This window comes from Glycine soja, chromosome 20 (assembly GCF_004193775.1).
Source record: "Glycine soja cultivar W05 chromosome 20, ASM419377v2, whole genome shotgun sequence".
In the NCBI taxonomy this organism is placed as follows: Eukaryota; Viridiplantae; Streptophyta; class Magnoliopsida; order Fabales; family Fabaceae; genus Glycine; species Glycine soja.
In genome coordinates, this window is record NC_041021.1 from 42,832,180 (window position 1) to 42,889,876 (window position 57,697).

The 57,697-nt window shown below is 29.7% G+C and overlaps 4 protein-coding genes across 4 annotated transcripts; 3 read left to right on the forward strand and 1 right to left on the reverse strand.

Annotated features, from left to right (window-relative positions):
- Positions 1–933: 933 nt before the first annotated feature.
- On the reverse strand, positions 934–2,930 carry LOC114402510. Its single transcript, XM_028365115.1, has 3 exons — positions 2,753–2,930; positions 2,069–2,395; positions 934–1,371 (listed from the first exon to the last, which is right to left on the reverse strand). Exons 1-3 carry the CDS (start codon positions 2,826–2,828, stop codon positions 1,190–1,192), a joined length of 585 nt encoding a protein of 194 aa, XP_028220916.1. The 5' UTR covers positions 2,829–2,930; the 3' UTR covers positions 934–1,189.
- Positions 2,931–20,325: 17,395 nt separating this feature from the next.
- LOC114402340 (DNA-directed RNA polymerase III subunit rpc3-like) lies at positions 20,326–30,215 on the forward strand. Its single transcript, XM_028364866.1, has 14 exons — positions 20,326–20,729; positions 20,797–20,950; positions 21,170–21,288; positions 21,372–21,453; positions 21,997–22,145; positions 22,702–22,858; positions 22,966–23,030; positions 23,886–23,997; positions 25,878–26,018; positions 26,132–26,169; positions 26,414–26,506; positions 28,621–28,704; positions 28,798–28,950; positions 29,861–30,215. The coding sequence occupies exons 1-14, from the start codon at positions 20,661–20,663 to the stop codon at positions 29,999–30,001; spliced, it is 1,557 nt and encodes a 518-aa protein (XP_028220667.1). The 5' UTR covers positions 20,326–20,660; the 3' UTR covers positions 30,002–30,215.
- A 3,694-nt stretch (positions 30,216–33,909) lies between these two features.
- LOC114403035 (cytokinin hydroxylase-like) lies at positions 33,910–36,577 on the forward strand. The gene is made up of 4 exons (XM_028365750.1): positions 33,910–34,245; positions 34,592–34,821; positions 34,948–35,559; positions 35,952–36,577. Exons 1-4 carry the CDS (start codon positions 33,960–33,962, stop codon positions 36,375–36,377), a joined length of 1,554 nt encoding a protein of 517 aa, XP_028221551.1. The 5' UTR covers positions 33,910–33,959; the 3' UTR covers positions 36,378–36,577.
- A 9,394-nt stretch (positions 36,578–45,971) lies between these two features.
- Positions 45,972–49,308, forward strand: LOC114403027 (cytokinin hydroxylase-like). The gene is made up of 4 exons (XM_028365736.1): positions 45,972–46,313; positions 46,616–46,845; positions 46,972–47,586; positions 48,652–49,308. The coding sequence occupies exons 1-4, from the start codon at positions 46,025–46,027 to the stop codon at positions 49,075–49,077; spliced, it is 1,560 nt and encodes a 519-aa protein (XP_028221537.1). The 5' UTR covers positions 45,972–46,024; the 3' UTR covers positions 49,078–49,308.
- Positions 49,309–57,697: the final 8,389 nt, after the last annotated feature.

The following is a 57,697-nucleotide window of genomic DNA, read 5'->3' on the forward strand; positions in this document are numbered from 1 at the left end:
ATCCAACATGAGGTTCTGATTTCAAATGAAAATATTAAAACGAGATTTTATTGTTTCCTTTTTTGGTTCGTTTTTTTAAAAAGTCAATCAAACGTATTTTCATCATCATTTTCTATTTTCATTGAAAATGAAAACAAAAAACAACTAAACCAAACATCTCCTAACTTTTTTGTGGAAACCCGAAAGCTTGACAAGCACAGAAACAAAATTTTCTCTACATTAAGAAAAGAAAAGAAAAAACTTTTGTGAGTTTCGTGTCTGATCGTTTCTCTACTTCTATTCTTTGTATAAATAATGCTATATTCTCTTATAATTAATTATGTCTAGATTAGTTTTATGACTCCATCAAAAAACAAGATCAGCTTTATGATGAGAAATTAGTTTTTCGCGGTGAAGATGAAGTAACACATGGTTGGAGGCAAGTGCTTTGTCAACCAAAAGTGAAAGTTAGGGGTAACGATAATCTAGCATTGACGTGGAACTAAGCATATATTGTGTTTTCAAGACATTCCTGAAATTGTGCAACACAAGGAGACGAGATTGATCCAGTAATTGAAAAACAACAAAGGAAGAAGATAGGAAAAAAAGTTACGGATTTGAATGTTTCATTGACATTTTTAATAAAAACTATAAAAAAAAAATCGCAAAACTGCCACTAATTATTATTACGCTCCTTAAAAAAATATAAATTGCAACCAAGAATTGTTTAATTGATCGTACAATATATATAAGTTTGAAAATTGCACAAGCAAGATCCCCCAACTTCCAACTACCCTTGTAGTTAACTAAGTATCATACAAGTTCACATCCCTTTTCTTATGACCCTTTCCCTCTTTTTCTTTGCTTGCGGTTAAGCTTACGTTATTTATTTATTTAATTTACACTGAGAAAATCGTTAGTGGCTATTGTTCTAACTTTGATCAGTAAAAGAGATGTATAATTGGCTATAATTTATATCAATATAATTTTTTAACTATAATTTATAATATAGTGGAAGTTACACCTTATTAACGTGGAGACCACTTCCTGCCACATATTGTACCACAAACCATATTTAGGTGCAACTTCATTATTACAAACAAAATATAGTATATATGCCACTCTCATCTGTATACTAGTATATGCTAAGTTGTTTAATACACGCTTTTCTCAATTTCTTTTGCGTGTTCTAAAAAAACTAGACTTGACTTTAGTTTGGTGATGGGGCAACGGCAGGTTCAATTGTGAGCTCCACAGGGTTAATCGGAGGAGTAGCTGTGAACTGCACACCGTGCACAGGTCCCGGTGCCACGATACCAGAGCTTTTCAGTTCAGCCATTCCTCGACGAGCATTTAGACCTTGTGCTTCACACAACTTGGGAAGAAACACACCTACTTACCCACAAAGAACAACAAGTTGTTCAAGCTCATGCATTAATTTTAGCATCATAAAAAATAATTTAAGCTATCAACCGCTAAAAAATTATTGTTGGTACAATTTTTAAAATAATTATTATAAAATTAATAAACTTATCATATGATAACTGAATCAAAATATGAAATTATTTTATATTATAAATCCATAAATTGTTTTCTTTCCACTTAATTAGTCCTTAAAATTATGTATATTGTGCACTCCAATTCTTATTTTACATCATAAAACGTCATTTATTCATGTTTGTCATTAATTATGAGAACTGATGTGAAACATTTTATAAAGTCAAAGAATTAGAATAACCGATGATCATGAATTAGAATAACATATACTTTCCTGTGCTCTCAAATATATATATATATATATATATATATATATATATATATATATATAAAGAATCAATTCATATTAATTAAAAAAATTGGTTAATCACACTTAATTAAATCAATCTTAATTTAAATTTTTTTTTCATTTTATCTTTCATTAAAATTTGATACTAAGAATAAAAAAGAGTTTTTAAAACTAACAATTTTATTAAAGGAAGGATATTTTAAAAATAATAACATAATTAAACTTTTCTTATATTTGAGATTAAGAAAATAGTGTGATTTTTTCTTATATTTAAGATGGGGGAGTGTATCAATATGCGTGTACCTTCACCAGCTGCCAGATTGAAGTATAAGTCAACAACGTTTGGGCAACACTGGTAGCAGATGGGGGAGCAGAGCTTTTGCGTGAAGCTAGATTGAAGAAGAGAGTCTGATGAGATTCCAAGGGACTTTCTGTCCAAACCACAAGCCTTGATGCATTGTTCAGTTTCAATGTGGTCCTTCAGTTTATCAGCTTCAATCTCTGATGTCCTGCATGTGTATGCTTCCTCACCAGTCCTCTTCACCTGCTTCTCAAGCACACATCGTTTGCCAGCAGATGTCACGGCGAATGAGCATGTGTCATGGCTCAGACTCTCACATTCTATCCCTCCTGCATTTTTCCATTACAATATTAATTCCAAACACAAGAAGACTACATTGCCGTTTTTACAGGTTGCATCTTAATGTAATTTCTAAGCACTAGAAAGATCACTTGACATGCCAAGACACATGACAATTAAGGCATTCGTAAAGAAAGGGAATGGGTTGGAGAAATTATTTTATGGTCCAAGATGATCCTAGGACTATACTTTCAATCAATTTTCACGTCACACGTTTAATTTATATAAAGAGTTAATATAACTTAATGATGTGTCACGTAAAAATTATGGAGTATGATAGTGTGAGACCATGTGATAATTTTTTGGGGGAAGAATTTTTATGAAATTGACAGGTTTTGTATACTTACCAAGAGTGCCTTGCAGGGCGAGAGAAAATGCAAGGGCAAATATCATCAAAGTTCTCAAGCTGAAGTTAGAGGCCATAGCTTAAAGCAGAAGAAGATGCAGGCGTGGCCAAAACTAGCTGGGGAATTGATGATAACTATGTGCTTGAATCTTGATGGTGCTTGGAGGAATGTTAATGACTTATGAGGCTTGATGGCTAGTGCATTTATAGTGGGATTTTCTACGGGAATTATGGAAATTTGTTCAATCAGTATGATTAATTATGGGATTTGACATAAAGAAAGGAGTACGTGGACTTCTCAACGTGAATTGCAAGTCAGGGGAAAAGAAGACTAGTTTAAATGTTATGAAACTTACCAGACCCATAATGCACGTTTCTTGGGATTCAAATATGCTTTGCATTATTTGGATTTCATTTTTGTTTTTTAGTTAAAAGAAATTCATGTGAATTTAATTACAATACCGAATTTTAATAGTGCAACACCGAGTAAGTGAATTAATTGATATGTAATTATTTTAGTTTAATAGCAATTTTAAGTTTGAGTTCTTAATAAGTAGATATATTAAATATTCAGAAAGATATAATGTCCTCTATAAAAAGAAAGTGAAAATTAATCCAAATTTATATAATTTTTTTAAAATGACAATATTTTTGTTTTTAGTTGCTATTTTTTTAATAAAAAGTATTATTGTTCAAATATAAATTTTAAGAAAAATGATAACAATTAGATTTCATGTCTTATTTAACAAGTTTTAAGTTTCATATGAACGGATTTTTCATAATGTAAAGTTCAAAATCCATTAAACTTTGTGTCTTACAAAACAAAAAAACGCATGTTCTTAATTTCGTGCGAGACACATGCATATTCCAATGATGATTCTAAGTTTGAATAGCAGTCAACTAATACCGCCATTAGTGGCGAACCTTTCACGGTCTACTTCTTTCACCATCCATATGTCACATGACCTTTCACCGCTAACTTAGAACTTTGTTGTCGCTTCTTCCCAGTTCCAATGAACAATGTCATCATACTGAAAATTACAATTTTGAAGTTATTTAGATTTTAGACATAAAACAAAATTTTGCTATACTATTTATTTTCGGCTGGTAATTTTGTTTGGTAATGGTTGGAGAGAGGGAGGAGAAATATAGAAGATGACTGCCAAAATGTGTCAAGTTAGATTGGCCTAATTAATTTGATGTATGACTTGGGTTGGACTTGCTTTGGTCCAACTCAGTCCAATCCAAAATTTTACTTGTTAGGTTAGACTAGTATTTTTATTTTTGTTACAAGGTTGGACTAGTATGTGGTAGGTAAGGTTGCTCGTTGGCTCATCTTTTTTTATTTATTATAATTGATAAATTATAAATATAATCTTATATGTATTGATAATGTTTATTTTGAGATTAATATTTTATGCATGATGAGTTTGGTTTAACAAAAATAGCACTTATTTATCATTAGAATTGATACACTATATTGTTTTTATTTAGGGAATATTTATGATTTATCTAGTTAGACTAATTTGGATCTACTTAAAGTAAAGTAACTGTTTACATGATTTATGTTTAAAATTAATTAATACTCAATATATTATGAGGATGAGTTTGATTTATTATTTAGGTCATCCCAACCTAGTCTTATGCCTATTTTTTTTTAAAAAAAAATTATTTTTTAATATGTATTATTAATACACCTTTTTTATTTACTAGATTATGTTTTTGTATATGATGTTATATTTGTCTTAATATTATTTATCTTAAAATATCTATTTTTAATTATACCTTAAATATTGTTGTCATTGGTTGAAGTCAAACTTCTTGAACAAATGTCTTGAGTTTAAGTCTTATGAATACAAAAATATTTTTAAGAAATGAGACTTCACTAAATTTAGTTAGTCAAATCCTCTAGCAGAGTTTAATGATCAGTAAAATTGGTGATATCATACACCAAAGTTACAATAACAAAAAAATATTATGGATGAAAAATTTATTAACTTTAACAACAATTACATTACCATTCATTCTAAAGATAAATTATAATTTGTTGAGAATGATTTTTTTAATTAATAATGCATAAAAATTAAACTAATTTTATTGTAGTTCACATCACATATTGTTTACATAACATAATCCTAGACTAGTCTAATAAAAATTCAATCTATCTTGTTTGTTAGAATAGAAATTGGAGGAGTGAAGGAAGATAAAATTATGTTGGGTGTTGTTTGGTAGGAGGTAACTAGAGGGAAAATAATTTTAAAAATAATAGACTTTATTGTATTATTTTTCAACTACTTTTTTTTTATATTGCTCCTTATCTATTTTTTTCCCAATAAAACATCTCTAGCTACTTTCACTTTATTTTTCACATAGTTTCATTCATCCTTTTTATTTTTTCCATTCATCCTATTTTTCTCTTATCTACAAAATATAGCATAAACAGATTCGGCCTAACCTATATGAAAATGTTGAATATTTCAATTATTTTTGTTAATTTAACTTTCTTTAACAGAAATTAAAATTTTAATATAAATATTATAAACTAAATTATACTAATAATATAATGTATTATATTAACATTTAATATAGTAATACTTATTAATTTCTACATGAACATAATTATTTTATATATTGATCCATAATATTTTTTTTGAACGGCTAAAATAATATTAATGAAGGATACCAGGGCACCCCAACCCTTGTACAAAACAATACAGCATAGGTCAGAAACAACCATCGCTGGCTATAACTGTATAAAAGGTCCCCAGTATACAAAAATCCATATGTTTCATAAATTTTCCCAACATCCATAGTGTTTATAGCAATAGTTTAACTTTAGCTAGGTAAACGACTATATAGATGAAAGTTAATTAATCGCTGTATTCAAAGGAGCAAATTATCTAAGTTCGTAGCCAATTTTTATTGATATTGTAATTTAGAATTTATAAACTTCTTTTTTAACCCAAACAAGTTATATACAATTTTATAAAGTAATCTATAAACTTTTGAAAGACAAAAAAGAGAATTTCAAATTAAAAAAAAAAAATGATTTTCCTACCGGTGTTTGCGGAAGAAATTGTACGCCGTACGTGGCATAGTCTACGGCAGCGGAATTAGTTATGAGTTGACCACGACACATCTATCCCACCATTAGGGAGATAATCTTGGCCCCTTTCACCCACCAAACCTTGATGGTGGGAGCCTGTCTATTCACTTTTTTTCCTATAAGATTACAAACATATGTCATATTACTTAATTCTATTCTAATCACTTCGATATTTGTTTAATATCCCAAATTGTAAACGCAACTTCAAGTCTTGGACTAACCGGAGCATACAATATGCTTGTGATGTCCTTGTGGGACTTGTAAGAGATCTCCAAGAATTTGTATTCAGATGAAAGAGTATTTTGCAACCAAATGACAAACTTTATATATCTTAACCCCAACTTTCATTAAGATCGATCATTTGTGTATATATGAGTGAAAAAAATATGTTTTTGAGATAATATTTACTTAAATTTTTTCTAGCAATAGATCATATCTCTAATTTTATTCATATAATTAATAATAAATATTTTTTAAATTTAATATTTATTAAGATTGAAATATTTAAATAATTATGTAAAATAAAATTCTTTCAATTATGTTTTTATGTACCTCAGTTGCATAATGTGCGAATACAAAACTTCCATCAGGCTGCTGCCAAATTCTTTAGTATCTGAAATCTCAAATTGCTCAGTAGTTCTCAAGAATTTTTATGTTGATAAACTAGCTAAACCCCTAAATGCTAGCTAAGATAGATGTTGGTTTTATGAACATTGCGCAAAGACGATCGCTCCCACTGTTCTCATAGCAATCAACATCACCAAGAATGCTAAATTAAGAATCAAAGGTGGCTCATCCTTTCTTACAACACAATCAATGTTCATCAACCCAAATAAAGGAGAATTATATCCTTCCAGACATTATGCTTTCACTCCCACATGTTCCGAATTTTCTCAATAATTGCATAAAAGTATAAAACATGCACGCTTACAATAAAAAGAATAGAGGCTACTAACAATATCTATAATGGGAGTTGTTTAATAAAAAAATAATATTATTTTAATATATTATATGTGATTTCGAGTTGTTTAAAATTGGAAAAAAAAAATTGATTATATAAATAATTATTGCTCATGAGTTATTTAATTTTGTATTAAATATAAGAGAAAGAAATAAAATATTTTTAAATTAAGCAACTTATTAATAGAAATACGCATCCCAAAGATAAGTAGGTTATGTTTGACAAAATATTTTAATTAATTTTTAGTTTTTGTTATAAGGTAAAAAATTTATTTAATTGTTCAGTAAATAATTTTTTTAGTTGTTTCTTAATAGTCTTTTGAGACATCACTTGAATTAGTATCTTTTTAAACGATAACTTTTATTTATTTTTTTTATCCTCAATATATTTATCTAATTTTTTAGTTATCATTTCTAAATAAATCATAATTTTATTATTTTTATATTATTTTATACTTTTCAACTACCTCAAAAATTAATTTTATCGGATACTTATAATTTAATAAACTAATTTTTTTAGTTATTAACTAATTTTTTAGCTCCCAACTACTAACTAACTTCTTAACTTTCAACTAATTTTTTTAGTTAATTTTATAAAACATAACTTTAATTAAATTACTTAAGATACAAATCACATAAACTGAGTTACTTATACAAACACATTGGAGATCTCATAACAAAACTTACACGTAGGCTAAAGTTTTGCAATTAGATCTATTTACATGATAAAACTACCATATTTCCTAATTTTTGTTGGCACATTAAGAAATATAATTAAAAGTTCTATCTTAATTAATTTTATACGAGCATAACAAAAATTGTTAAATATATGATATAATTTGTCTTGTTCAATGAATTGGTTATACTTGATGTCATGCAAGTGTTCTTAGACATATAGAAAACAAAGTATTAGTGAGAATAATAATAAAATGTTCGTCACTATTAACAATAAAATTTTAGTGATAAATTTTTAAAAATCACATGTAAATTACTTTGTTATTATCGTTAATTTTTTTACAGTTTCTATTTTTTTTATAAAATACTTTTCGAAAACTAATTGTAGAAAATAGAAATGAGGAAAGAAAATGTGAAAGAATAAGAAAAAACACGATTAATAGAAAAACTGAAAAATTGAACATCAAAACAACTTATGAATGTTTTGGTTTTTAGAAACTAAAAAAGAGAAAATAGTTTTAAAAACCACTCTTTTAGAACAAGTTTTTTCTTCTTCCTTTAAATGTAAAAAATATATATACAAAACGAAAATATGTATGGCAAAAATAGGGCAAACGATCAAAAGGGACATTTTTTTTTCAAAATTATCAAATGGGGATAAAATTTAAATTAATATCCGAAAGGGGTAATATGTAGGATAACTTACTGCTTCTGAATTAAAAATTGTAAACTGCATTATGATTCTTTTTTCTATTGAAGTTCTAAAATTTTTTATAGGACTTCAATTTTTTATTTTTTTAACACGACTTTGAAGTTGTAACAGATTTTTTTTTTCATTGAAGTTGTAAATTATTTTATAATTTTTTTTGTATGACTTTAAAGTCCTAAGGTATTTTTTTAAATCGTATATAGTTTTTTTATTTTAACTATTTAATGAATTAATGTATGTTTTCTTTTTTAGTTTTATTTAATATATTTTTTATATTTTTTTTCTAATGTTGAGGATTATTATTTGTTTTGTAAATTAAAAAAATAATGTAAAAGACTTAAATTTAAATAAAAATATTAAACAAAAGGAGGAAGAGGTAATATAATATGTAGTACATTCTAATATTTTTATTTAAATTTAAGTCTTTTATATTATTACTTTTAATTTATAAAACAAATAATAATTCTTAACACTTTTCGCACCAGCGAAGTATTCATTGGAGATACTGTGTGGAAGAGGTACCAACACCTTATAATAATGAAAAAAATTCAATTCAATTAAGATTTGATTCATTCTAGACTTATACATCATGGACATCCTCCTTTTCTATGTTGTAGACTTGTATGTTACTATTGAAAGTGATAATATTATACATATTATTACTATTCCACCAAAAAGTTTTCTATTAGTTCAAAACAATCGATATGTGTAAAATAACAAGTAATTGCTAAGATTCACCCAAGACCATACATCTTGAATTTAAAAGAAAAAGTTCAAAAACATGTCTATTAGTAAAAAATATATTAAATAAAAAATAAAAAAATATTAAAAAAAAGAAAACATAGATTAATTCATTAAATAATTAAAATAAAAATTATTTATGATTTTTTAAAAAATACCACAACTTTAAAGTCGTAAAAAAAAATTAAAGTTGTGAAATATTTATAACTTCAATAAAAAAAGAAAAAAAAATCTATTTTGATTTTAAAATTGTGTTAAAAAATTAAAATCATATTTTTACGAATTTAATGAAAAAAAAATCGTAACATAATTTAAAACTTTCATTTCAGAAATCATATATTATCTTAAGATTTATTCCTATCAGAGTACTAATTTAAATTTCATCCCATTTAATAATTAAAAAAAATTACTCCCTCAGTCCCTCACCCTTTCGGTCTCTTACCGGCAAAAATAAGCATTAAGCACCGTCGAAAGTTAAATTTTCCTAGAGTTGGATTTGACCTGGCACGATACAAGAAAACAAATTAGAGAAATGACATCTGAAATTGCACAAATTAAAGGACAGGGATAAAGATGAGGTGGATTTTCACGTTACTGCTTCGCTTTGCTTTCTGACTTTCTGTGTGCGCTGTGGCTATGCAAGATCTGTGCAGACTATGCATGCAATTGCAAATTTTAACCACCTCTCCATGATTGAGATAATCAGGTGTATTGAGGAGAAGAAGATATATGCTTGTTATAAATTAAGCTTTTGATCTGCCTTTCTTATGAGTAATATGCCATTAGCATTTTTGTCAACAAAAATCCTTGATTCAGATTCTATGAAGGGTGTGAAAGAGGAATATGTCATTACTAGTTTACCTTATATTTTTACATTTCTCTCTTGTTTTTCTTCTTATATTTTTACTTGTTGTCCAATTTATAGAATATGTAATTAAGTGGTGGCACCACACGTGCATGGTCACCTATGTTTGAAAGGTACAATTACAGACTACAGAGTGGAGACACTTACATAATGAAGTATGAACAGAGCCGTGCGAACAAAAATTTGATTAACCGACATGTTTGATTGATGGGTTTGCCTTTGTCAGCTGGGGCACTCGTGTTGTAGGTTGATGTGACACAGATCTCATGCAAGTCTTATCTCACTCAGTCGTATGTGCCATCAAATTTGCTTATTTAACCTTAATTAATTCAGAGTCATCAAACTCCATAAAATTTACTAAGTAACAAGATTTATACATTACTAATGATGAAGATAAAATGAATTATCCTATATATTCAATTTAATTATCGTAATTTGTCCCATTTGAAAAGTAAAATAAAATAAAAGGTGAGAAGTTATATATATATATATATATATATATATATATATATATATATATATATATATATTATATTTTATGTATGTGTATAAAACATAAATCATATAATACAAAATTTAAAAAAAAGTAACATAAAATATTGTACGAGTTATTTGATTTAGAGTAACTTTAGTGTCAAATTTTGAGTTAGGATTTTTAGTTCAAGGTCAGATCTTCACTAAATCTTTCAATAAAAGAGTTAGACAGAGATCTTGAACATAAATGATAAGTTCTTACAGGGGAATCCTGAAGATTTACACATTGTTAAAAAAAATAAAAATTTACTCTCTCACCCTAACAACAAAACGCGAGAGGAGAACAAATAAAAAAATTAGACAAAATTGGATGAAGAAGAACAAAGCAAAATACAAATCAAAAAATAGATATACCGATAGAGATGGGGTTAGGGCGGAGTTCTAGAAGGGGGGTTGCAGTGGAGGAAAAGGGAGTGGTTCGTGGATGAGGGGAAGGGGTCGCGGTGGAGGGGAGAGAGGCCACGACAAAGGAAGTAGAAGGAAAAAAAAGAAGAATGTCGTGACATAGGCGAAGGAATCCATGATGAAAGAGGAAGAAGAAGAAAGAAAGAAGTTGCGTGTGAGGAGAGAGGGAGGAGAAAAAAAAGGCAAAGAGTGAAAGATAAAAAACAACAAAGAAAAAAAATTAATTTTATAAATATTTAGATATCTATCGCTTAAAAAATGGAAAAGATCTTGATATTATGAGATTTAACAAAAAATCATCTAAAATTTTAATTTAAGATCTACTATTAAAGATGTTCTTTTACTCGTTATTCATGCGTTATAATATGTTTGTGTGTATCTATTGAATTAGTTTTACACACTTTTCAAAACAATGCTAATGAGAAGAAAGAAATTCTTAGTTTAGATTAAATATATGTTTGAACACTTGAAAATAGAAATACAAAGAGACTTATTAGCAAGAGAATTGAAGAAAGTTTCATTCTTTAGAAATATGTTTTTTATAACTACATATTCTAAAATAAATTCTTAATTCGTGAAAAAGTCAACAGTGAAATGATAATTATAAATTTTCAGCAATACTATTTCTAAGATATTATCTTAGGAAATTTTATTTTTGAGAAAAAAAATTATTTCCCGAAACAAACAGCTCCTAAATGTATGATAAAGGGAATATTAAAACAAGAGAATAATGCGATTATATTTTGTTTCCCCAAGTTCCAAGGGATATTATTCACTATTCAGAGAGGGAGGAGATTACGAATTGCTCTTTATTGTCCATCCCATTTCTTAAGTAAAAATTCTTCCTCGTCTTCCCCCGGGAATTAGGAACATGTCATATGGGACCATGAAATAAGTAAACAGTCAACGTACTTTTTTATTTCGTTTGTGATGCATAAACTTAGAAAATAAAATGTTAATGAAAATCTAATTCAATTAGTTGACTATCATCCATAAATTGTTATAAATCTTTTTATATTTATTTTCTATGTCTATGAATAAAAAAAATGCCAATGAATCAAATAATTTCAATCTGTAAAAGCATATTTTTTTTTAACAAGGTTAGACGGTGTAGATTATCATCAGAATTTTTTCCAAGTGGACTTGGTTTATGATATGTTCAAATTAACACCTATACATGTAATGGTAGTGATTATATTTATTTCTTATTATAATTGGCGATGATAATTTATGTGCAACAGATTGCAGTTGCTTAAAAATTCTCCTTGTCACTAAGAAATTGTATGAGATGAGCAGATTTTAAAAACATATATACATTAATCTTCAATTTCTTAAAAGTTATTCACTTTAATAATTTTTAATACAAAATGATAGTGAGAAATAAAATAAAAAGGATTAAAATAAAAGAATTTAATTTAAACACACTATTAATCTAAATAATTTTTATATAATCGTTTAATAATGAATTGTTATATATGCTAAATTATTGATTTTTATAATAATTATTTTAAAAATCATAACTAATATGATTTCTTATTAATTAACATGATAAAATTATTTACATTATCCATCTCTAACAGAGATCTCTCTTTTTGGAGGAAATCTTAGTATCTTTTTCAACTTAAGCACCCAATCTCTTTAACTCAAGAATATGTTGTTTAACTTTTTACATATCTTAAGTGAGTCTCATCATTATACATTCTACCTAACTAAAAAAATTATACATCAATTTTTTTTATCAATAAATATTAATTATTAGTTAACAAAAAGTATTAAATTTCTTTTCTTTCATTAATTTCTTTTTTTTAACCATTCAATGAATTTTGTATCTCCTTGTATATTATTTTCTAGCTTTGATCTCATAATCTCTTTATTTTTTTATAACTTTTCTACTGTATAAATAATATTTATCATTAAGTTATTTGTTGGGCCCACTAGCTGTGTTAAGCATTGGTGCTTCTATAAGCATCAATGGAGTTCAGGTTCGAAGTAATTTCAAGGCTTAGATTTGTTAGAAATACTCTAAGTTTAGAGAACTTAATAAATAAGGCTTTTTTTGAGAAATATCGGTTGGAGCATAAAGACGGAGTTTTTAATTCATAATTGAAGAAGAATTCTACTAAGTATTGGAAAGCTAGAAAAACTAATTTCGAGTCAAAACGCAAGGGAGAAATACATGTCATTAGACAATTATTATCGAGGAGAAGATGGTTGAGACAAATGGCACAATCTTAAATGATCGATCTTGGACTTTTTTTTAACCATATTATAAATATCATTTACTCACCGACCTTACTGATAATTAATCTTTATAAAAGAATATATTTAATTATTTTTAATAAATGTTTTTTCTTTTAATTAATTTTTTTATTTATAAAATTTAAATATAAAATTTTTCTTAAAGAAATTAATTTCTACCACTCGAATCAGTAACTTATTAATATTCAATTCTAGAATAAGATACACAAGTATAGATCCTATTTTTTTGACCCCATTCAGTAAAAATCTATATAAATAGGGAACCAGTATAATAATTTTTCCTTAATTGAAGCACTACACTTGATCTAATTAACACCTATATTATGTTGGTTGCAATGTGACTATTGATTCAAAGAATGATGATGTGCATCTCTTCATCTATTTTTAATGTATTTCTTTTACTTTCTTGCCATTTCGCCTTTACTTTTCGATTTTAATTGTTTTCTTTTAGCTTCATCGCAATTTACTTGTTTTCAATATACATTTTTAAGTCTTTATATTTGCACATTTCTTCTTCTCATTATTTTTTTTAAAAAAAAAAATAGAAACTTCATCTTTTTGAATCAGTTCTTTAAATTTTGATTTACTTTCCCAGTAATTTACATTTTACACACTTTATTTGCTTTCATGCATATACATTTTTTTTGGGCACATATTTGCTTTCATATACATTTAGTGCCATTTACTATTGCTTTCAATTTACAATTTCAATCATTTACTTTTTTTTCACTTTACTTTTCAATTGCTTTTAAATTTATTAAGTTTAAAACACAACACTGCTATAGTTTAAATAAAAAGAACTCACACCCAGTGTTCTAAATCCAACAAATAAAAATATTTGTTGGTTAACTAGAGTCACTATAGAGTGTAGAAAGTTATCTCTTCCAAAATAAAACATCTTGATTCTTAAAATCTTCCAAACAAATTTCCACCATCATGATAATACATACAAACTACATTCTAAAATAAATGATTTTTCTACATAACAAAGACAGAAGGTTTTAGTAACTAAAAAGGGGGATCAATTTAGTTGGGTGAACAATAATGCATGAATTGTTATAAATTTTCTGAGTTTTTTTATTTTATTTTCATGAATAAAAAAATAACTAAAATATATATCACTTATATAATATTGAAGGCTAATTTAAGAACTTACTCAATATTGAAGAGACATAAATGTTAGAAATTAAATGATAAACATAAGATGAAAGTATGTCTTAAATCTGTAGGCATTAATCAAGTTATGTGTGTTGCTTTCCAAACAAAATCACTTTTCACGCAATTTACCATGCATATAACCAAAATTTATCCTTTTTAAACAGCATAATTTTGACAAGAATGCTAGCAATCGAAAAATCAAAAGCTACCTCTCAAGATAACAAAATAAATTTTCAGTTGATAGCAAAGGAGGAGAAGATTAACTAATTACCTCAAGAAGTTTCCCTCAGGAAGATGATGCATGTTGTGGATGGAGAAAATTTTAAAGGCGATGGAGAATTCCTAAGGGATCGCATGATCCAAGTCAGTGAACCGGTAAAATATGGCTCAAAAGCAGAAATGCAAGCAAATGCATGCAGGAAGATCAAGAATTAGATCAATGCGATCCCTTTGGAACTCTCCACCAACAATAAGGTTGTTGTTGTTCATACAAAGAGCTTGCTATTGGACGAGTTGTATATATGGTGCTCCAAAAACATAACTGTGGGCTCCTTTATGATGCTAAATAAAAAGTAAAATAAAGGTGGGTCTTTTCATGCCTTCCATCGTGTTGCTAGCTTGTTTCAATTCTCACATGCACTTGGACTCACCTCAAATGAAGGTGCCAAACAAAATGCTTACTTGCTTTGTGAAATTACTCAAGTGCCTTTAATAATTATTTACCTATACCATAAACATTTTTTTTTTACCAAATGTTATACCAGAAACATATTCTCCTTTATATACTGCCTTTTCTAACCTATTTATAGTTACATAAAAGTTACATAAATACACTTGAATATATAGAAGTAGGTTTAATTTCACGCATGGTTAATGTAAAAATTATTATAGTCTTAATTAATTATAGAAATTCTTTTAAGTATAATTCTTAAAGTAATTATTATAAAATTTTAAAAAATTAGTATATATGATAATTCATAATTAGATGACATTGTAAAAATTCATAATATATTTTAATTTAATTCTAAAGGTAAAGATTATTATTTATCTAAGTACATTTTATTTTTAGTTAATTTTAATACACTTTCATTATAAACATTTTTATACTGTTAACTGCTTAAAAATCACTTTAATATAATTTTTAAATTATTTATTAAAAAAATTCAATAATTTTGAATTATATGTTTTTTTCCGCTGAATATTTTGAATTATATGTTAATCTATGACTTAATAATAATGTAATTTTTTAACACCGTCTATTCTAATTAAATTCTACCGTTTTCACCTATTACACTAAACAGGATTTCAAGAAAATGTTTTCTTTTCTAGCAAAAGTTACTGACTTCAAAACTTCTATTTGAAGGGTTGATTTCCCCCTTGATTTGGTTTAATTCTTAAGAACCGTTATTATAAAAGAGATCACTCACAATATCTAACAGGTCATTAAAAGTAAAGGTTTATTAGCTGATGCTCAGAAGCATCAGTTTTCTTATGGTTTAGGCATGGAAACAAAATGACCTCAAAAAGAAAGAAAGAAAAGAAAGAAAGAAAAGAAAGAAGAAAACTTTGTGTGGACTGTATCACCTGATATTATGTTATAGCTTGAAGTATTCTGAGCATTTTGGTTCATCAATGGGTAGGTTGTTTGAATTCAGCTAGAATGCTAAATTTATCTAAAAAATTGAATACTTGAATTGACTCCACTAAAATGAACTGAACACTTACTTTCAAAGATAAAATAATTAATTTTAGTCATTGAAAAGAAAATTAACCGCGTGTGCATGTATAATAAATTATGCATGCATTAGAACATGTGATGAAAGAAAAGTACTGTGCATTTTAGAATATGTAAAATAAAAAGAGAGAAGTAAGGTAGCTACCCTTTCCCTCTTTCCCTTATTAATAATGATAAATAAATGTCCCTGCCTTCTCATGTCCTCCATTTCCACTAATCTAATAATTTATTGTTTCAACTCTTATGGTTGATCATCACAATATGTTTGGGGAATACAAACCTCTTTTTCAGGTCCATGACCTGATCTGATAATTAGTCTGACTTTTTAAAACGAAAATTATTGCAAAACAATTAAGTATATGCTGTTTGCCCGTATATATATACACGTTTATGCACAAACATTGAGTCCATTTAATCAGCAGTGAATTGTGTTAATAATTACGGGACCGACAACATAATGCAAGATTATCTGGCTTTTAAGGATGGTGAAGGTTGCAATCAAACAGCTAATGCTGCTGGGGAGAAGCTAGGCATAGTCTTTATTGATAATGACACATATTGCTCCTAAGATCAGAATTTTCCTTCATTATATGGTTTTGCTTTATGTCCTTTATGTTTCAACCAAGACCAAATAGAATATTTAATTAATACCATACACGCATTGGAAGCTCAGTGATATTGTCTTTGCTTCTCTTAATTGGCCAGCTTTATTCGCCTTTGAGGTTTGGAAGTTGCCCTATTTCGTTGACGATAGAAACACTGATCAATTATAATAAAAGCAAATGTAAAAAATTAAGAATGCACCCAAGAAAATATTATAATATGATTGATAGATAATCTTATATCTTAAACATTGAATGATTCAATCTTCAAATTCATGTGTATGAAAAAATATCAATTAAAAGATATTAATCTTTTAAATAAATCTATTTATAGGAATTAGTTTTTGACTTTTGATTGAGGATATCTTCAATTTTAAAAAAAATATGGATACCTATGTTCTTTAGAATGTGAGGCTGCTTGGTTGTGTCAATAATTTCAATAACAGATGTACTTAACTCCCATGAAACTTGAGAATTTCTTTTTATCAAAGCCTAATCACTTAACTTGAAACCCCAAACTCCACCTTGACAAAGTGGATAGCAGAGTTAACAAATGACATTGAAACAACTCTAGACTTATTAGTTATTAGCGTTGCCTCAAAAGAAAGAACTGCATCATATAGCAGCTTGCTTTTGAAAATACATAAAACATTTTGAGAAACATTTGGCCAAAATCAGGAATCCCTAGGGATCATGAGCCTAAAGAAAAAGCTTCATACTACTAATACAGAAGATTTAGTTGATGATGGACAGTGAAACACGCAGGACATTAAATATTCAAAACTTCCATCATAAATGATCCTGAAGGAAGCATGGCTGTCCCTATTCTAATAAATTAAAGGATTTTTAGACTCCTTGGATTTGATCCCTTTTGTAAATAGACATCTTTCATTCAAACTGATCCTCAAATTTCCGGAATTGTTTTGATAAGTCCTTCTGTAACTTGGGAAGCTAAAGGAATGATGGTGAATTACAAGGTGAAATGATCCTGACTGTTGAATAAGATTAACTCTTATTCATTTAATATTTTCATTTGTAAATATTGTTTTCATCATTTCTGAATTAGAAGTGGTGAACTGAAAAAGTGATTTTTTTTAAAAAAAGAAAAAAATGATTTATATTAAAAAATTTATATAAACAACTAAGATTTAACCTAAATCAATTGTCAAGAGAAGAGAAAGATCTATTAGAACGACACCTATATAATTAAAAAAATTGAATAAGACAAATTAAAAGTTTGAGTGTGTCTATTTACAAAAAATAATAATAAAGTTTAGGGTGTCGATGTCCTCTTTTCCTTAAATTAAAATAACCAATCCTCAGGTCTATTTTCTTTCAAGACAGGTCCAGCGCCAACTTTTTCCCATGACCCACTTAACCTACCCTTGGCGCAATTCCGGAGATTTCCCTTACAACCTATCCTTTAAAGTCTTTCTCTAGAAAAGTTGGCTGTCTGCTACTCATTAGACACTACCAATTTGGCTACCATGAACATCTTTGAATCCCATATATTATTTTTGTGTCTTTGGTTCAATCAAACTTAAGTTTACTTTCTACCTTCAAAAGAATAAAAACTTAGGCACATTCTAGTTATTAAGAACCCATAAACAAGCATAGCTTTTGGCAAACTTGGGTTATACTAGAAATGTGCATGAATCTGTTATATCTCACTCAATACACATAAGCAAATAAAAATAAACCCAAACAAACCTTCATTAGTCTTTAATTTCTGGTTATAGGAAATAGGAGTTTTGAAAGAATGGAGGAAAATTTGTAGCAGCAGCTTTCAACCAAATCATACATATCAAAGCAAAAGCACGGCACAGAAAAAGGCTTTACAATTCACAAGCCAAAATATATAGTATTTTATAGCTGGATATTGAAACTGTTTCACAAGTCACAAATTCTTTATGACAATTGTATTATTACCACTAACATCTCAACAAGCTCCAAGCCAGCAGTTACCAACACAACACTTCGAGAACATAATAAAAATACAGGAATCTAGCAATCAAATGAAACTCGAAATACTTTATTATCTCAAATACTCCGTTACAAGTTTCCCAAACAAATTCAGAATCCCACATAACTTTAGTTTTCTAAACAAATTAAAAGTTTTCTCAAACCTCTCTTACACTTCAATACCCGAGAACTTTAGTTTTGCAAGTGAATTTTTCCCGGTGTTTAGAATCTTTAAAAACAAGAGATAATTTTATTTAAATTAAAAATTAAACTATATGTCTGGAACCAGTATAAATAATAAAGACTTCATTTGATTTAAATCGATTCTTTAGTTTGGATTTTATTACAAAAGTTGTTTTGATCTCATTTATGCTAACATAAAAAGTGTCCAGCTAGCCACCATTTTTGTATGCTTGAGAGATACTTTTAGTCAGTTGCATAAATAACGTGTGAAAGAAGAAAGAACAGATAAAATTAAAAATGCTAATTGAGTTGATTTTAACTTAATTTACATTTTAGATCCTAATACACTTTCAAATTAAAAGATATTTTAAAAATAAATGAAAAAAATAAGCTTATTATAATCTCTATGGTAAGTTAGATTCCTAAAAAGTTAACTGGAAGTAGAAGAATTAATTGATAATTGAAAATTAAAAAAATTAACTTATTAAATAACAAATGTTTGATAAAATTAGTGATTGATATAGTTAAAAAATATAAAATAATAAAAAAATAAAAAAACAATGATTTATTTAAAAATAATAACTAAAAAATTGAATAAATACATTTAAGATAAAAATAAAAAAAATATAAAATTAGTGTTTTAAAAAACACTACTTTTAAGTAAGATTTAAAAAAATCATTAGAAGTTTTATCTTTAAATTATTAATTCACCATATTGATAAATATAATATATATTTTATTTTCATAATTTCGTATTTAATTTGAAAATTTTTGTTTTTTAATGTTACAAAATATTACAAGAAGGGTTGCCCTTTTCTTGGTTTGAAGATAGTGATCCGGTGTCCAGAGTGTGATAGTAAAACATGTTTGGCACGGAGCAAAAGCCATTTTAACCGTTAGATAAGATTCTCTTTTAACCCAAGTCTAATTTTTTTTTGGTTTAATTAAAAAAATACTCTTCCTATTTATCCTAATTCGCTAAATTGGTTTTAATTCACCAATTGAATCCCTAAATTTTTTTAGATTTAATTACTCATTTGCTTCTTTTAGTTTTATCATTTATATCTTTTAATCCTTATAGTTTTAAAGTAAAAAGTTTACATTTTAATTTTAATTTGAAATTGATCTTTTTAGTCAGTTTGTATTTTAATTATCTTTTAATTTTTATAGTTTAAAAGTGATTTTTAATCTCTATAATTTATATTTTAATTATTTTTTAGTTTTTACTAAAAAAATATATAAAAATAATTAGTTACAAATTAATTATAAATTATTAACTTTTTTATTACAAATTATTTTACAATAAATTAGTTGTGGATTACATGTCAGTATTCTTGTAGTTAATTGTAATTAACAATATTTTTCATATTTTGATGATAAGCAATAAAAGAAAATTGAAATATAAAGTATATATAGATTAAAAAAATCACTTTCAAATTATAACGACTAAAAGAGAATTAAAATATAAATTATAAGGATAAAAAAATCACTTTTAAATTATAGGAACTAAAATAGAATTAAAATCTAAACATACTAAAAAATCACTTTTAAACTTGTTTAGAGACAAAAAATTAGGAACAATAAACTATAGAAATTAAAAGAATATTTTAATCTTTTTTTAATATGATTATTTGAGTCCCAATGCTAAAATTAAACGTAAATAGTGGCGACTATCACCGCCGTCACCTCTCTATTCTGCCGGACCAAGGCCTTCGCATCTCCACCCACCCCTTTCGTAAGTCCACATGATCTTTCGCTGTACTGCAAATAGGGTGTCAAGGGCAAATCGGGAAAGACGATTATCTAATGGAGGAAGAAAATGATAAAATATATCAGCCATCGATTCATATTTTTGAAAATCTAACGGTTGAAAAATTTCTTCTGACGGTGCGAAAGGAGTTTGGCTTGTGCACCGTAGACACCGTCATACAATCCCTAAGCCCCTTCTTCTTCCCGCGCCTTTCTTCTTCCCATCACTCTCGCTTCTTCGCCGTTTTTTTTTCTGTTAGAAGAAAATGGTTACAGAGCACGGCATCAAATTCGGCGTCCACCTGATCACCAAGCACTTCGGCAAGATCGTTGCTGTATGTAACTCTTAATCTTCTCGGATTTTATTGGCATTCAATTCATTAACGTTGAATTTTTGTGCAGAAAGTATGCGAAAAGCTATTTAGCCATGGACCCCTCACTTTGGATCAGTTGGTTCGCTACACTGACTTTACTAAGGACCAAGTCAGAAACTCCCTACTTGTCCTAGTTCAACACAATTGTGCCCAAGCATTTGTTTCTGCTCCTCAAGATGATGGTAACATACATAGCCCTATTATTTTCTCTATTATTGTTATCTACATGCAACAAACATGTTGCAGTAAAATAAAATTAATAAAAAAACGAATTCCTAACTTCAGTGGTTTTGATGCCGTGTCTTGATTTCATAAATTCATGTAATGTAATGCAATGAAATACTGCTCCATTACTTGGTAAAGTGACACGATGATGATGTTCTGAATAAATATAAATGCAGATGATGATGCAGACAGACTGAGAGTTAGAACTCAGTACTTGGTGTTGTTTGATAACATAATCCATCGGCTGAGGTTTCCCAAATTCTTGGACATTGTGTCACGGAAGCTTGATGAAGAAGTCAGCTTGATCCTTATTATGTTTCTTTGAAGCTTTTTGACTGTGGCTTGAAATGCTGAAACTATTTTCCACTTGTTTTGCAGTGTGTGAAGCTGCTTGTCGGATTGCTTCGTGATGGTAGGCTTACCCTCAAACAAATGGTTGACAGAGAAAGCCAAGGAAAAGGCAAGTGTTTTGTGATGCATGTAATAGGTTGAGCACGGTTTTGCTTATATTAATTGATTTAATTCTTAAAAAAGGTATGTTTTACACAAATTAAGAGTTGTGTAACCTACTGACTAAATCATATGTGGTTTAATCATAATCCTTTTGGTGAATCAGATGAGTGAACTGTAGATGACTTTTGAAACTATGAAAACAAAGAGTATCTTTGGAGTGGGTCAAGGTACATGTACTAGGAGTGTGGTTCTCTTCAGGTTGAGTTATAGGAATGGTACATCATTCACAACTTAACATAAGGAAAGGGTTTAGTTGGTTTGCAATTGGAGGTAATGATACTGACAAAGAATTTTAAGAGTCTATCTAAATTACGTTACAGGGAGATATATTACTGGACCTATTGAACAGTATATTTAATTTAATCAAACATATACTTGGCTCTCAATAATATGTGGAAAGTACTATATTTAAAAGATGGTTGAGCTAAACTATATGTCTCAAAATCATGAATCCTTTCAAATTATTCTATCTCAAATCATGTACTTTCAGAAAATGCTGTGCCTACAAAAGTTGTACGAGAGACACTCTGTAAACTTTTGACGGCTCGATTTGTTGAACGTTGCCCTGCCCCTGAGCCAGTTGTTTCTACCTCATTTAAGGAAACTACTACTAAGAAGCGGGGTGCTAAGTCTGCCAAGGTAAATTAATTGTTCATTCAGGTCAAATTTCTTTAGGTAGTTGGGTTATCTTTGAATAATGATTTGGGGTAAGAGGCATTTGGTGTCTATTTAGTGTAAAGCACATGGGGTTTCACTAACAGCTATGTTGAGGACTTGAAGATTTGTTTCTTTGATTATCTCTTTTTCTTGTTTTGTTCTTTTGTTTAGAAGGATTTCTTGTCCTTCTTCTCTTTGTAATTTTTTCACTTCAACTTATTATATTTCTTCATCATTACTATTACTATTATTATTATTATTATTATTATTTAAATTGAGCTTACCTTAGTCTTTTACTTATTTTTCTTTTGACTTAAGAGCAAGACATTGTCCCTGCTAATTATCCAATTTTGTCATCAATTTACTAGTTCCTTATTGAATTTTGTATACGCCGATGACCCTTCATTTATGGCTTCCTGTTTAGAATGCTTACATTCAAATAAGTGCTTGAAAGTGGATAATTGATGAGCATTCAATGTCTTGTGACCTGGATATGAGTTTTCTCAGCACTTTCTTATTGATAATATATGCCTTGTAGATATTTGAAGCACCAGAGACATTAGAACAACGCGTTGTAGATGCAGCAGTGCCTGGGGATGTAATCAGATTTTCACTCACTGCAAATATGGGATCTAATGTTGACAGAGAAACAAATTCAGACGATGTTCCAATGATTAGTGTTGAAGAAGATGTTGGTAAAGACTATTCTCACCTCATTAATCAGATCAACTTAGTAGTTCTCAGTTAACAATTTTTTCATGCAAGTATAATTTTTTGAACTTGGATACACAATTTGGTGCAGCAAAAGAGGAGCAAATTCTTTGGCGTGCAAATTTTGAGGAGTTTATACGTCATCTTAGGCATAAGGTGCATTTTATAATAAATTTCTTATCTGAACATTGAGCTATTGCTACCCAGTCTACTTTTTTTCCTTGTTTTTGTTAGAAATTCTTTTTTATTTAACTTACTGAGAAAGGGAATTGAACTTCAGAGTCGTAAAAACATACTACGTAGCCTGTGATAGTTTGATGTTTTGAATAAAAATTACAATTATTTTTTGTGCAGAGAAGATATATATACTAGGGTTATATAAATGATGAAAGCTATATTAGAAATCCCCTTGTCTTTCAAAGGGCAATAGTTCTGTCTAAAAGTTGTCAAACAAATACTAGTAATGATAGATGTCAATCTGAATAAACCAAGCATGAAATCACACACATTACTTGTTGATTGAAACTGTACGTTAACATTGGGCTAGGTCAATTTAAGTTGACAAATTTTTTTTGAGCTATGTTCAATGGCCATCTTTGACATAAGCTAGCATCTATCTGATTCACATGTTACCTTAATACCTTCTATACTCTACTAACCCACAAATTTAAAATGTTTTATGGAATCAGCTAAAGTAAGAAACTCACGGTTTTGGGTGGCGGCTATATTTGCATCGCCGGATGACTGGATCATTATATAGTGCTTCCTGTAAAGCAGTTTGGCATTTACTTATTTTTCTTTGTCGATGCTACCATATTTCCTGTTGCTTGTGTGATAAATGTGGCAACAGGGATTTTGTACTATTGTTTCCATGCTCATCAGTTTTCTTTTTAATCGTATTAGTACAAGATTGTAAAATTTTCTTGGGCTAGTGTTTAATTGATTGAGATGATTTTTTTGGTCTTTTGTCTGGATATTATTATCAGAAGCTTACACTTAAATATTCTATAGGTATTGATTGAGAATGTAAGAACTCAGCATGATGATGGAACTGCTACTGTCTTAAGTGCAGTATTGGAGGCAACAGGAAGTGTAGAGAAAAAAGTGAAAATGGATAATTCAGGTGAACCAGATTCCTTGCTTTATGAATTTGGAAACTCTTATGGGACATTTTATACAAGGGAAATTTTTAGTTTCTTGGGAATTTTAAGTTGGGAAAGTTTATCTCCCATGTTTGGTTTGTTTTTTAAAAAATAACATTCCCCATGGAAATTTTTTTGCTATGTTTTTCACGAAAATATTCCTATGGGCGAAGGTGAGAATCTAACTTTCCCTAGTTAAAAAATAAGGTTTATTGCGGTAAAAATATCATGTTACTCTTATTAAATCATTTAATGTGGTAAATAAATAAATTTTGTAGTAAAAATACTATGTTACTCTTTTACTCCCAGGAAACTTATATGATAATATATATGACCAACCAAACAAATTTAGTCATTCCTACGAATCATGATTCCCAGGAATGATGATTTTTGAGCATGAAAAAATTGTTCTTGTACCAAATGCTCCCTTAGAGATTTTAGAATATGGAATATTATTTATAATTAAGATGATATACACATGGGTTAATATATACACCGACAACCTTAACAAAAATGGAAAGAAACTAGAGTTCCATGTCAGATTTGTGGGATTTCCTATTAAAGTAACAAGTAAAATGGACTATTTCTAGGGATACAATATGATAATTTTTTTCAAAAAATAACTAAAGGTATTTTTCCACATTCCCCCTCAATATGGTGAATAGGCACCGACAAATTGTTGGTCTGAGTGGTACTGGACCTTGTCCCCTAAAACATGGTTCCATTTCAAGCCTTCTGGATGGAAAAAATGTGGTTAGGAGGGGAGAACCCACTAGGTTCCCTAACAGAGATTAGTCCTTGGCAAAACCAATGGATATTTCATACAAATAACATGGTAATAAAAAAAAAAATGGTGAATAGGTATTCTCCATTCCTAACTCGTACAATATTCTAAAATGTTGGAATGTTTATATCATATCTGCAAGCTGACTTGTTTAGGCACATAGTGTATAAATTAATTTACTTTCCAATTTTTCTTTGATTAAGTGTGTGTCAAAGTCGATGTGCTTTGTTTGATCATCTTTTATTGTGGCTGGAAAAGATATGTTTTTTTGGATGGATAGAATAAGAAGGGGAAAGAAGGAGAGAAATTTCTCTACCACTACGCTTGTTTGGATGAGTGAAAATAAATAAATAAATTGTAGAAAAAAAAAGCTTTTTATACTAATTAAAAAATAAACTCAACTTAACAATTTGAACTTTTTACTATGTTCTTTTTGCCTAACATTGTTTTTGTTTTTGTTTTAGAAAGTCATTTAATTTTTAGAAAAGGTAAAAGAATATTAAATGCAACATTTTCCCCTACTTTATGTGGCAAAAAAAACTGGTGGGCTCTTCCCTCCCAACCATGTTTTTTTCATCTACAAGGCTTGAATTGAGACCTTGGTTTAGGGGACGTAGTCCAGTACCATTTGGACTAACAACTTGTTGGTGCCTATTCACCATATTGAGAGGGGATGTGGAAAAACAGCTTTAGTTATTCTCATGCTGAAATACCATTAGGAATTTGGCTTTTAATCGAACTCAATCTATGTAGCCAACCTCACCTAGTGTGATAAGGTTATTGTTGTTTGGTGTGACTTGTCTATCAACTAATTCATGTTGATCATCTTCCTAGGATTTTGGTGGAAGTAATGTGGCTATATATATATATATAGATGTGTGTGTTTTGGTTCTGTCTCTCTGGTTGTTCTCTGTTTTGTTCTTTTGTTAAGAAGGATTCTTTATCCTCTTCTTCTCTTGTAATTTTTTCTGTTGTAATGAATTTCTTCTTTCTTTCATCATAAAAAAAAGACCTCCACAGCACCACTAGTATCTCATAGTTCTCTCTTGACTTATACTATATTGTCCTATGTTTCAGTTCCCTTGTCACTGGATACAATTATCACAGAGGTGATGAAGACTGATACAGGGCGAACAATGACCATAGATCGTATTAGAGCTTCCCTTGTCCAGTTGGGTTGTTCACCGAGCATGATTTTAGAGGAATCATATAGTATTGGTAAAATTGATACCTATTTTCCTCATGGTAGACTATTTCTTGTTCTTTTGATATAAAACATCTATCATTTTATTTTGTTACTTGTTAATGTTGAAGAACTCTTCCCTTTTCAGATTTGAAGAAAATTATTGAACCGGCTCGAAATGAAGAGGTTTTTATATCTTTATGTTCTTTGCAATTATATATATATATATATATATATATATATATATATATAGAGAGAGAGAGAGAGAGAGAGAGAGAGAGAGAGAGAGGGATCAACTTACTCTAACCATTAGATTTCAAGAAAATGAATGATGAGGATGAAGATGAGAAGTAACTTTAAAAGAGTTACTCTTAGAGTAAGTTGATCTCTCCTCATGTAGATCTGTCTGACTTTTTGTTCTATGTTGCAGGTTGAGTCAATTGTGTTGAAAAGGTATGGAAGGGATGCCTACAGAATGTTCAGGCTACTGGCAAAGGATTGTTGTTTTCACGACACAGATCAGGTGATTTACTCTTGCCAATGAAGTTGACAAAGAATAATTTTGCTAATATACAGAGTGGATTCTATAAATCTTCTTTCATCAATGTGGGCAGTCTGAGATTTTAGTCCAATTAACTTGATGCTTTAGAATTATTGTACACTGCAGTAACCCCATGTGGGTTTTGAAGTTTGAACTATTAGAGTAACGACATTTAGTGTATGTTTGATATAAGTGAAAGTTTTGGCAGTGAAGATTTAGTGATGTATTTTCATTTTTGAAAATTTAAGCAGCAAATGTGTAATTTTTACAAAGACTTTTATTTCTATTGCCAAAAAAATTTGAAGTCCTCAATGTTTATTAAATGGTACTATTGGCATTTAATAAAATAATGAGACTGTATAAAAGGAATGCATTATCATATAATAATAAATGACTAGCATACTAAAATGCAATAAGTGTTGTTCTATCTTCTTTTTTTTTAATTTAAAAATAAAGAATAAATAGTTTTAGAAAACAACTTATTAGTTATAAATGTCTTGTATTTAGGATACAATTTGTTTTTTGGAGACACCAAAGAGACCAAACTCATGCTTGTCCTATTAGATAGGATATATATAGCGTGAGTTACTGCTAGAAACTTTCAGTGACCTTTGATCTTGAGCTGTTTCCCTCTCAAATATATTTGTAGTTGGGTATTAACCACCATCTAAATCATTTTGACGGCAAATATTTTATTTTCAGCACTGAATTGAGTTATCAAACTGGTTGTCCGTCTTGATGAAACATAAATGCTGTATTATGATAAATTTTCACTTACTGACTTATTATACTGTTACTTCTTTGTTTGCCTTGTCAAGTATTTATTGTTTGTTGTTCTTGTTAACACTAGAGGTGCTAACTGTTGGAAAAATTGCCTTAATTGCAGACACCCCTTAACTTCTTTAGTTGCGGTCTCTTTGGGGGTTACCTAAAGTGCAACAATGAGGGTGGTGGTTTAGTCCCACATCGACTAGTGATATGGTTAAAATAGTGTATATAAGTGGGAGGACAACCCTTACCTTACAAGTCATTTTGTAGAGTTGAGTTAGGTCCATAACCCACTTTCTTTGTAGGGTTAAGTCCAAAATCCACTTTCTAAGACAAACATTTGGTTAGGAATCTAGGAGAAGGGAAAAGGTATCTTGGTTGAGGATTCTAAAGTATTGAAACTTCATTTTTTATTTTTGGTTACCATGATATTAGTGTAGAGTATCCACCAACTTTGTTGATGACTAATTTTTGCTGGAAAACCTAATTGGTCACCTTTAGTGGGGTCTCCCTTTTCAATCACATTTTTTCCATCCACAAGACTTAAACCCAAGACCTTGCTTAAGGGAACCGAGTCCAATACCACTTAGATCAATGACTTATTGGTTATTAGCACTTTATTTTGTCAAGCGTAACATTACTTGGTGTGTACTTGGTACTGGTACCCATTGAGTACACTTGAGTGCTCATCAAAATTAATTTGAAAATTGTATGTGACTCGAGTAATAGCTAGGTACGCCTTACCTATTAGCTGGATCTTTTTTCTTTTTTTACCCTTCAAAAAGAATGACAGTTTCTCAAATAAATATATGGATTTTTTTGTCTTTTTTCAATCTACCTATGTTTTTTTTCCTATTTAATTAAATCCATTCATCCTTGCTTGTGAGATGTGAGTTTGTTAATTCCTTTTATTATAAATGTTTCTACAACAACCTATAAATTTTTTGTACTTTTCATTTGTATTATTTAAAAATTATATTAGTGTACCCATACCTTTTTTCTTAAAATTGGTGTATTCTCCTCGTACTTGTAGTGGATACGAATACTGTACCCGTATTAATGCAACATGAGTGAGTAAAGGATCAAACCTCCTATGTTAACATTGCAGCTAGATGTGGACCAGTTCCTGTATGATATTTTTGAGTAAAAAAAAGACATTCAAATAACCAATAATCTCATACAAAAGGCTGTTAGATTAGGATGTAACTTCATCTACGTTTACAGTCCTCTTGATGCTTCACATGTGCCAAAATCCAATGAAGGAGATTGCTAAGGTGATATTATATGTCAATGATTATGACCAGTTAGTGCTTTTCTTTAATTTGTAGATAGCAGCATCTACTCTGGTTGAGAAAAAAGAAGCTTCAAAGCTGCTATACAAGCTATGGAAGGACAACTACTTGTATATGGAGGTGACCAATCTCTTCAATATTTACACACTTTAGAATCAGTTTGATATTTGTGTCTTGATATTTAATCTTCCCACAACTTAATCGTCCTTACAGAAAGTAGGTGCAACGGCGGGAGCCAAGCAAATAACTATTTTGATGTGGAAAGTGAATAAGCCTCTGCTTTGGGAATATGTACTGGACGAGATGTACCATGCTGCCTTAAATTTGAGCCTAAGAATGGCTTTTGAGCAGGAAAAGGATGAAGAGGTTAGTAACTCTAAAATTGTTTATAAATTGACCTCCGTTAAATAAAATTATGTATATAAGATTAGCTTATAATATCTAAAGCATGTGTTAGTTATTGTGCAAATCTTGATGTGACGGGCGAGAAGGAAGGATGTGGTTGTGGTTCCCCATCTTCAATGGGCTTCTTCTAAGAAGTCTTGTATTTCTTTATTTTTTTTTTTAATATAGCTGATATTCATATTGATTTGCCATCATTGTATTTTTGTTGGTGTTAATGTCTTGCAAAAAATATTGAAAAAACATAATTGTAGCTGAATTAATAAAATGCCTTATTAATGATTCTATTATCTGGAAGAAGAAAAAACATTAAAACGGTTGTAGATAAACCAGCCTAGTTCTGATATGTAAACATGCATATGGATTTGCCATCTATTTTAAAGTACACATACATCAGAGCTTGCAACTACTAAGAATGTCTTTCTAATTTTTTTACATCCAAATGACTGTAATGTTTGCACTATATATATATATATATATATATATATATATATATATATATATATATATATATATATATCTCAATTATCCAATATTCCAGTCTAATCTACAACTTATGGGAGTCTACCAACTATTAGAAAAGGAAAGTTTGTCAGGAAGCAGTCCTAGGTGCTATAATACTTCTATTTGAGCTGTTGCCATGGACTTTTGGCATAATGACAGTTTCAGCTGGGAGGATTGAGTTCCCCCATTGTTTCACTTGGTCTGATCCTTGGAAACAAAAATGTTTATCGTGGTTGGTATTTGGTGGTAATGGCATGTTGTACAGCAAACGGTGCTTCGCATTTATTTCAATATATTAATTACATTTCCTGCCTTGAGTTTCATTATCTGTCGATGGGTTCGTACTAAAAGGTTGTTCCTATTGTTTCAGCTTTTAAAGGTTCCTAAAGACAAGCTTAGGGAGCCAGGGCCACTGCAGAAGAAATACAAACGGCTACTAAATGTCCGGTTACTCATGGGATCATCATTGCTGAAACTCGATGATGCTCTGATGCTTTTCCATGACTTTTGAATATAAATTTTGGGACATTTGTTATTTTTTTCATTAAAGGAATGACCTATTTATATTTTAATAATCGAAAAAGGTATTACGAATGTCATGCCAGTGTTCATTATTTTTTCAAATACAAGGAATTCGATCTAATTGGCATGCAACTTTGAACTGAGCATAATGTAATTTGAAGTGGTATTTTAAATGTTGAAAGGTTCTTTATATTCGATGTATCTACGCCATGTCCGTTACCTATCATTATCACCGTGCCCATAAAATGTGTTTTGCTAGATTCTTTTACATGCTAAAATAAAAAATATATATATACACCCGTAGGCTTTTTTTTAAATACGTGTAATTTGTTTTCAAAATTAACAAGCTTAGTGCATGTTTTAGAGAGAAAAAGAAAATCAATGTCGGTTACCTATCAACAGTGCATGTATTATGACATTCTTCTGATTTCTGGCCGTTAATGATATATATTCTGGAGGTTCCGGGCTGCAACAACTTTCATTGCCCTAGGGCGGTACTTGCAATATTTTGGCTTGCGATGTATTTTGGGTTAGTATATTTAAATTTATTTATTGAAATAAATACTTATTTTAATAAAATAAGTATTTTTTTTTATTTTTTTAGTGTGTTTGTTTTATATGTTTCTTTAAAAAGTACTTATATAAAAAGTATTTATTTTAAAGTTATTTTTTAAAATTTAAATAAACTCATCCTTTATTTGATCATCTTTTGGATGCTAAATACCATCGCGTGGGTAAACCACCGAAACGTGCTTGCATGAATATATCTTAAATATCATCAGGGACCACAAGAAAGGCCTACATCGAAGTGAATACTTTCTAATAGAAAAAAAAAAATGGACACGGTTGTCTTGATTTACCGTGTTTTTTTTTTAAATCCTCCACTTTATTATAGAAATATATTATATTAATAAAATTTATTGAATGACTGATATCTCATACAATAATAAAGTCATTGCAGGGAACCCATTTTCATTGCTAGAGATAGAGACTTTTCTACTATGTTGTTTTTCTTTTAATTAAAACTAAGCATATTAATTTTAGCTTTGAATTAAATGTATTATGTAGTATATTATAAATTTTCAATCTTAACATATAAAGAAAGATTACATAAGAAAATATAAAGAAAGATCATATGAAGAAAAAACAATATAAAAACAAATAGAAAAATTGAGCTGTAAAGTAATTAAAATTATTTTATTTGTTAAAAAATAAAAATAACATATGAAGAATCAAATTAGGCACGTTTATAATGTTTTGTATTGGGGACTGATTATAATTCCCGTTGAAAACGTTTCTAGCCCCGCCGGCTAGGGGGATATTAAATAGGTGACTGGCTACAAAACATTGACATTAATTTACGTAACCAAAAATAATTAATATATATTACTATTTTAATTAATTTTTATCCCTTCAATATTCTCGATATATGCAATCCTAGAGGTTTTCTTGAACAAATTTCTCAAAAACACTTGTATAAATAAAAAATAAAAAGTAAGATTTTTTATAAGTTAAAATTACCATTGTTGAATTTAATTATCCTCGCTTTTCCCAACAAATTGCCTAACATGTTTTAAATTATTTCATCCATCTCTTTCCGTGTATCCTTTTGCACTTTCCCCCATTCTCCTTCTTTCTCCGGCTCCTACTAACAAAATTATTTTTATATATGCTAATGATAATAGTAGACACAATGCTCTTTAGCATATGGTATATATTTTTCTTGTGATGTGCATGTATATGATTGAGTGGGTTGTTGTGGGTCCAGGATTTTACAACAATTCGTCGTCGTTCACTGATTCATCAGTTTAATCCACTTTTGGGCAGTTAATTTGATGCTAAACGTGATTCTTTACGAAGGGACATGATTGGATAGTCAGCCATTTCACACAGTCAATTTAATTAAGGGCATGCTTTATTTTTCGTTTAGGGCACCCAAACTTAGTGTAGAGATGAATTTAGTTTCGTGACATATTTAATTACCCTCAAAAACATATTTGCATATTAAAATTTTACATAAAAACTCAGTTCTGAAAACATAAGTCTTTGTGTTGCTTTTACTAATTTAAGTTTTATCTAAACATACACTAAGTTGTTCGGTGTATTCCAGTATGCAAGCGTCTTTAAATTCTCATATTCTTTATATGCATGTATGTATTTGTAATGCGGGAAGAGTTTGCATCTGATACTCTTTCTCATTTTACTCATAGTTATGCATGGTTGTATACCTGAAGAAACACCCACATGCGCCAAGGCCACGAGAGGTATTATTTATATATAGTATATAACTAATTCCATGCAAGTATTGAATTAGCCCAAATCATAAAATGCTTTAAACAAAAGCTTACGAACATAAACCTAATTTGACAACTTTGGTAGAGAAAAAAGGAATATTTTACTTCATAGACAAATTAAGAGAGATAGATTTCAACACCAAAGGGATATATATGCTTTAAAGAATAAAACTGGTAAGCAGTAACTTTAAGTGGAGACAGTGGATTATGGGGTGCATAAGGTCCGCTTCTCTCATCAGCTATTTTAGTAAAACTTTAACTATATTTAACTTCAGGTATCTTTACTATTTAACTTCATAATCATATTTTGGTAAAACTTTAACTATTAATTCAAACCACTCACCTTTATTATTTTATACGTATAGTATTTGATCTTTCTATGATAGTTTAAAAGCATCCCTCGTTGTCTAAAATGGTTCTTCTGAATTAATGATGAAGTTATAACTTCACAAGACTCTTGTAATATTTATTTTAGTTTAAAACAATTAAAGCAAATTGTGTAAATTATCGATAAATTAAAAAATATTTATGTTACACTAAGAAAATAAACAAACATGATTATTTACAAGGAAAACTAATTAAATATCTGCTGCTATTGTTAAGGATTTAAAATATTATAATTATTGTAAAGTCCTTATAATATTTACACTGTGACAAACCATATAATGTACATTGTAAATCATTAAATGAATTTTAAAATTAATATTCACAACATCTTAATAAAAGAAAATAATATAAGTGATTATCTTAAATCATATTTTTTATTTATAGAAATTAATCAAAAATGAATATTATAAAGATTTACAATAACTTATATAATGTTACATTCTCTTAATAAAAGAAAATAATATAAGTGAATAAATTTGAGTTTAGATTCAAAAGGATTGGGATTTACTTTCTAGCCAGCTTGGAGTATATATAATTTCATATTAATCAAGTTATTCATTTCTAAAATCTTTTAAGATTTAAAAATTACATTAATATATATATATATAATTAAAAAATAAATAACATATATAATGATAATATATTTCTTTTATATAATTACAAAATGATATAATTTATTTACTTTTAAAATAAAGAAATATCTTAATTAAAAGTTGCCATTATTTTTGGACCTCATGTATCTCTTGTAGTAGTGACAAAAAACTCGTGACTGAATAATTAATTAAGCCGCGGATTCACAAAGGACGTAGTAGGTTTTGTTCCTTTTTAAGGCAAACAAACACGGTGACGGTGGATTTTTGTTTTGTTTCTCTTACGTATCGCGTTGACTACAACCATGGCGGATTGCGACAGAGATTTTTTCTCACTTTCTTTTTATGTTTCATCCTCAGCTGCAATTTTTCACTTACCCACAAAGTTAAGCTGCGTGGATTTTTAAACGAAACAAAAACCGCCCAAAACATATTGAAGCAGAAAGAAAAGTTGGACCAAAAAAGAGACAATATTCAAACATAACGTGAGTCAAAAGGTCAACCGAGGATTATCAGAGGATAAAAATAATATTATGTTGTTTTCATAGTCAAAAGCCACGCATTCTCCTATATATTCAACACTTTCTTATAAAAATACCCGACATAGACACAACACAACCATAACTAAGAAGCATAAGATAGATCATAGATACACTGACTCAAAGAGATCAGATAGATGGAGTTTTTTCTAGGGCTATGTGGGGTTCTTGTTGCCTTCTCAGCAGCACTTTGCCTCTTGTTGTTCTCGATACTAACATTGTATTGGTGGGTTTTCCCTAACCAAAAACTTAAGAAGCTTAAGAAATTTGGGTTGGGAGGTCCAACCCCAAGTTTTCCACTTGGAAATATTGGAAAGATGAAAAGAAAGAATAGCATTCAATCTTCAGTTGTATCCTCAAATCTCTCACACGATATACACTCTAATGTTTTCCCCTACTTTTCCAGCTGGCAGAAATCACATGGTAATAAGTCTCCTATTACTCATATTATTGAACAAAACACAACTCATTTGGTCTCATGGAAGATATATATATATATATATATATATATATATATATATATGCATTTTTTTCTCTCGACAATCATGTTTGAAAGACTGTCAAATAGTAATCCTAACGGTAAAATTCTAACTTAGTTTGTCATGTCGTGAGAGATTAGTTTTTTCTACTATACATATCCATGAATATGAAACATAACATAATAACTTAATTGGTAATTATTAATGAAGAACTGAAGATATATATATATATATAATATGCATGGAGCTAGTTCATGTTAAAGATGCATTTTGATTTTTTGTTTATGTAGGTAAGGTTTTCGTATACTGGTTGGGGACGGAGCCATTTTTGTACGTTGCAGAGCCAGAGTTCTTGAAGAAAATGTCAACGGTGGTGATGGCCAAGAGTTGGGGAAAACCAAGTGTGTTTAGAACTGACAGAGACCCTATGTTTGGGAGTGGTTTGGTTATGGTTGAGGGCAACGATTGGGTTCGTCACAGGCACATTGTTGCTCCCGCATTCAATCCCATTAATTTGAAGGTATATCCCTCTCTCTTAATTAGTTGCATTTAATTTGTACCTCAGAAATCTCAACGAACATGAAATGGATCAAAATTTGGCATACATTCTAATTAGTTTTGTATTTTCTTGTGCAATGTGATATAGGCCATGGCAAACATGATGGTTGAATCTACGAATCAAATGATTGAAAGATGGGCTACCCAAATAAACACCGGCAACCCCGAATTGGATGTGGAGAAGGAGATTATAGCAACAGCTGGAGAGATCATAGCAAGAACAAGCTTTGGCATGAAAGACGACAATGCTAGAGATGCCATTGCTAAATTACGAGCCTTGCAAATGACTCTCTTTAAGAGTAATCGGTATGTGGGTGTTCCCTTTGGCAAGTATTTCAATGTCAAGAAAACCTTGGAGGCCAAGAAACTCGGGAAAGAAATCGATGAGCTCTTGTTGTCCATCATTGAATCTCGGAAGAATTCACCGAAGAAAAATTCTCAACAAGATTTGTTAGGTTTGTTGCTTCAAGGAAACCATCAGGTTGATGGCCGGTCAGGAAAGACATTAACATCTCGAGAAGTGGTTGATGAATGCAAGACTTTCTTCTTCGGAGGCCATGAAACCACAGCACTTTCCATCACATGGACCTTGTTGCTTCTAGCCATGCATGAAGATTGGCAAAACCAGTTGAGAGATGAGATAAGAGAAGTGGTGGGTGGCGACAAGCTTAATATCACCTTGCTCTCTGATTTAAAGAAGGTACGTTGATGTGTGTATTTATATTATGTTTAATTTATTCAAGTTTAAATATATTTTTGCTCGCCAACTAATTAATGCTTGAATTTTGTTTTTATCTTTAACAATTTTTTTTATCCTGATAAATTTAAAATTTGTTTTTATCTCTAAATATATTTAGATAGTGCTTTTAAATAAGAAATAAGATGATTTGGAGAATACTTTAGGGATAAAAACAAAAATTTAATTTTATCACCGATAAGAATGTAATTTTTTTATTGAAAACAAAAAAAATGATCATTAGAAATAAAAAATATATTTAAGTCATTTATTTATTTATTCTATTTATTATGATCCTGTGCCTGTCCCTGGCTACATTAAAATCTGACATGTAAAATGTCTTGATGCATTTGCAGATGAAGTGCGTAATGAATGAAGTCCTAAGACTATACCCACCAGCACCGAATGTGCAAAGGCAAGCAAGGGAGGACATTAAAGTTGATGATATAACTGTGCCTAATGGAACCAACATGTGGATAGATGTGGTAGCGATGCACCACGATCCTGAATTATGGGGAAAGGATGCCAATGAGTTCAGACCAGAGAGGTTCATGGATGATGTGAATGGTGGGTGCAACCACAAGATGGGGTACTTGCCTTTTGGGTTTGGAGGGAGAATGTGTGTTGGTAGGAACTTGACCTTTATGGAGTACAAGATTGTGTTGACACTGCTTCTCTCTAAGTTTAGGTTTAAGCTTTCCCCAGGTTACCATCATTCACCATCTATCATGCTCTCCCTGAGGCCTACTCATGGACTTCCTCTCATAGTTCAGCCCCTTTAGAATATTCAACTCAATTTTACGAAAAAAACATGTGTAGAGTCTCATATATAGTTCAGTCTTCATGGAACTACTATTCAATTGTAGATAGTAGAAGTCTGGTAGTATGGTCCATTGTATTCTTTTTGCTTATATGTGTGTGTTATATAAAAAAGTTAACTCAATTGTACAAGGAAGATCCTGTACGTACTTACTCTTTCATAGTTCAGTCCTTCATATAATTAAAGTTTAGTAGTATGGGATTGTCACAGTAGGAAAGACACAAACAAATTTTGAATGACTATCAAAGCCATATTAATTGTAGAAAGGCTAAGGTAATTATTAATTAATTGGTTAAATTGATTATTAGTTCTCTAAATTATTTATTAATTTTTATTAAGTCTTTGAATTATATTTTTATTTTAAATTGGATTGTTAAACGTGTTTTTGTTTTTTTTTTTAATTTGATCCATGTGTCTAAATATTGTTATGAAAAATTTACTACAAGACCTAATTAGTCACTAATTAAATGTAGTATTGTCGCCTTTGCAAGATCTACATTGAGTATTCCACCTCCCCGCTCAACCCATATTATCTTATATTAAAATAAATGAGAATAAATTAAAAATTAAAAACTATTAATATATATATATATATATAATATTATTATAACATCCAACAATATTACAATATACTATAAATAAAATAATAATAATAATAATAATAAATAGAACCTAAAGGATAGGTCTTCATGATGATTCTCATCAAAGTAGTCACAACCGTGATGAAGTGGTGATGGTGAAGGTTGCTATTGAAATTATATTTATAATGCACATTATTTGTATCACTAGTTACTCCCTATGCTCCTTGGATTCAATCTGTCTTAAGTTTAGCAATATACTTGTCAGTAATTATTGTATCTAAAGTGGTCATTGTTGGACGCCATGACATCTGGCTCTTAGAATTCTAATTAAGTACATGGACGTTAGAAATAATTCGTCGATATAAATTGCTAATTTTCTTGCTTTGAAAGTTCATATAAATACATGGACGTTAGAAAAGATTAAAGGTGATTTATCTAGATTCTTGGTGGAATTTCACCATAATATCAAACCAGCCATTTATTATTCTCATTCTATAAATATCGAGCCCTAAGACTATATGGAGATTATAGGCGAATTCAACTTATAGAGTAAATGTACAAGGTGCTGTAAGTGATTCTTGCGAATAGGTTGAGATTTGGTTCTTGCATAATATTATATGAGAGATTCAATTTGCGGCTATTTATAATAGACATAGACAACTGTTGGATGGGGGTGTTAATTATTAATGAATCGTGAAAGAAAGCTAAAAGGAAAATAAATGAGTGTGTGGTATTTAAAGTAGACTCTAAAAAGGAATATGATGCAATAAGCTATAAATATTTGGATTTCACTAGGTTGAAAATAGGCTTCTTTACTTTGTGAAGGAGATTAATTATTACTTATTAGTGAATTCATTAATAATGTAAACGCAAATAAGGAATTTCCTTCAGGCAAAGAACTTAGACAAGGGTATCCCCGTTCCTTTTTGTCATTGTAGCAGAAAGTCTGAATGAATTTATGAAGAAGCAAAAAGCTAGGCTATTACTTTAAAGGATATATACCTGCAGGTATGATCTCAAAAAAGGTGTGACTGATTTTTTAATCAGCAAAAAATATATATCATGCTATATATAAAGGTACCAGTGGTACCACAATTGTGTACAGAGCAAAGACCTCTACCAACTTGATTTCCTACAAATTCTATATTTTGTATATCTAAGAGGAACATAGTTACAGAAAAAGGTGTGATTGTATCCCACTTCACTTATATATACCAGCGATACATTGCAATATTATAGATGAGGCACGGAGAAGCAATATTGTGCGATTTGGGTCCATAAAAAAATATTCTGAAACTATTTGAATAATTGTGCTGATGAGGCTTCAAGTGAGTTTTCATAACAACTCTAGTATATACATAGCTAGGTGTCCAAATGTAAGAGAGGAGTAAGGCATCTTCATGGGAGCGAGTTTAGCTTCCACATGGCGTCCTGTCATGGATTTGTTGAAGAGATTGTTCAGACGGAATGGAAAAACCTTATCAATGTATATTAAGTTTTTTTTTTCTTTAAGAAAATTTGTTTGGTTTTTTGTAAGACTCTTCAAATTAATGTTTGTGTTATTTTTTTTACCAAAATAATTTTAATTAATTTATATTTTAAGTCAAAAAATACTAAATGCTAGCTATAAATTAATAAGATAAACTAATTTAAGCAACAATTACTCATTTAAGCTATTTAAGCAACACATTATCATATCATATACACTAATATCAAACTTGTTAAGTGCTTAACTTTATCTAACTCATATAAACACTCGCGTTACAAATGATCTTTGGTTAGATATATACATAATACGATTTATGTATATATATTGGTAAAAATTAATTTTAGATTTGTGTATTTCATATTGAATAGATCTTAATTATTCTGCTATATATGTATATAAATATACAATAATTGATAAATATACTAAGAAATCATATAAATATTAAAGCATAAGAGAAAATAAAAATAATTAGATTAATTTCACGATTCTTAAGGAAGAGCCAAACTTTAATTATTCTTTAACTAGAAAAGAAGATTTAGTTGCAAATCATTTGTATAGAAAGCACAGAGAAAAACAGAAGTTAATTTTAATAATAAAAAACCAGAGAAATGAGTTATTGTCCTCCTTCCTCGCCTAAATGTTTCTTTAACTCTCCAAAATTCTTTGAACCTAGCTAAGAGAAACTGTCCCCATACAGCAGGTAAATCCTAACGAAATAGAAAACTAATATCTAATTTTATAAGAATAGGAAATCATATAAACAAACCCAAGTTTATAAGTATTCTTCACAGAATAAGTCTTCTAAAATATCTCTTAATTAAAACAAAAGTCATTAATCCATCATTCGGAATATTTTTCAAGATAACTGAATGGTCCTCATATCTCCTTAAAAACACCTCAATTGTCAAATTATTATTAGTTGACTGTCCAAAATCTTCATAAATTATACAATGATAAGATAATAAATCATTATCTTACTTGCTTTGCTTGGTCAATTTTAAATATAATATTTTTTACGTATAATTAAGTCAAAAGAGTTATTAATTTTTCCAATTACAAAAATTTATGAATTAAAACAAATTTATTTAATTTATAAATATTTTTAATTTTATTTTATATCATTTTACATATTTATTTTGAATATTTTACATATTTTAATTTTTCCAACATATATTGAATTTCATAAATTATTATGTAAATTATTTAGATAAAATGTTATATATAATTTATACAATTTTTTTTAAAATTGGTTTACATAAATTCATTTTCATATGTAAATTATTTTTATTATAATTATATAAACTAATAAAATTTTAATATTTATTTTTTAAGAAAATTTACATGTTAATATTTTTTGTTTTAACTATAAGAAATTACTTAATAAATAATTGTATTCCAATTATATAAAATCAAGAAAATTACATAAATTAATATGCAAGTTATTTATATAAACTATTTAATTATACAAATTATGTAAATTTATTTTAATATATAACTTATACAATATTTTATTTTAATTAATGAAATGGTTGCAATAATCATTGAATGAAATGCATAAAGTTGAGAGAGACTAAAATGGTGCTCTGCAATAATCCTAGGTTTTCTTCACTTGCCAGCGAGACATGAGAGTTGATGGAGATTGAAAAACATTCGCACTTTCCACTTTGGTAACGTGACTCTGACTCACAAAAGTGATAGAGTGAAATGCACGTTGCATTGCTTTTACCGGTGAATATGTGTTTCTTTCATCAGTTCAATGCAGTATGACGTTATTAAAAATATGAGTTTCTTTTATCAGTTCACTACAGTGCACTGAACTATTTTCTGAAATAGTTCAGTCTTATAAATTGATTTTTTAAAACAGTTTAAGTTCAGTTTATATTTAAATAATTCAGTTATTAAAAGTTTTAGTTCAATTCAGTTATTTTGGCCCGCCCTAGATGCAATGGTTCTTTTAACTTTTGGCATATATTCTGCAGAAAGTAACAAAGGGCGTATGATCGCCGTGCCTTCAGTGTGGATTTGCATAGGGAATTATTATGGGGATGTTTGATTTAATTGTTTTTTATTTTTATTTGTACGAAAATAGAAAATGGTGATGAAAATATGTTTAGTTTGATTTTTAAAAATATTTTTAGTGAAAATATTTTCTTAAACGAACCAAAAATTGAAAATAATAAAATCTCATTTTCAGTGTTTTGAGTTGAAATCAGAAACTTTATTTTGGATAAAATGAAAATGAGATGACAATGTAATTTTAAGCAAATCTAAAAATACATTTTTTTTAAAATACGTTTTCATTATTTTTATTTTTTAAAAATAAAAAATAAGAAGTCAAATCAAATATGTTTTCCAAATTCTAATCTTTTAAAAATGAAAATAATTTTCAAAAAATAAAAATATAAACGAAACACGCGTTAAGATACTCTCACCTTATGTTCCGTTTGATCATGTTAGCCCTGTACACCAAAATTTTTGGACCAAAAACCCATCCATTTTTGTGTTTTAGTATATATAAATACTTTTCCAAAATTAAATAACTAAATAACTTCTATTTCTTTCACCTGAATCTTATACTTTTCCAAAATTTGTAATCATGCTTGCTTCTTGTGAAAAATCCAATTTTTAGCCTATTTTAATTTAATTAATCCTCCAACTTGTTCCACAAAATACAATATATATAATTATAAGACTACCATGGCAAACGTTACCTAACAAAGCAAAGCAAATAGATATATAATATATGTATTTTTATGTATTGTGAAGAAGCCATCATACCAAGTGATCCACACATCTGCTACGTTCACGATATATGTGAGAGAAGACATTCAGGAAAACGTTTTTTAATTTGACACGCATTTAAGTCATCAAATGATAAAAAAAATCCGAAACCTTTAAAACATGAAAAGTATTTTCTAATCTATTACATGGGTAGAAAAGCTAGGGTCACACTATCCTAGAGGTTTTACCTTAAATAAGCCACTTTTGTCAAGAAAGCACATAATTAATTTTTAATTCTAAATCAATAGACCGTTAGGAAGTCATGCATGAACCTTGTTAAATTAAGATCATCATTGTGTGGTTAATTGAAAGCGAAACATCAGACAAAATTTTGTAGTTAATACTATAATCTTGCAGCATGTTTGACATTTAACCAGTAAATCTATTTATTTAGATTAATTTGATTTTAAAAATTAAATTAAATTAAATCAATTTGATTTAATTCATATGTTCATCTTTAAATAAAATCAAATTAATATTATATAGCTATATTTTTTTAGGTCTTGGTTTTATGATTTAGAAATTGATAATGCTATATTTTATTTATATGTACAATATTTATATTGGCGAGAATAGATGGTTACCTGAACTAATTAACCCAAAATTTCTCTCTAATAAAAGATATAATGCTACCTTTTAATGTTTATTAAAAAAATACCATTTAATATTAAATTTTTATATTGTATTAGTTAGATGGTTGATTTAAGTGATATATGTTTGATTTCTTTTCAGCAAATGATCTGCAGGTTTGCATCTGTGTATGTAAAAAAAATCAATAGAAGAACTAATTCTATGTGCTCTAAGTAAATAATAATAATAATAATAATAATAATAATAATAATAATAATAAAAATAAAATCTTACTTTCACATGCCAAAGAATCAGATATCATCAGCTAAACTAGTAGGTGTCTTCTTTAATAAACAAAAAATACAAGTTAATTCATTAAAAAATGCAAATTACTTTCTCTTTTGAAATATACTAAGATATAACATCAGAAAAACTGAGTAAAATTTAATACGTTGATTTTATGCTGTGAATATTTTACCAAAAGATTGTGAAATATAGTATTTCAAATATGATGTGTCTCCCGTTGTATACATTGAATAAAATCTATAAATAAAATTAACGACTAATGCCAGGGAAACAAACTAAAATCAAATTAATGAGCATTGCTCAATGCTGAGGGCACCAATATTAAAAATAAAATAAAATAAAGCACCTTTTGATTTTGTCTAACATAACGTGTGAAGAAGCAGAAGATATATGCACGTTTGTAATGTTTTGTAATATAGGCAATGACCTTCTTTCAGAACCAGCTCTCCCTTTAAAATCGTTTCGTCCCACTCTCCGGTAAAATAGGTCACTGACCGACCACATTATTAAATTCTTCTGTATAATTATAAAAACCTAATCAACAGTGCCTATTTGTAGCTAGGTAGAGTGATTCCAACGAAAGGGAATAATAGTTAAAACTTAAAAGAATGGAAGCTTCTTCCCACATTTGAAAAACTACTCAGATAAAGACAAAAACACTCAACTATATATATTGGGGTGTCATGAGTTTTTTCTATGGTTTTCTTTATGTGTGTGATTAATTTCAGCTCATATCAACTTACTTTCAGTGAAATATTATCATATAATTAACATTCTACTAATAATTAGTTTATTAATTGACAGATGATTAGTGTGAACAAACGATCAACTGGGGTTTATATATCCCAATATACTAAAGTAAATGATAGTTAAATTACAAAGTGTTGATATATATTGGAAATGTGATAAGACAGATAAAAAGTGTAAATTATAAAGTGACTGTGAAAATTATTGAGTGCGAGTTAATTAGTATGAGGTTGTTCGAGTTGAATAAGTTATTAAAAATTTGAGTTTTAGTTTAAGTATGTAACTGTGTTGTTAAATATTTAAAAGAGTAATTTTATTGCCTTTAATTATTTTATTTGATTAAAAAAATTGTTTTGAGTAAAAAAATGTCTATCCTTTGAAGAAATGATAAAAATAGAAATAATAATTATTTAACAAAAATATTTATTGGATAAAATATAAAATATAAAGAAAAATCTTATTTTTAATAAAATAAAAATTTGTTAATATTTTATTTTTATTTATAATTTTAATAATTTAATTAAAAAAAACACCATTCCTGAATCTATTCAATTAAGTAATTGTGCGCGGGGGCTGGTACATAGATTAACCAAAACCATGATTGTAATGGTGTTAATTGCTCCTCTTCTCCCTAGCTATAAGTGGAATTTGAACACTAATTAAGTTCCAATCCAAGGAGACAATGAATGGAGGGGGTGAATAGTTATAAAAGGCATTCCAGTATATTATTTAAGTTAGTAGTAATGCTCCAACATAGGAGTGTTGTATGCCTGAGAGTATTAGTTAGTTGTTCTCGTCTCTTGTTGTCTTTGTCCTCTTGTAGGGAGAGTGAGAGACGCAATTTACATAGTTTAAATATAAGTTCTAATTACGAGATCCTATATCTATATCTAGTAAGAGTATATAAATAGTTTATGCAAATAATATAAAGATTTTTTTATATTATTATTTAATTATAAACTGTTATTTATGATAAATTTATTGATTTTTATAATAATTATTTAACAATTTTATTAATGATCCTTTCTAAATAATGGCCTGGTGATAACTGTTTTTTTTTCTTATTTTCTTTCGAACTAATATCGTTTGATTAAAAGGTTAGATACCAAGTGTGAAATGCCTTTAGATATTCAAATCTTAATTTATTATGTTTTAATTTGAGAAATTAACTCCTTTTAATAGGCACAAAACTTGGTTGATATAGTTAGTGGGCGATAATTTTAAAAGGATGAGAATATTAGGTTATATATATATATATATATATATATATATATATATATATAATGGGAATAATGGATTCATTGCTGCAAAATATATTTAGAAGAAAAAAAGTTGTTGCAGAGCTAGTGTAATAAGAATTTTTTAAAGAAATCACTTATCTTAATACTATTCTTTCGTTGACTGTAAAATTCTGATGGGATCCGATATGTTATTATTGGTATATGATCGCACCTACGAGGACACGCTATCAAAGCTATACTAGTACTCTTATATAAAACATAGTCAAACCATGTGAGGAAAACATGCGATAAGGATTACGGGGTAGTATAAACCTTATAAAGCTCCTGTCAAAGGCCTATATGTTCTTTCCTTTAAGGCTATAATAATTAATTAACCTCTTAAGCACCACTCCATAAAAGGAGAATTCTTTGGCAAATAACCTTGCGTTGTGCTGATATGTAGCCAACCACATGATAGAACCTGGATGTTTTTTTTCCAACGTGTTCTTTTTCTAGAGTTTTCCCAACGTGTTAATATAGTTGAGTTGTTTAATTTTTATATATATGACATCAATCACATCAACTGTAATTTTTATATCTATACAACAATATACAAGCTCGTGCAGTGTAAAATTTATATTTTTGTCCTACTCTTAAAGTGAAATGATCACTTAGATTCTACAGCATTTCTCTCAGAAAAATCTAGTATTTATTCATATTTTTAAAATTTTAAAAGTTAGTATTATAAAATTAAATATCACAACCTTTTTCTTTTCCCATTATTGTACTAGCTCGTGTATCTCTTCAAGTAAAAATAAGGCGTGATGTCCCTCGTTCATGCGCGTAGACCTCGAGTTCCCAATGCACGAAGTTCACAAGTTTTTTCATTCTTATTTCATTTTGAGGCAAACACAACGATTTTTTTTAAGTAATATGAGTCGTGAATTATAAATATAAATTACTTTAATTCCTAAAATTACAATATATATTTTTAACTCTTAAAACTACTAAATAACAATTATTTTAGTTATTTAGATTATCAAATTAATGAATAATATATATACCGTCACTCACAAAGGAAAGTAATGGATAAGCATCCACATGCTACTTGATTTTTTTTTCTTGATATTACACTACTAGAAATCTAGAGAGATAAAAGAGAGAAATATATATATATATATATATATATATATATATATGATCATAAAATAATATGATATATCATGAGTCATGAGCCTCTAAGGCGTATAAATCATCAAATTAAATTGTTTTTTTAACTAAATTTTCTCGATACTAATGATGGGAAATCGAACTCCTATGTAATAGAAATATGTTCACAAATTATTACTCAATCACATAACAAATTAAAGATTCAAACGACTGACATTTATTTTTTAAAATATTAAAATAACATTTTCATAATTTTATATGGACTGATATAATGTTTCGCATATATCCTGTATTTGGAAAATAAAAAAGCATAATGGTCAACCGTAGTGGCAGTGATTGTTTTTTTCCCTCGCCCTTTTCTTTTCATCCGATCCAAAAATAGCAAATTTGCCACCAATAAACTAAAGCTCTTTGGTCCAGCCGAAAATGTTCAAAAACAAAAATGCGACCAATACATTTGACACGAAAATGAAAGTTGGACCGAAAAGGAAAAGAAAATATTCAAATATAAGGAAAGGGTCAAAAGGTTCAAAGGGTCACAAAAATATAGTAGTAATGAGAAATAAATGTCCCACTCGTTTACAAAGTCAAAACCACGGAATATTTCGCTGCTCAAGTGCCATCTATAAATACCAATACAGCATTTTGCTTCCAACAACACAACCAAATCCTATATTGAACCGTGAGACAGATCGATACAAAGAAAGCTTTTTAACAGAGATATACATAAAAAAGAGAGAGAGGGATGGAGTTTCTAGGGCTAGCTGGGGTTCTTGTTGCCTTCTTGGCAGCACTTTGCCTCTTCTTGCTCTTGATATTAACATTTTCTTGGTGGGTTTTCCCTAACCAAACACTTAAGAAGCTTAAGAAATGTGGGTTGGGAGGGCCAACCCCAAGTTTTCCCCTTGGAAACATTAAAGAGATGAAAAGAAAGAATAACATTCAATCTTCATCAGTTGTACAATCCTCAAATCTAACACATGATATACACTCTTACGTTTTTCCCTACTTCTCTAGCTGGCAGAAATCACATGGTAAGCCTCCTATGTCATATATATATATATATATATATATATATGCATTTTTTCTCTCTCGACAATCATGTTTGAAAGACTGTCAAATATTAACGGTAAAATTCTAACTTAGTTTGTCATGTCGTGAGAGATTAGTTTTTTCTACTATACATATCCATGAATATAAAACATAACATAATAACTTAATTGGTAATTATTAATGAAGAGCTGAAGATATATATGTGTGTATATATATATATATATATATATATGCATGGAGCTAGTTCATGTTAAAGATGCATTTTGATTTTTTGTTTATGTAGGTAAGGTTTTCGTGTACTGGTTGGGGACGGAGCCATTTCTGTACGTTGCAGAGCCAGAGTTCTTGAAGAAAATGTCAACAGTGGTGATGGCCAAGAGTTGGGGAAAACCAAGTGTGTTTAGAACTGACAGAGACCCTATGTTTGGGAGTGGTTTGGTTATGGTTGAGGGCAACGATTGGGTTCGTCACAGGCACATTGTTGCTCCCGCATTCAATCCCATTAATTTGAAGGTATATCCCTCTCTCTTAATTAGTTGCATTTAATTTGTACCTCAGAAATCTCAACGAACATGAAATAGATCAAAATTTGGCATACATTCTAATTAGTTTTGTATTTTCTTGTGCAATGTGATATAGGCCATGGCAAACATGATGGTTGAATCTACGAATCAAATGATTGAAAGATGGGCTACCCAAATAAACACCGGCAACCCCGAATTGGATGTGGAGAAGGAGATTATAGCAACAGCTGGAGAGATCATAGCAAGAACAAGCTTTGGCATGAAAGACGACAATGCTAGAGATGCCATTGCTAAATTACGAGCCTTGCAAATGACTCTCTTTAAGAGTAATCGGTATGTGGGTGTTCCCTTTGGCAAGTATTTCAATGTCAAGAAAACCTTGGAGGCCAAGAAACTTGGGAAAGAAATCGATGAGCTCTTGTTGTCCATCATTGAATCTCGGAAGAATTCACCGAAGAAAAATTCTCAACGAGATTTGTTAGGTTTGTTGCTTCAAGGAAACCATCAGGTTGATGGCCGGTCAGGAAAGACATTAACATCTCGAGAAGTGGTTGATGAATGCAAGACCTTCTTCTTCGGAGGCCATGAAACCACAGCACTTGCCATCACATGGACCTTGTTGCTTCTAGCCATGCATGAAGATTGGCAAAACCAGTTGAGAGATGAGATAAGAGAAGTGGTGGGGAACACCCTAGAACTTGATATTTCTATGCTTGCTGGTTTGAAAAAGGTATGTTGTTGACATATAAATGATATAATATGCTACTAGCTAGTAATGTTATATATCATCTAATGACTTCACCGTAGAAAACGATAATAAAAAAAATACTTATGGCTATTTTAATAATGAAGTCCGCTATATATAATATGCTGGTTTGAATATTTTTTTATTTAATTGATAAAAACATTCCTTAGCCGCCATTTTAGTTATGTATCTGTGGTTGGGTTGAATCAAAATATGACCCGTAAATATTTTCAGATTATATTACGGTTAATTTCCTAATATATTTGTGACTGTGAATTTATATTTATAAAATATAAACAATATGCAATTCTTTTTTGTATAAAAGAGGAAATTTCCTAATATATTTGTGACTGTGAATTTATATTTGTAAAATATAAACAATATGCAATTCTTTTTTGTATAAAAGAGGAAATTGTATTTATATGATAAAGAGATAGGGAAAAAAAAGTAAGACACAATCATTAATGTATTGAAAGATAGAAAACTATTATAAATAATATAATTAAGTTAAAGCCCGTGGCAGCTGAAACACCAACCATATATTTCTTTTTATATTTTTTGTGTTGTACAAATTATATTTATTTTATTTTGTTGGATACACGGGGTGCTAGAAAGAAAACGGCTATCTGTGGCAGGCAACATGTGTACCTCCCTATGCCCTGGGGCTAATCCCACTACGCATGAGATACCCACAAAACACGACTTAATTCCAAAGAACAGAAAAATGTCACTTTCTTTCTAACTTTATTTTATTTTACAATAAAGCGTCAGCTTTTCCTAACCTGACGTGGTGTATCTTTATAATTGGCACTTGATTACAAAATTGACTTTAGATATATGTAGGGTTACTCTCTTCCTTGCTTTTCCTTATATAACTAATTGATTAAAATCAGCAAATGCTCATTAATATCCACAAGACCACAGGATATTTATGTAGACGACAAAATTGAAATGACTGTTTTTGTTCAATTTTTTTTAATGCATGAGTTTATGTTTCTTCCTAAATTAAATTATGATCTGACGCGTAAATAAATGTCTTTGACCACGCAGATGAAATGGGTCATGAATGAAGTTCTAAGGCTATACCCACCAGCACCAAATGTGCAAAGGCAAGCAAGAGAAGACATTAAAGTTGATGATATAACAGTGCCTAATGGAACCAACTTGTGGATCGATGTGGTAGCTATGCACCATGACCCAGAAGTATGGGGAAAGGATGCAAATGAGTTCAAACCAGAAAGGTTCATGGATGATGTGAATGGTGGGTGTAACCACAAGATGGGGTACTTGCCTTTTGGGTTTGGAGGGAGAATGTGTGTAGGTAGGAATTTGACCTTTATGGAGTACAAAATTGTGTTAACCCTACTTCTCTCTAGATTTACTTTTAAGCTTTCACCAGGTTACAACCATTCACCTTCGATTATGCTCTCCCTAAGGCCAAGTCATGGACTTCCACTCATAGTTCAGCCCCTTTAGAGTTTAGACACTCAACTCAGTTTTAGAAAGTAGACATATATATAGACTTTCTCTTAGTCCAGCTCACCCAATCGTAGAATAATTATAGTTAATTTACAAGAATCGGCATTAATTCCCAAACTGGGCACTTTTGGGTTCTTAATGATCCAAATTTGTGGACAATTGATGCCTTTGTTTGCTTGAATTACACATGATGGAAATATTTTAATAAGATATACCTATATTATATTTGATCCTTGTCTATGATTTTTTTATTAATAAATATTAATTTTATTAATAGAAAAAATCAAATTCATAATTCTTTTTCTTATTTCATTTTCCTTTAATTATCTAAATTATCTTATATATATATATATATATATATATATATATTAATCCAATGCACTTGGGATTTGTCTATGGATATTTGCATATATGAGAACCTAGACATGTGGATAAAGTTGATCGGATTCCCGAGGCTATCGATCCGTACAATTATCACGCTTTACTTGTAAAGGAAAAGGTAAAACTATATATAATTAAGCACGTGAAATTGCTTCAAATTCCTGCAGTGATTATAAGGACTTGTTGTGAAATTTCACTATTTAAATAACACAATTCATCGTAAAATATATAATTAGCTATTGAATTGTGCAGAATCTGCAGATCATAAATTATGTATGCATCAAACTAAAAAAGAAATAGACAAAAATTAATGCTATGTTTAAAACCAATATTTTTAAAAGTAAGACCGACTATTAAAGTGGTAGAAGTTCACAGTTTATGGGTTTAACTTAAGTTATATACTAAGTTGAATCAGTAAAAACAAAGCATATATTTTAATTTAATATAATATATTAAATAATAAATTATTATCAATTATAAAAAATAATTTAAATGCATTTTTAAATTAATTTAAAAAATAACATATCATATATCTTATAAGATAAAAATTTGTAATAATTAATTAATAATAACATTTTATACATATATATCATATATGAGACTATTTATTTTCAAGGCTTAATTCAACTTTTTCCCCTTAACTTTTTTAACTTTTAAGGGAATTTTGTTCCAAAAAAATTATTCTTGTCCATTTGTATTTCACTTTTAAAAATTTACGAATATTTTCTTTCGTCATTTATTCATTAATCCACTAATGATACTAACACTTTTTAGCAATTTTTAACTATCACTAAGCGCTCTTATCTAAAATAATAAGAGTGTTTGTAACATTGTGGCAACTAAAAGTTTTGATTATTATTAAGTTTTATTTTCCCCCTAGCTTTTGTCATATTCTTGTCATTGCTCTTCTTCGTCACCTGCTTCCTTTGCCTTCTTCACCCTCACCAATATGCCCCATGCCACTCCTGATCTCATCCTGTCACAAACAATCTTCTTTCAACTCCAACACAAACAAGCTACAAAATCAAAGCAACAATCTTAGAAGATGCTATCAAGAATAGCATAAACAACAAAAGGAGCATCTCGTGCATTATCTTCAATAGTTTTACACTATAACACTTATTTTGCTCTGGCACTCGAAGTTAAACTACAAACCCCCTTGAAATTCATTTAAGAGAACATGAAGTTGGTCCTAAAGTTCATAGAGGACAACCGTAAGTATTCAACAAAAATAGGAGCAGGGTTGATGGGTTTTGAAAAGGGGAGTTATGCTTTTATGAAACTTATGGTTGGAGTACAAAAACAAAGGGAAAAAATGTGTTTTTATTAAATAAAATTTAATAGTGACAACTTTCCTCTGTCACTATTAAAAATACATATTTTAAATATACGTTTGGTGATAGCTAAAAACTATCAGAAAGTGTTAGCGTCGTTAGCAAATAATGGACAAAAAGTAAAAGGTAAAATTGTGTGTTTTATAAAAGTTGAGGATAAAATATACTAGAATAATTTGTTAAGGATAAAATTTGTCAAAAATAAAAATTAAGAGAAATATAACCATTGGTTTAAATATAATTTTTTTATAAAAAAAAAACTTCACATTTGGTTATTTATCTATAACCATTGGTTTAATTAAGAGAAGATATTTTTTTACGACAAAAGTGAAATATTTTTTATTATCTTTTTTAAAATATGTGAATATAAAGAATAAAAACAATTATGCACAATACAGACTATCCAATCTTAAATAGACAGTTAAGATTAAATCACAAATTATATAATTTTTTTTACTCAACACAAATTATTATTAAGTGGTGATATAATCATTATTAAATAACTTTTAATTGAAAATCGCGAGTAGTTGCAATGATATTGACATTTGACAGCGTAACCACCTATGCATTTTTTTTAGTGGCACATCGAGTCGGATCTGTCATCACCACAAACTGATAAAGTCACCTGATCTGCAATGCTATATATGCTAAATGCCTTTTTTTTATTGCCTATTTTTTTATGAATTAAAAAGTAGAGGCTCTTATGAGAGGATATAATTCATATTCATGTACCAAAAACAGGGGGATATAAATAATTCCCCGCAACCCTCTTTCCCTTATCCATCACAATCACCAAATTAAAGTTGCCTTCTCTACATTATCAGAATTTAAAAGTTGCAAATTAAATTAGGTTTGGAAATGGGTGAGAACTAATGAAACAATTTGGTCGGGTACTAAGATACTTATATCTTCATAATATTCATTAAAAGGACTACTGTCCAAATTCATATTCAATCCAACAATAATTTTAATTTAGTGCTCATGTTCATATTTAATGTGTATTTATATACTTATATAATGAGATTCGACATCAATACTTTATTTAAGAAAAATATTTTAACATACCATATTTTATATATAAACTAGTAAAACAAAAGGCTATTTCAAATTTTTAGTTATAGAATAAATAAATAATTATAATTATATGTATAATCATACCGTGCAGTTCAGGTACAGATAAGGGGTAGATTAGTATCTATACCACAAAATTTTGTGGTAGTTTACTAATGACCGTATCTAAATCTGTTTGATGAGTAAAAGCTTAACACATTGTAGGTAATTTTTACGATCATTAAATTTGAGCCTAGTTGTCATATCTTTGCTGATGATAGACACTTTATATTATTCTCGATCCTTTAATTTCCTTAGGATCCTTGAACAACTTTGGTTAGAGTACTAGAAAATTAATTAAAAGAACCAAGACATTCTCTGCCGTTAAAGGCACAATTGTTCTTTCGTGGACGTCTATATCTTATAAGTAGTTTCTCACTGTTTTATGCTTCACACTTGTTTTGTTGTTTCTAATAAACCGTATGGTTAGTTAAAAACCCATCCTTGCTGGCCTAATTTCAATTGCTTGAATATAGACTCTTCTAACTCTCACTTTTAGAATTAGCTTGTTATCGTTTTAAGTGGAGGCTTAAAAATGACATTGTATTTAATTATAGCATTTTTTTTCTTTTAGTTTTTTGACGTTGAAGTATGGATATCTCATTTTATATTGTACTAAGAAGGAAATTAACAGCAAAGATTGAACTCATTATGTTGTCAAGAATCAACTAAAGATTAATACATTAGGGATAACGTATAAATAACTTTATATGTTTTTTAAAAAGTGAACATTAGTTATAGAACTTTATTAAAAAGAATAACTACGCCCCGGGCCACAAAAAAAAAAAAAAAGAGTATATATAAAACGAAAAGGAATTCACAAAATTTTAAAACAAGATTCACGCATGCATAACCAATAAGGCCACATGAAGTTTCTGATTCCCGTGTTGAAAGCTCATATCACCTATATGTAGAACTGGTCAATCTCATATTCTTAAGTGGGATTTGATCCAATCCAAAAAAAAAGGAATTTTTTTAATAATCAAATGTAATGTACCAAGATATAACTCCGTGCTATGTGTGGGTGGGTGTTTTGTCCTTGTCAACGTGTATTTATATGGAGCATGAAAAATGAAGAGAAAGGGATAAAGACCTACATGGGAATGAGGATGGCAAGAAGACACCACATTTTAATACGATAATATTGTACTATTTAATAATTGCTATTGTACCTTTGTGAAGTGATTGTATACCATTTGATACGCTAATGTTGTACTATTTCATACATTTTGATACGCTAAATTAAAACCCAAATGTCATTTTCAAAGGCTCAATAAAATTGACGTGCACTATCTTATTTTTTCTTATGAAAAGAAAAGACAAGTACAGATGAATATTGACGCGGGAACTTCAATATGCAGCTTGGCTAAGGGGCACTCAAGTGTTTCCGATAGCCATTTTGATACCGGTTAATTATCAGATTCGCTTCACGTCTTAGTTGTGGAATGGAAAATAATAAGCTTACACTTATTTTAGGTTTATGGGGTTGAAAGAAGAGGGAGAAAAACTTACACCTATAATGAAAGAAAAATGAAAGATAGAGATAAAAAGAAAATAGACTGAAAAATGAGATGAAACAAAAGGTGAGTGTATGCTTTTAGAATTGAACTTCTCCTCATCCTTCAAGATCTTAATTATGTATCAAAAACATAAATCCTTCGAGATCTTAATTTGCATTTGTTGGCACTAGGCAGAGTTCTTTATGTTCTTGCTCACGTATGGTGATAGTAGAGACAAAAGTAAAAAAGGGGAAGACAAGAGATTGGGAGAAAATTTTAACCTACATATAATATATAACAGAAAATGGCACTAAGAATAACGGATATTACAAAATCAACTTATATAGCTTAAACCAAGTTGAACGGTCTGTTTCATTGGCTAGCTAATAAAGATTATATAGGTAGATCAATATTCATTTTTACTTGTTTAATAGTATTTGTTATTAATTAGTAGCTACGGGTTAAATGGTACGATAAAGAAGACAAATAATAGATATGAATAACTTGATTTCTCATTTATGAAAAGAGATAAAGTAATATATGCAATAAATGATGTAATAAGTGTTTGAAATTCCTCCATAATTACAATTGATTCACATTTAACATGTAAATTCAAATACATAGGAAATTAAGGAATATACTTCAAGACATGCATACAAAATTGTGGAGCATTTTTCAAGAGTTTGGAATTAATTTTTTTGACCATGAGACATACACACTTCATTTAGGAAAGTGAAAATTAAAGTTGCAAGGAGTTTTGTGAATATAACTCATCTATTGGCATCCACCACTTACTCTTTAAGGAAGTCGCACTCTTTTATAAATAGGAAGACTTGTGAAGAGTTGGATTATCCCATCTCATCTCATCCAAAGAGAAGAAAAGCAAGAGTGATAGCGAAAAAGAGAGTTCTAGTTTCCATCATACTCAGTGAGAGTTGAGAGAAATTGTAAATTATCCTTGTTGGATGAGGTTGAGAGATATTGTTTTGTATTGAGATAATTATCGTAATCCTACTTTTAATAATGGAGATATTTACTGGCTTAGTCCTGTGATTTTTTACCTTTCACATTGAAAGAATTTTTCATGTTAAAAATTATTGGTGTCATTGTTTTACCCTTTATTCTTGTTTTTTCCATTTTCGCTAACTGCCTATTTTGAGTCTACAATGAGAAAAATAGTGTTGGTGTTTCCCAACAATAAGAAGGGAAGAGAAAAAAAATGAGGTAAACAAATACACAGGAAAAAAAGTAAATGTTTTTTTATCAACAAAAATAATAGTATATTATATTAGAAAAGCAATACAAGGGGTATTGTTGTATATACAAGTCAACACCCTAGTATGCAAATCTATGGTTCCTTAATACAAGCTATATAGCACAAATTAAAAAACCATAAAACTGGCTGTAGAGTTATCACAGATCAACCCATCAACTATGTACTAATCCCCCTTGTTACAAAATCCCTCCCTGATATTACTTGACCAATAGTGGAAAGGTATGTCAAATCCTTTTTCGAGGTTTGTTAGCCAAGTGTAGCAGCAAAATAGGGCATCCTTCATTAATTTATCAACGTTGAAGTTGTAGTTTGAGAAAAACTATCATTTTTCTATGGTGCTAAATGCACCATGTTTGGAGATCCACCAAATTTGTCAGCGCTGAACCCTAATGCCAGAAAACCTGTAGAAGGAATGTTAGAGGAATTGTTGTCTTGGATCTTGCACGAGAGCTCCGACCATGTTTATCCAAGACATTGATTCCCACCACGGCAGTGAGACTTTGTGGCAACTGAAAAACAAATGAGTTGCCTCATCTTCCTTATCTTTGCAGAATGGACATAAGTTATCGTTAATCTCTACATTCCTTCTATGCAAATTGTTCTTAGTAGGTAATCCATCCCTTATTAATCTACATGCAAAAAAAGAGGCTTTGCTTGGGATTTTTAGTTTTCACAGTTCTTTAAATGCTCTGTCCTGATTCTTATCTCTTGAGTCCTTATTAAGCAACTTATATGTGTTACCTACATTATATATCCCAGTTGAGTCTTCCTTCCATACCCATTTGTCTTGTTGAGAGTTGAAGGTGAAACCTTGTATTTCCTCCAGAAAATTGGCACCCATAACTATTTCAGCTTCAAAAAGGCATATCCTCCACTACACGTTTCACTCTCATGTTGTATTTGAAAAGGTCCCTATCTGTTGGATATATTGATTCTTCTTATTTGAAATGAGGTAGAGTCTAGGTTACTTTTCCATCAACGGAACATCATCTTCCTTCCACCCATCCTCCCAAAGTCTCACCTTTGATCCGCACCCAACCCTCCATTTTATTCCGCTTTTAAACCAGCTCCCCTCCCCAGCCAAATGACAAATGGAACTAAGATCTTGCCACCATACAGATTTTGATGTGGTCTTTCTAACCTCATCTAAATTTCTCCATCCTCCACATTTTGAATCCAGCACTCTAGCCCACAGTTCTCCTTGGTGGTGAAACAAATTCCATTGTCATTTTTTGAGAAGGGCATAATTAAATTTGATCAAGTCTCTGATTCCCAAATCCCCTTTCTCCTTTGATAAATAGACTGAGCCCCAACCAATCCAGGTGATCTTCTTTTGCTCTGAGTCACCCCCCACAATAACCACCTCTGTAACTTCACCAACTTATCTACCACTTTCTTCGGTATCCTGAAAAATGAAAGAAAATAAATAAGAATGGAGTTCAGAACTGACTTTATCAAAGTCATCCTTCCCCCAAAAGAAAGATACTTTTGTTTTCACTTTGCCAATTTTCTCTCACATTTTGACAATAGGATCCCAAGTTGCACTACATCTTGGGTTTGCCCCGATCGAAATACCCAAGTAAGGAAAAGGTACAACCAACAAACTGCAATTTAAGTATCTTGCAACATTCTTCATCCACTATTATGACATCCCAATCGCCCCAAAATTACTTTTTGCAAAGTTTTTTTTTAACCCTTAGACCAACTCAAAACTCCTCGACATCACCTCGATTGCTCTCACATTTTCCATTAACACTTCCTCAAAAAAAATCGTATATCGCAGAATACTAATTTCCACCTTATGTCTTCCAATAGAGAAACCTTTGAACTAGTTTTTTCTGCAATGCTTTTCATATCAAACCAGTTAAACCCTTTACAACAATATTAAACAGAAGTAGAACTAGTGGATCCCCTTATCTAAGCCCTTTTTGGGGAATGAATTCACCTTCTGGGCTCCCATTGACCAATATAGAGATAGAAGTTGATTTAAGACAGCCGTCAACAAGTATTTAAGAAAATCTCAACTGACTGAGTCATACACCTTCTCGCAATCAACTTTAAACACCATGTAACTCTTATTAGATCTTTTTGCTTCCTCAACTGCTTCATTAGCAATGAGGACATTGTGCAGCATGTGTCTGCCTTCTATAAAGGCAGTTTGTCTCTTCTCTATGATATTTGACATCACCCTCTTCAGTCTTCTTGCTAACAGTTTAGCCATAATCTTATAGATGCTACCTATTAATGAGATAGGTCTATATTGATTAAGGTTCTATGGATCATGAACTTTGGGAATCAGTGCTAGAAATGAAGCATTGCTTCCCTTCAGAAATCCTCCATTAACATAGAATTCATCCAAAAAATGGAGCACAACAGGTTTGATAACGTCCCAAAATTCTTTAGCCCATCCGATTTAGGACATTTCTCACTCCCACATTCCCACATTGCATCCTTTACTTCTTTCTCATAAAAACGCTCTACCAAAAAATCATTTTGATGCTAGCCAATGACCTGGAATCTGACCTCATCTAATCTGGGTCTCACCCCTTCGGTCTCCTCAAATCTCTTTTTAAAGAACTAACGAACCTCCTCTTTGACCCCATTAGGTTCTTCGATCCAGCACCCATCAGCAGGCAATCCTCTCAGCATATTGTGTATGCGATTCCTATTGACAATCAGATGGAAGAGGTGAGAGTTACAGTCCCCTTCCTTGATTCATCTGGTCCTACCTTTCTGTCTTAGCAAGGATTCATGAGAGTTAGCTGCAACCCACAACTCCTTCTGCAACTGTTTTCACAATTTTAATTCATGATCGCTCAACTGTCTTTCATCCCCATTAGTTTCTAGCAAATTCAACTCCCTTTCAATTCTACTTAGCTTCTTATGAGTATCACCCATTGCTTCTTGTTCCAAGCTTTCAATCTCTACTTAATACCCCTTACTTTTTCTTTTAGCACGAAACCACCCTAGCACCTTATGGAGTTTGCTGATCACCACTCACGAACCACTTTTTTGAA

Bases quoted from the DNA above. Each gene is read 5' to 3' on its own strand.
- LOC114402510 (XM_028365115.1), bottom strand. From the start codon at position 2,828: ATGGCCTCTAACTTCAGCTTGAGAACTTTGATGATATTTGCCCTTGCA. The intron at 2,396-2,752 runs GTAAGTATACAA...GGAAAAATGCAG, and splicing joins CGCCCTGCAAGGCACTCTTG to GAGGGATAGAATGTGAGAGT. The intron at 1,372-2,068 runs GTACACGCATAT...GTGGGTAAGTAG, and splicing joins CAATCTGGCAGCTGGTGAAG to GTGTGTTTCTTCCCAAGTTG.
- LOC114402340 (XM_028364866.1), top strand. From the start codon at position 20,661: ATGGTTACAGAGCACGGCATCAAATTCGGCGTCCACCTGATCACCAAG. The intron at 21,454-21,996 runs GCAAGTGTTTTG...ATGTACTTTCAG, and splicing joins CAGAGAAAGCCAAGGAAAAG to AAAATGCTGTGCCTACAAAA. The intron at 23,031-23,885 runs GTGCATTTTATA...AATATTCTATAG, and splicing joins TACGTCATCTTAGGCATAAG to GTATTGATTGAGAATGTAAG.
- LOC114403035 (XM_028365750.1), top strand. From the start codon at position 33,960: ATGGAGTTTTTTCTAGGGCTATGTGGGGTTCTTGTTGCCTTCTCAGCA. The intron at 34,246-34,591 runs GTAATAAGTCTC...TTGTTTATGTAG, and splicing joins CAGCTGGCAGAAATCACATG to GTAAGGTTTTCGTATACTGG. The intron at 35,560-35,951 runs GTACGTTGATGT...ATGCATTTGCAG, and splicing joins TGCTCTCTGATTTAAAGAAG to ATGAAGTGCGTAATGAATGA.
- LOC114403027 (XM_028365736.1), top strand. From the start codon at position 46,025: ATGGAGTTTCTAGGGCTAGCTGGGGTTCTTGTTGCCTTCTTGGCAGCA. The intron at 46,314-46,615 runs GTAAGCCTCCTA...TTGTTTATGTAG, and splicing joins TAGCTGGCAGAAATCACATG to GTAAGGTTTTCGTGTACTGG. The intron at 47,587-48,651 runs GTATGTTGTTGA...TTGACCACGCAG, and splicing joins TGCTTGCTGGTTTGAAAAAG to ATGAAATGGGTCATGAATGA.